At 35.0% G+C, this 72,089-nt stretch overlaps 3 protein-coding genes across 4 annotated transcripts; 2 read left to right on the top strand and 1 right to left on the bottom strand.

Moving 5' to 3' along the window:
* Nucleotides 1–9,049: 9,049 nt before the first annotated feature.
* On the top strand, nucleotides 9,050–11,620 carry LOC112703349 (putative NAC domain-containing protein 94). Of its 2 annotated transcripts, none has more exons than XM_025754768.2 (3): nucleotides 9,050–9,444; nucleotides 10,056–10,393; nucleotides 10,935–11,620. In XM_025754768.2, exons 1-3 carry the CDS (start codon nucleotides 9,228–9,230, stop codon nucleotides 11,448–11,450), a joined length of 1,071 nt encoding a protein of 356 aa, XP_025610553.1. In that variant the 5' UTR covers nucleotides 9,050–9,227; the 3' UTR covers nucleotides 11,451–11,620. The 2 variants fall into 2 exon arrangements, with proteins under 2 accessions (XP_025610553.1, XP_025610552.1); XM_025754767.2 differs by having other exon boundaries at nucleotides 9,051–9,444; nucleotides 10,053–10,393.
* A 26,486-nt stretch (nucleotides 11,621–38,106) lies between these two features.
* On the top strand, nucleotides 38,107–44,152 carry LOC112703348 (LOB domain-containing protein 4). The gene is made up of 2 exons (XM_025754766.3): nucleotides 38,107–38,410; nucleotides 43,674–44,152. The coding sequence occupies exons 1-2, from the start codon at nucleotides 38,231–38,233 to the stop codon at nucleotides 44,031–44,033; spliced, it is 540 nt and encodes a 179-aa protein (XP_025610551.1). The 5' UTR covers nucleotides 38,107–38,230; the 3' UTR covers nucleotides 44,034–44,152.
* Nucleotides 44,153–68,701: 24,549 nt separating this feature from the next.
* Nucleotides 68,702–70,786, bottom strand: LOC112703347 (uncharacterized). The gene is made up of 2 exons (XM_025754765.3): nucleotides 70,135–70,786; nucleotides 68,702–69,407 (listed from the first exon to the last, which is right to left on the bottom strand). Exons 1-2 carry the CDS (start codon nucleotides 70,589–70,591, stop codon nucleotides 68,875–68,877), a joined length of 990 nt encoding a protein of 329 aa, XP_025610550.1. The 5' UTR covers nucleotides 70,592–70,786; the 3' UTR covers nucleotides 68,702–68,874.
* Nucleotides 70,787–72,089: the final 1,303 nt, after the last annotated feature.

The following is a 72,089-nucleotide window of genomic DNA, read 5'->3' as shown; positions in this document are numbered from 1 at the left end:
GACAAATTTTTTCTTTCAAACAAATTTGGGACGAATTTTTTTTGTCCCAAAAAGCCTTGTTGCTAATTTAAATTTTGTCTGAAATTTCGTCCGAAATTTTTTTCAGACGATTTTGTGACAGATTTCGAATAGACATTTATCTGCTAGATTTCTAACTATTATGATGTATTTTAGACGAATTTCAGACAGATTAGCTAACATAAAAATAACGTATTTCAAACAAATTTTAAACAAAAAATATACTTTATTTCAGACAAATTTCTAACAAATTTAGTCAAATATAACAAATTTTTTTCGAACAAATTTTAGACAAATCAAATATTTTTCTTCAATTAAATTTCAGACAAATTTAATTTAAAAGAATTTACGTATTTGAAACAAATTTCATACAAAACCAAAAATTATTTTCGCACAAATTTTCTACAAATTTAATATAATATTTCAAATAATTTTCATACAAAATAATTTGCTATTTAATAGATAAATATTTTAGAAAATAAATTATATTCGATTTGCTTTCTATATTAAGACCATCATAATCATTTTTTTCGTATTACATCATCGAAATTATAACACATAAAAAAGCCATGAAAAAGTTAATTACCATAAAAGAGTTAAAAAAATATTTATTATTAAAATACTTTTGTCCATAAATGTAATCAAACTAAAATCAGAAAAAAATACTTAAACTAAAACAAAGAAAGCCTTTGAAAATGTCAAATATCATGAATAAAATAAAACGTAATAACTAATTCACCTAAAAATTCCTTAATCTAAATCAGAAGAAACATATACTCCAAATATCAATCACTCATGTTATCATCACTAGAGCCTGTCCCAAGTTCATCTTCCGTAGGATCAGACAGGGTTGAAGGAAGTGGGAGATTCAACTTTTTATACAAAGCATGAATTGTCTTTTCAGTAGAACCAATTCTTTTCTGTTGAACTTTTAGTTGACGTCCTTGATCTTTTAACTTGTGCTCAGCATCTTTCAACTTAACCTTTTGCTCTTCATTGATCATTTCTTGCTCCTTTGATTTTTCTTTCCACATGTGAAGTTCTTGCTCAATATTTAGATTGTCTTTAGATGTCTCTGAACAATTTCTGGAATCCAACTTTGAAGAGAGATCTAAACCAAAAGAACCTAAGCCAAAAGCAGCTTTCTTTTTTCCATTTGTCACAACTTCATTCCAAACAGTATAATCATCTGGTATATCTAGGCTTTCCTTAGATACCTCAACATCTTCCTCATTATCCAAGGATAAAGCTACTTGAGAAAGTTCTGTCTTTCACTTTTTGAATTCACCCTACAAAATCAATTCATGTTAATCGCAACTAAATATGTCATGAACAAATACTAACATATAGTGAAAATTAGCAGTTTAAAAAAAACAAAAAGAAGAACAAATTAGCATCACATACAATGACTTTCTCATATCTTTCATCAATCCAACTTTTGTCTTTTTTGGTGTGGCATTTAGTATAAACCTCCTCTAGAGAAGGTTTTACTCCCGTAGCTTTCTCCTATAATATAACAGTTTTAATCGATAGGAAAGAAAAAAGAATAAGAAAACATTGCAAAAATAATAAGAACAAGACTATAAATAAACTATTTTTTATCTTACCATTCTGCGTGCATGTTCACCCATAGATATGGAACCACCAGTATGCATGGAACTTCCAGCATTTGATGCTCGATTCACAGTATTTGCTGCTGACCAGTTCTTAAATTCCGAATCTGTAGCAAAATAATGTAATAGTTGACGCCAAACGGGTTCAGGAATATATTTTGGTACATGGTTAGGGTCTTTTGAATAATTGCGTCTCTCCTGATTCACCAATGATCTTAATCGATCACTCCCTTTAATCTCAAAAATTTGACGAATTCTTGCATTGTGTTGAGGTTCCCACATACAATTTTTCTATAAAAGAAAACAAACATATACATTGAATTACCCACTATGTATAATATCAAAATAACAAAAAAAAATGATAATAAATACTTACTTTAAATTCAGTAAACCACAAATCTCGCATTTGCTCACTAGCATGTCTCCAGGAAGGGCAGAATTCTGAAAATTTGCTTTTAATGGCATTTGTTACATGACGAACAGCAGTACATGGATTAAACCTATAAGAAGTTCAAATAATGAGTAATTACACATGTATTCACAATAAAAACAATATAGAGAGAATGTTAAAACAGAAAACTGATTGTTGTACTTACTCATTGCCAAAAGGCTCTATTTTCAAGAGCCCTTCTTGAGTGACAAGTTCACCTTCTTGAGCAAGAGATTCATCGTGATGATTTTCATCCGATGAGTGAGCATGATGTAAATTTCGTTCATTATTAGGAGCATTATCAAATGACTGAGGTTGGATAGGTGAACAGTATGGTGATTCAGCTGGTGATGGTGATGGTGATGGTGTATGATCGGCATGGGAAGATAGTAAATTTCTCTTGAATTTTTGTGGTGGCTGGGAAGAAGAGGGTGGTAATGCTGAAGGATTTTTAGATACATGTGAAGGAACTGGAGCTCGTGATTTTGTAGGCTTAGAGTGTGAAAACTTAGTTCTGTGTGCACTAATCACCTTATTACCAGTCTTTTGTACTTTAATTGAAAAGTGTTTTTTATTTTTTTTAGAACCTGACATCTAAAACAACAAAGATTTATAAGATTAGTAAGACATTGTAGTTAAATTTTAGTAACATGTACATCATCAAAAGAATTAAAAAAATAACAACGTAAAATAATACTTAACTGCCAAAATAATCAACTAGGAGGTAAGATAAAGTGCTACTATGCTTTAGTACTAAACTACTAATATATATGTACACATGAGCATTTTAAAAAATTCATAACAAGGATAATACTATATGTGTGAAAGGGGCAGATTATGTGAAAGGTGAAAATAGAAAATATTAGTAATTACATTATAGTTAGTAGTAGATCCTACACAAACCTGAACACGTGCTGGAACATCGCTACTGTTATCCATGGCTACAGTGGATGATTCTATTCAATCTACAAGAAGGAAAATTTATACTTATGGAGAAGCCTTATATAATCTGTTTATAATATCTACTATCTACTGTATAATAATGAGCCATCACCACATGTAATATATGTAAATTGAATTCTTTAACAATCCTGGGACCATGTGCAACTCATATAACTCTCATCACCCCAGAAAATAAAAAACAAGAAATAGCATTAATTAACAGAAAACGTTGAGAATGTATAAAAAAAGGGTCATAAATTGATAAGTGACTTTCTTGCTCAGCAGGCCCACTTGTGCCTCCAAATTTCTGATGGAGGATCTTGTTTCACTCATGAAACTTAAAGTGGTTTTAGACAGATCAGAGACTATATTTGATAAGTTAGAGGGGCTCTGTTCAGAATTCTCTGTCTGTTGTTGAGAAGATGATGGAAAAGGCTTGCTATTGCTAAACCTGTTTCTTTCACCATTATTAAAGCCTTGTTGAGGCTTTTGTTGATCCTTCCATGAGAAATTCGGATGATTTTTCCATGATGAATTATAGGTGTTTCCATAAGGTTCACCCATGTAATTTACCTCTGCCATTGCAGGGTTTTCAGGATCATAAACTTCTTCAGAGGATGCCTCTTTAGTACTATTGGATACATTTTGCCATCCATTCAGACTTTGAGAAATCATATTGACTTGCTGAGTCAACACTTTGTTCTGAGCCAATATGGCATCCAGAGCATCAATTTCAAGAACTCCCTTCCTCTGAGGTGTCCCATTATTCACGGAATTCCTCTCAGAAGTGTACATGAATTGGTTATTTGCAACCATGTCAATAAGTTCTTAAGCTTCTGCAGGCGTTTTCTTTAGGTGAATGGATCCACCTGCAGAATGGTCCAATGACATTTTGGAAAACTCAGATAGACCATAATAGAATATATCTAATATGGTCCATTTTGAAAACATGTCAGAAGAACACTTTTTGGTCATCTGCTTGTATCTTTCCCAAGCTTCATAGAGGAATTCACCATCTTTTTGCTTGAAGGTCTGAACATCCACTCTAAGCTTGCTCAACTTTTAAGGAGGAAAGAATTTATCCAAGAAGGCCGTGACCAGCTTATCCCAGGAGTCCAGGCTATCTTTAGGTTGTGAGTCCAACCATGTTCTAGCTCTGTCTCTTACAGCAAAAGGGAAAAGCATGAGCCTGTAGACTTCAGGATCTACTCCATTCGTCTTAACAGTCTCACAAATCTACAAAAACTCAGTTAAAAACTGGTAAGGATCTTCAGATGGAAGTCCATAAAACTTGCAGTTCTGTTGCATTAGAGCAACTAATTGAGGTTTCAGCTCAAAATTGTTTGCTCCAATGGCAGGAATTGAGATGCTTCTTCCATCAAACTTGGACGTGGGTTTAGTAAAATCACCAAGCATCCTCCTTGCATTATTGTTGTTGGGTTCGGATTCCATCTCCTTCTCTTGTTCGAAAATTTCAGTAAGGTTGTCTTTGAATTGTTGTAATTTTGTTTCTCTTAGTTTCCTCTTTAGAGTCCTTTCAGGTTCTGGATCAGCTTCAACAAGAATGCCTTTTTCCTTGTTCCTGCTCATATAAAAGAGAAGAGGAAAAGAAAAGGAAGAGGAATCCTCTATGTCACAGTAAAGAGGATCCTTATTATTAGTAGAAGAAGAAAGGGGATAATGGAAGGAGAGTGATGAATAGTCTGTATAAAGAGTAAGGATAGGGGAGGTGATAAGAGATGAAGAGAAGTGTTAGTAAATAAATAAATAAATAGAAGAAGATGAGAGAGGGATTTTCAAAAATATTTTTGAAAAGGAGTTAGTAATTTCGAAAATTAAAGATGAATTAAAATTAAAATTAAAATTTGAAACAATTAGTTAATTAAAAAGATTTTTTGAAAAAGGGGTGAGATATTTTCAAAAATTAGAGAGGAAAGAGTAGTTAGGTGGTTTTGAAAAAGATAAGAAACAAACAAAAAGTTAATTAGTTAGTTGAAAAAGATATTAAAATCAAATTTGAAAAGATAAGAAGATAAGAAGTTAGATAAGATATTTTAAAATCAAATTTTTGAAAAAGATATAATTTTAAAAAGATATAATAAAAAGATATGATTAAAAAGATATGATTGAAAAAGATTTTTTAAAAAGATTTGATTTTTTAAAATTAAAATTAATTACTTGACTAACAAGAAACTAAAAGATATGATTCTAGAAATTAAAGATTGAACCTTTCTTAACAAGAAAGTAACAAGCTTCAAATTTTTGAATCAATCACATTAATTGTTAGTAAAGCCTTTGAAAATCATGAATTAAAGATAAGAAAAAGATTTTAAAATTCAATTTAAAAAAAAAAATTTCGAAAAATAGTGAGAAAAATGAAAAAGATTTGATTTTTGAAAAAGATTTTGAAAAGATAAGATTTTTAAATTTGAAAATTTGACTTGACTTGTAAGAAACAACTAATTTTAAAATTTTTTGACTAAGTCAACTCAAATTTTCGAAAATTATGAGAAAATTAAGGAAAAGATATTTTTTGATTTTTTTGAATTTTTAATGATGAGAGAGAAAAACATAAAAATGACCCAAAACATGAAAATTTTGGATCAAAACACATGATGCATGCAAGAACACTATGAATGTTAAGATGAACACCAAGAACACTTTGAAGATCATGATAAACATCAAGAACATATTTTTGAAAAATTTTTGATGCAAAGAAAACATGCAAGACACCAAACTTAGAAATCTTTAATGCATGGACACTATGAATGCGAAAATGCATGTGAAAAACAATAAAAGACACAAAACAAGAAATCATCAAGATCAAACAAGAAGACTTACCAAGAACAACTTGAAGATCATGAAGAACACTATGAATGCATGAAATTTTTCGAAAAATGCATAATAATTTTTTTAAAACATGCAATTGACACCAAACTTAAACATGACACAAGACTCAAACAAGAAACATAAAATATTTTTTGTTTTTATGATTTTCTAATTTCAGAGTATAGAAAATTCTCAGTGAGATATCCTATGTAAAAAGAAATAAAATAAAGCAAGCAATTAAGCTAAGGATTTCAAAAATTAGTAAGAAAAGGTAAACCAAAATTTTTGAAAATTAAACAATGAAAATTACTAGAGTTTTCGAAAATAGTGAACAAGAAAAATCACTAAAGGGACACCAAACTTAAAATTAGAAAGTAAGAGAAACAAATAAAACCTAATTCGAAAGTTGAAAGAGAAATAGAATAAAAATAAACAAACAAACTAAGAAAAATACCTAATCTAAGTAATTAGATAATTGGTATTTGTCAATCACCGTCAGTCCCTGTCAACGGCGCCGAAAACATGGTGTGAATTTTTAGAATATCGACAACTAAACCGGCAAGTACACCAGGTCGTCGAAGTAATACCTTAGGTAAGTGAGGGTCGATCCCACGAGGACTGACGAACTGAACAACAATAGTCCACTGATTGGCTTAGTCAGGTGAATAGAAAAAGTTGGTTTTTTGGATTTTAAAAAGCATTAAACAATAAAGCAAGACTAAAGAAAGCAAATAATGAGTTTATGCTCCTCTAATCTTCATCAATCGCCAATCTCTTGGTCACTTGATTTCGATTAGAGGGTTAAGTTTAAATCTAGTTTATGGCCACGAAAACCCTAATTACCAAAAGCTAAATGGATTATATGTCACATATCCAGATTAGTTCAAGTAATTAGCAATTTAGGAGGAATTTAATTTCAAGCTGTGTATGGGTGAGAGACCTCTCCCAAGGGTCACAAGAACGCATCTAGAATAAGGGTCATACTCTCGTTCCACTCAAATTTATAAAATTAAGAACAAAAGTAATCCAAGAAATTAAAATCAGTACATTAATTAAAATAGAAGACTAATGATCTTAATCCATAGAAATAAACAAAACTCCTAACATTAACCAAGGCAATTTAGTGGCTCATGACTTACAAAGAAAATAAGCATTCTGAAAAGTATGAAAGTGCAGAAGTGAGAAGATCCCTTCAAAGGTGAATCTTTTTCCTTCTATATCTAACCTAATTTAATTTGAAAATAAAATAAAATAAGAATTCCTATAACTAAAAGATACTGTTTGCAAATAAAAATTACAAAAATAAAAGATAAGATAACTAATAAAAGCTAAATCTACTAGAGATAGTCCAAAAGTGTGGGTTTCAATTCGGACCGCCTGGAACTAAACGCTAGTTGGTCGTTTAGCACCCATAGAAGGCAGAGGCATTGCTGTTTTGTGGGGCTTGCTGGCGCTAAATGCCAGTTGGGCGTTTAGCATCCAGAATGGCAGATCCCAATCTTCTCCTTTTTGCACAAAACTATGCCAACTTGTTCCGAATTTTACCTGAAATAATAGAAACATCAGAAAAACTCAAAGTAGCATCCAAAGAGAATTTTAAAAGTAAAATATAATAAAACTTACTAAATTTTAACTAAAAACGACTAAAATACAAAGAAAAAAGGGTACAAGATGCTCACGCATCAGGCACTATTTTGATGATGGCTTTTCAAACACTTAAAACGGCTTTGTTTTATAGCTGATGTGTATTCCTAACGTGTCACATTAATTTTCGTTAACGGCGTTAGCAAGAGAGATGATGGAAAGACTAACGTGACTAGCTGAAAATCTTTCAAGAATGCATTATTTGATTAAAAAAAATCTTTCAAAAACTAAATTGGAGATCGCGTTAATTTTTAGGGACCATTTTGATTATTTACTCATAAAAGAAATTTAAAAATAGGTTTGAAAATATATAAAATTTTTACACATTAATAATATTTCATTAAAATTAAATTAACATTTATTTTTTTTTTGTTATGCACGTGACATATACAATATTCACGTTTAATTTATAAATGAAAATTCAAAATTATCATGATAAGTCAATATAACTCAACCCAGCCTCTTTTGAATGTATTTGAAAACGCCTGTAAAATAACCTTTTGCTTTTTGTGTTCCTTTTCTAGCAAAAGTTGTTTTTCTTTCATTAAAATAAAATATTTTGTTTGAAAAAATTATGAAAATTGATTTAATAAAATTTTAAAAGCGAAAATATAAGTATAATAAATATTTTGATAGCGTTTATTAAAATATCTCTTTTTAAAAATATTTTATTTAACATTTTAAATTTTAAATTTACTCACTATATAGAGACTTAATTTAATTTTTATCTTTTAATTTTTGTTTCGTAGTCTTAGTCTTTCAATTTCAGCCTCCCTTCTAAATTGAAGTTAATTTACAGTTATAATCAGAAGTTAATAATTATTTGTGAATTACTATATATGATTTTATCAGATTATTACTTTCCATGATCAAATAATAAATTATATATATAAATAATTATTGCATAACTTTATCTTAATATACTTATAAAAGTGTGGGAAAAATCATGCATATATATTCCTAATAAAACAATTTATTTTAAGAAATCACATTCTTAGCTATATCCTTCATGTAAAATGAATTCTCACAAAATTTATTACTTTATAAACACAAAGCTTTAGTTTTCCTCTTGTATGTACCTTATATAAATAAATAAATATATGCTTGGGGTAGATAGCAGCATAATTTGTCATGTTTGATAGGACAGTTGTGTATATAATTTATTATGGTTCAAGACTTCAACCCAAGAATTCGAACAACAATTATTGGTATAGTAGCTTCTACAAAGATCAGAGAGAGAAAATAGATAGAGAGATAGATAGGAAGAAAAGTATATATTTGAAAGGAATAATTCCACCCTTTTTTGTATATATGCATTAACAAAAACACACATATCTTAAGTCTCAAATGGTGACTTTAAAATAACAATATATAATACCATATATAGAACAAGTCCACCATCAGCAAAAATCATCACATATGGCCACAACAAGTCAAACCTCATGACTTGACCTTATAAGCTTCAATTCATCAAAAATCATACCAAAATAAATAATAATAAAATAATAATAACAATCTTCATCCATTCCACGACTCTCGATAATAATATAAAAGAAGCTAAGGTTCCTCTCCACTTCGTTGAAAAATTGTGCCACAAACCTTATTAACCGTTTTTGTCTTCTAATAATATCCCTTACTAGCTTCATCATCTTCCTTAGAGAGAAAGAAAAAACACACACACACAAAACACAAAAAGAATAAATAAGAGAACATTATTATTGTTATAATTATTGTTATTATAACTTTTATATATGGGGGTTAATGAAGATTTGATGATGAAGGATGATTCATATGCATCATCAGTGATGGAGGAAGAGGATGATGTTCCACTTCCAGGGTTTAGATTCCACCCAACAGATGAAGAACTTGTGAGTTTCTATCTAAAGAGGAAGCTTGACAAGAAACCAATCAGCATCGAACTCATCAAACAGATTGATATCTACAAGTATGATCCTTGGGATCTTCCAAGTATGTATTTATTCTTTTCTTTTTTAATTAGCTAGTATTCCTCTTTAAATTCAAGAATATCATTTTCTCCCCTTAAGATCTAATTATTATTACGAGTAACTAATAGCAGGGTTTCATCTAAACACAATTACTGAATCAGCAATATTAATAAAACAATAATGTAAAATTATTTTATTTAATCTGATTTTTATTACTCAGTTAATTATAATATAATATATTATTTCTTAGCCTACCTTGGCTTAATTAACTAATTAGTAGCTAGTGATAAAATTATTAAATGAAAGCACTAAATGCATAAACCCAGTTTGATTATTAAGATATAATTAGTAGAATTATGAGGTATAGCCACAATATTTTACAGGAAATGAATTGTAAATAGAGTATGATTTATCAACCTTTTGATTTAGGAATAAAGAGAATCGCACTTAGCATGCATGGTGAATATATCATATAAATTTCTTTCCCTCTCTAATGATTATTAATCCATTATTATATATAAACTAATAGACATAGAATAAATATAGAAAAAAAACAAACATTTTCCTTTCCATTGTTAGTAACTACTTTACATATGTATGTTGCTAACACTATTGAATTTGGTTAATTAGAAGCGAGTGGAAGTGGAGGAGAGAAGGAAGGTTACTTCTTTTGCAAGAGAGGGAGGAAGTATAGGAACAGCATAAGGCCTAACAGAGTCACCAGTTCCGGCTTCTGGAAAGCAACCGGGATAGACAAGCCGGTGTACTCCCATGGCGGCGAAGGAAGCGACTGCATTGGACTCAAGAAGACGCTTGTCTACTACCGCGGCAGCGCCGGTAAAGGTACCAAGACTGATTGGATGATGCACGAGTTTCGCCTCCCTTCTGCCACCACCGAAAACAAAACAAGCCTACTTGCCAACAACAAGAATAATAATAATATCAACAATGCCGATGTTGCCCAAGAAGCTGTAAGTAACTTAATTAGATAAATGGCTTTAATTTATTATAGTTGTGATTCAATCTGTGATTGCAATTCGCAGGCTCAATTATTGTTATGATCATTATGATTATTACATTAAACTCCATGTGAATATTTCCGTCGCAATTATATGATTAGGTATTCAGTAATGGATAGTCATGTACACTTATGTTGATATATAAATACTATATGTAATTTAGATTAAGAAAAACATTTTCCGTTTTTTGATACGAAAAAAAAAAAACATTTTCCTTCCATCATAGGTTTAATTTTATATATACTATTATTCTTTTATACGCATGCTCTCACTTAACCTTATTAGCAATATACTCGTAGTCTTCTATGTATATATATAACTTCTTTCATAAAAAGAAAACCTTCGTAATATATTTCCCTCTTACCATGTAATATAGCAAACCCAAAGAATACAATAATAATAATAATATTTCAATTCTTGACAACTTACTTTCATAGTTAATAGTAGTATTTGATTTCTGAGTTAACTAATAATAAGCTTGTGATGGATGCAGGAAATCTGGACATTGTGTAGAATATTCAAGCGAAATGTGTCACAAAGGAAGCACACAGCAGACTTGAGATCACATTTAGTAACAGCTAATAGTAACAAGCACAAAACCACTAGAACCCATGTTGTTCAATCCAATAATAACAATATTAATCAACATCAAGAATCTTACATCAACTTTGGTGCAACAATCATTGGCCATCACCATTACCATCATCAAAATGAACAGAAGCCAGTGACTAACTACACAGCATGCAATAACAACACTGATCAAATCCAAAGGAACAATAGCAATCATCATCATCATCATCAGTTGAACTATCACCCTTCTTCAGCGGTGGCTACTACTGTGCCACAGCAACAACAACAACAATATCATCATCATCATCAGCTAATGACGGCTCCAGCTTCTAACATGTGGATTAATCCTTCTGCGATGAACGATTTGTTTGCATTTGATGATAACTGGGATGAGCTTGGATCCGTTCTCAAATTCGCTGTTGATACCCCTAGCTTGTAAATTCATGCATATATATATATATATATATATATATATATATATATATATATATATATATATATATATTAGTGTGTTTGTGTAAGAGAATATATGTTAATTAATATCGAAAACGGAGCTTTTAGCTTGTTAGCGGACTTTTATATATGGGAGATTCTACGGTGTTTTTTAAATTTTTGTCTAACTTGTCTAGATAAGACTCATTTGTAGTGATGAGAAAAAAAATTAGAAATAGAGCTCACTCGTTTATATTTGTATTAACCAACTTAGTTATAGGCACCATAGCAATAATATATATATATATATATATATATATATATATATATATATATATATATATATATATATATATACCAGATCTAGTACAGGTTGAGAGATGGTCGAGACGGATGTCGGATGATTTGACTGGAACAATGAGGGGTAGTACTTGCAAAAAGACTCTGACGTTCAAGTTAGAATGGATCTAAGAGGTATATGATGTGCAGAATGAATGACATACCTAAGAGGATTTGGGACTCCCCTTTATATAGGTGATGGTAATTATCTTATCTTATCTTATTTGGTTAAGATAAGGGAGGTATTTGAATTTGATTGTTGGTTAGGGGTTCTAGTGGGCCAGTTTCGGGCCTTCTAGAAGGCCGAAGTGGATCGAACCCGGGCAACCGGGTTCGGGGACCGTTCCGGGTATAGAATCCCTGGGCCAGATCCGTAACAGTTACCCCCGCAGCGGGAGATCGAGCGAGCAAGGTCGGTCACTGTTGCTGGAGGATATGGTTTTGGCCGTTTGTGGCCTTCTCCAGTTTCTCGGAGTGGAGTTCTAAGTCAATGGATTTGTCTTTTTGCGGGGGAGGTCGGTGTGTCGGCCCCGAGTTTTGCGGTTAGGCCGAGGTTCACCTGGTCGTTTGATTGACGCAATCCTTCTCTATCCTTGCGTCCGTTACGTTTTTTGAGGCGTGCTTGTCAGTTTCATTTTCCCAAGGGAGTATTTATTGTGAGGGGATGTTTAGGTTTCTTTTCCTTTTTTACCCCTTCGCGTCATGTTTATTCTTAGGGTTACTTACGTCTTTTAGCCCTTTAGAAACCGTTTTGGCTTTTCTGCTTTACTTCCCTCGTTTGTTTTATTTCCCAGTTGTTTTCGCTCATCTTCTATGAACATCTCTTTTTCCTCTTCGCACCTTGGTGTTTTTTCCAGCTTTCCTGTCGTGCTTCTGCTATCCTTGCTTTGTCAAGTTTGTATTCGCATTTTCAGGTTGGTGTTCTTTTCTCTTTACCCTCATAATCTGCGTTGCCTCCTCCTTTGTGTTTCTGTTTTATTTTGCTTGTCTTTCTTTGGTGTATTTTGGTTTAGTATGGATTAGGGTTGTATCCTGTTTCTGGGGTACTGAGTTTTTAAGGGGGTGAGCACCACTATGTTGTTGGCAGTAGGTAGTGGCATGTGTTTTGATTTTTTCTCTTAGTTTTTTTCGCGCGGTTTTTGAGCTGACGGTGGTGCTCGCCTCTATTTTAGGTATGGCTCGGTAGAGGACTGAGAGTACGTGTGTTCCGGTGGTTTCCGCCGGTGGCGTTCCCTTCTTTTATTCCTGGGTAACTAGTGATGTTTGGGGGACGCCGTCTCGGGTGACAGAGGCAGACCTTTAGCGACTCCGTGATTAGGGGGCTATTTGCGGAGGGGTGATGCCGAGTGTGACTACGAGCTTGCTCTTCTGGAAGTTGATGAGAGGGTTTGTTACACTAACCTCGACTCGCCGACCGTCCTGGATTGGATGTGGGTTTACGAGGCGATGTTCACCTGGCTTGGTGTATGGCTCCCGTTTTCTCCATTCGTGCAGCAACTTTTGAGCTAGTGTTCCGTGGCGCCGTCCCAGCTACATCCAAATATCTGGGCGGCAATACAGACTTTTGAACTCGTTTGCGAGTTCTTAGAGCTTCTGGCTTCGGTGAATGTCTTCCTTTTCCTATTCTTGTGCACCTTACTGACCAAGGAGGGGATGCACAAGAAGGGGTATATGTCTTCTAGGGCTCAGCCTCATCGTCGTGTCTTCGGTTTATATGAGGACTCTTTTCATTGCTTTAAGAGTAAGTACTTTAAGGTTCGCCCTGCTAAGGGGCATCACCCCTTTTGGCTAACGTCGGAGGGGGAGCGGCGGTTTCCCATGTATTGGAATTTCGGTGCAGGGCCTTCCGTTTTGACGCGGGTGACGCAAGAGTTTTTGTCCTCGAAAGATCGGGACGTAGCCCTCGTCCTTTGGCAGTTGTTTGGGGAACGTCCTCTTAATCCGATGGATGTGATGGGTGATCCGGTTGCTTGCTGGACTTATGCTAGTGTGTAATTGTCTTTTTTTGTTTTTTGAGTTGGGTACTTATGCTTTTTTTCCTTTGCTTTCTTTTTTAGTTGAAATGGTTGGTGGTCTGACGACTCTCGCTAGGTTGAAGGCACAACTGTCCCAGGGAACTCCTTCTGGCAGTTCTCCGTCCACTCCTACTTCCCGTCCTGCCGATGACACGAGGGCTGTTTCTGAAGAACTTGTGTTGACTGAGGGTGGTGCCCAAAGGTCGGGTCATGGCTTGGGAGCGGAGGAAGTTGACGACAAGGTGGTAGTCGTCTCGCCGGAGGGTGCTTCCCGGAAGCGGAGGCGGTCAGAGGATGTTGTCAGTGAGAACCTAGTAGAGGGTGATACTGTGGTCCCGTCTCTGATGGATCACCGTTTTGATGCCCCGGCCTTCATAGACGAGCACCTTATGCCTGGCACGGAGAAGTTCTTTCGTGTGTGATATGTGACTTTTTAGGTGAAGTCACTTTATTATTCCCTCCCCCGTTCTGTCGTGATTGTGCAGAAGGCTGAGCCTGTGATGGCCCAGGTGGGTCTTCTGGACAAGAAGTTGCATCAGTCTCAGGCCGAGGTTGTGAGGCTGAAGGAGTAGCTTGCTGTCGCCGAGTCGGCGAGGGAGAGGGCAGTGAAGGTGTCCGAGGAGTCCAGAGCTGAGATCTTTTGTTTATCCAAAGTTGAAACTTCTCTTTTGTCTCAGCTTGGGAAAGAGCGAAGGAGGGCTTCGGACGTCGAGTCCCGAGCTGCCGTGCTTTTTTCTGAGGTAGGCGTCTTGAAGACTGACATAGCGGGTTTGAAAGCTGAGGTTGAGGGTCAAAAGGAGGAGAAGGCTATGTTACTTGCGGATGTGAAGGTGGCTATTGCTGCTACTGAGGAGACGATGAGGGCCCAGGCTTTGGTTCCTGCGCCGGGCATGGATATGTCCGTGATGGGGCATTTAGGACTGTCCGTGATGGTCAGATCGTTGATCTCCAATAGTTTCTTGTATTTCTTTTATTCTGTTATGAGAACTTGTAATTTTATTGTTGGTATTTTGGCCGTGTGGCCGTGTTTGTGACTCTGGATGTTTGTGATTTTGGTTGACTTATGCTTTTTGGGCCATTATGGCCATTTTTAACTCTTTTTTTGATGACTCAGGTGTGATTGTGTTTTGGCCGTTCGGGCTTTCTATTTTTAAGCCGTTTATATGCGTTCCTGAGCCGTCGTGACTTAGGATGTTTGATGCGTGAGCATCTTTTTTGTCTTTTCCTAGTAAATTTGCATTTAAATTATTGAGTTTAATCAAGAAGTAATTATCTTTTAGCCACTATGGATGCTACTTTGATTAAATTATGATATGTTTCTAAAAGAACTTTCGGCATTGGGTTGTCGTGATGGATGCCAAGGGCTCGGCCTCGATCCATTATGTGTAGTAGTCTATGCCGACTATAAGATACCGGAGTTGTCCGGGTTGCCGTGGGAAATGGGCCTACGAGGTCGACGCCCCATGTTTCGAATGGCTGATCCGCCATTATGGCGTTAAGCTGGTGTGGGGCGGCTTGGTGGAAGTCGGCATGTATTTGGCATTTGTTGCATTTCTTTACCAGCTGCATTGAGTCCTTCATAACCGAGGGCCAGAAGTATCCAGCTACGATAACCTTTTGGGCTAGGGTTTTGCTTCCGACATAATGACCGCAACAGCCTTCATGGATTTCGCGGAGTATGTACACTGTGTCCCCGGGCTTGACACATTTGAGTAGGGGTTACGAGAATCCACGTTTGTATAGTCGTCCTGTTACAACGGTGTAGTTGGCGACTGGCCTTTTTATCCGATGTGCTTCCCTATGGTCCTCGGGTAGTACTCCGTTAAGGAGGTATTGCAAGATAGGGGAGGTCCATGATTCTTGGTTGGAGGCCGGTAGGACGGTGTCGATTGTGGTAGATATAGATGGCGTTCTGACGACTTCTTGAATTAGCGACCGGTTACCTTATCCTGGTTTGGTGCTAGCCAGTTTCAACAGAAGGTCTGCCCTTGCATTTTGTTCCCTGGGGACGTGTTATATGGTGACTCGATCGAATTCATCCTTTAGCTTGTTTACTTTGGTGAGGTACTATAGGAGCAAGGGGTCTCATTTTTGGTAGTCTCCGTTGACTTGGGAGCAAACCACCTGTAAGTCGCTGCATACTTCTAAGATTTTTGCCCCAACCTCCTTGGCTAGAGTCAGGCCGGCCAGGAGAGCTACGTACTCTGCTTGGTTGTTAGTGACTGAGAACTCGTACCTGACGGACTGTTCGATTACGATTCTATTTTGGCTTTCGAGTATCACTCCGGCTCCTCCTGTGGTGGTGTTGGATGAGCCGTCTACGTGTAGCTTCCATGTTTCGAAGGTGGGACTTCCTGGAGTCATCTCAGCGATAAAGTCTGTCATGGCCTGCTGATGAGAGGCCTAGAGCGGGTTCGAAATTTATCTCAAAATAAGATTGGATTGCCATTGTAAGTATAGTTCCAAACCCAACAATTGACCAATATCAAATTAAAATCTAAAGATGTCACAATTCAAAGCAAATGTAAACCGAGAGTATTTAGTCTTCCGAGTTGTTCTCCCTATGAACTAGTGCCAATGAGCGCACACAATTTTGGTTGTGAGAAGCAAAGGGGTGTTTTCAATGAAGAAGTAAGCAATAAAGAAATTAAAGAATAAGACAAAATTGCAATTAATAAACTAATAAAAGAACTAAAGAACTACGTATGTAATATGAAAAAGTAAAGCTTTAAAGTGATGGAAAGGTGATTCAAAACATAAAAGAAACCTTGTCTTAGGATGAGTTATGGAATCCCTTCCTTGCCATAACCACAACTATAATAATTATGATGGATTAATCTCACTAAGTTAACCCTTAACATCGAAGGATAAGTCAAGTGAACATAATTGTTATTAATCCACAAATCCTAGCTAACTTACTAATTGCCTTAGTAAAAAGCTAGCGTTAGTGGAAACAATAACAACTAACAACCCAAGAATTATCAGTAAATGTTGGACATTGTGGCTCTAGTAATCTATAAATTTATTTTCCCCAAGCCAAGGGGTGGAAATTACCCTATAACTAAGATTGGCATTTCATCAAATACATAGAGGGCATAAACATAAAACATGAAAAAATTGGGAAAATGGTAAAAGCTATGAACCATAAATAATCAAAATCAATAAAAGCAACTCAACAAACATATAAAAACCATCAAACATCAAATTAAACAAATATGAATCCAAAATTGCAAGACTATATAAATATTGACAAGAGAAATGGAAATATAAGAAAGTGTAGAACAAGTAATGTAGTTGAAAGAGACAATTAAAGAAATACTTACAATGTAAATTGCAAAATCCAAAAGCAAGAGTTGAAGTATAAAATGATATAAACCCTAATTAAACCTAAGACAGAATTTTCTATACTACCCTACAACTACTCCTAAAATGTGTTTTCCTATTCTAAGATGGCTCCCTTGATAAGTGTTGAATTCCCCTTGATATAGCACTCCAATTCAGCCTTCAAACCTTCCAAAATTGGGCCAAAGGCCCCCAAAATTGTGCAGTACATATTTCATTAACCAAATCACGTGTAGGGACCTGTGCGAATGCACAGATATGTGCGTCTGCACACTTAGCTGAAAATTCTCTTGTGCATACCCACAGGCACTCGTGCGCACGCACACGTCGCTGTGTGTGCTTTTTCTTGTTTTCTTCTTGTGTTCTCCATTGTAAATGCTTCCTTCCACTTTTGACCATCCGTTCTTGCCTCTAAGGCCTGAAATCACTCAACAAACATGTCATGACATCAAATGGAATAAAAATGGAATTAAATTGCTCAATTTAAGCACAAAAATGCATGTTTTCACATTTGGGTTCTATTTAGGGATCAAACACAAAATTATGCTATTTTGGTGCTTAAGTGTAGGTTGATGTGATGAAATCCACTCAAATCAAGTCAAAATATCTCATCAAATATGGACTCATCAATTTTCCCACACTTAAAAAATAGCATGTCCTCATGCTAAACCAACAAGGAGAATGATCAAAAGGGAAACAACTTATTGAATGCAACTATCTATAGGCATGCAAGTATGTGTATTCTATATATAACTATATTTACTATAGTATCCTATTGAATTGGTGAAAATAAACAATCAAATTTCAAAGCAAGTATATAGACATATAGGGCTAAGCAAGGGAATAATCCAATGCACCCAAAATCTAAAGAATTGATTTACTCATCAAAATGAAGCAACTTGCAAGAATACATGATAAGAAATATGGAAACATAGAGTTGAGTGATCGAACCCTCACTAGGTGTGTATACACTCTCAACGCTCGGTGTTTTAGGGTCTAATCACTCAAGTCTCCTTCTAATCATGCTTTCAAGGTTTTGCTTTTCATCTAACAATCAACGAGTATTTGATGCTTGAGTGCAAGTATCATGAGGTCTTTAGAGGGTTGTAATGGGGTTAGGGTTAAGGTAGGATAAATATGGCTAAATGGACTAAGGAATTGGATCTTTGATTAGCTCAAGTGCTTTACTCAACCTATAACAAAATATGCAACCTAACTTCCCATAATCACAATTTTTATACACATTCATGCATATTTTTCATCCAAATCCGATCCACATATGCATTTCTTATTCATCATTTTTTTCTTTTTCTTTGGGATGACTTTTGTCCCATCTTATTATTATTATTATTATTATTATTATTATTATTATTATTATTATTATTATTATTCAATTCATTTTTTTCTTTTTCTAGGACAAATGCATATGGCTAAAGCAAATTGATACAAGAATGTGGACCTATTTTCCAAAATTTTTCTTTTTCAATGCATACCCAATACAAACTTTTTCATTCACTACCAATGTTTTCCAAAATTTTCCCGACACTTAAATGAAACACACTCTTCAACCTAAGCTAATCAAATATGGAATTCAAGGTAATTCATGGTTTTCCGCTTAGGGTGTGATGTGATAACAATTAGAACAAATGGGATTAAGAGGCTCAAAATGGGTTAACAAAGGTAAATGCAATGGTAGGACCATATGGGTGAGTGAGTTTAATACAAAAATGGCCTCAATCATGCTAAATGCATTCAAAACATCAAACACTAGAAATAAAGAATCAAGCAAAACCAAGATTACAATCATAGAAGGAGCATAGCACACAATAAACAAAAATAGTGGTTAAAATATGTAACCACTCATTAAGGCTCAACAACTCACAAGGTTGCTTTGTTCTATCTCTATTCTATGTTCCATAAAAAAAATAATTCAAGCAAGTTTTAAAACAATTTTCCAAATCAATTCCATAGAATGCCCTAAAAACAAAATTCTTGGAAATCTTTGTTGTTTTTCACCAAAATTATTTCCTATTTGTATGTATGATGTGATGGATGCAATTTTCAAAATTTTTCTAGTTCTCTTCCTAATTTTCAACAATGCAAAAACTAACATGAATAATTAGGACAAAAATGGAACTAGGCACTATGATATTCACATCATCCAATCACAACTTCTATGTAGCGAAGGCCGTGAGGAGTGCAAAGGCTACTTTCTCAAGGTGTGAGTAGTGTGATTCTGTGTCTTGTAGAACTTTGCTTACGAAGTAGATGGGCTGCTTGGTCTTGTTTTTGTCTTCTCGGATAAGTGCTGCTGTGAGTGCTTCTTCTGTTATGGATAGGTATAAGTAGAGATTCTCTCCTGTTTAGGGTTTGGCAAGTTCTGGAGGTTCTGCTAGGACTTTCTTGAAATGCTGGAATGCCTCCTCGCATTCTGCTTCCCATCAAAAGGGGGTTCCTTTTTTCATGAGTTTGAAGAAAGGGATTGCCACTTGGGCTGACGCGCCGAGAAAACGCGATAGTGCGGTTAGTCGGCCAGTAAGTTTCTGAATGTCCTTGAGGTTCTTCGGACTTGACATTTCGAGGACGGCTCTACACTTCTCGGGGTTTGCCTCTACCCCGCGTTGTGTGATCATGAACCCAAGGAACTTCCTGCCTCCATCCCGAAGGCACTTTTTGTCCGGTTAAGGCGCATTCGGTGCCTCCTCAACGTGTTCATTACAAGTTCGAGGTCACTGATGAGTTGCTCAGCATATTCGATTTTGGCGAGCATGTCATCTATGTAGACTTTGAGCTTGGTCCCGGACAGGCTTTGGAATATCTTGTTGACGAGTCTTTGGTAAGTGGCTCCGGCATTTTTCAGACTGAAAGGCATGACTGTGTAACAGTACGTGCTGTCGGTGGTGATAAAGGTCGTTTTTTCCTCATCGGGTTGGTGCATAGGTATCTGGTTGTACCCGGAGTATGCGTCCATGAAGCTAAGATATCGGTGACCAGATGCGGCGTCAACCAGTCTGTCAATATTTGAGAGCGAGAAGGCGTCTTTTGGACAAGCTTTGTTTAAGTCCGTGTAGTCGACGCACATCCGCCACTTTTCGTTGGCTTTTTTTACTAGTACGATGTTAGCTAGCCAGGTCGTGTAGGGTAGTTCCTTGATGAAGCCTGCCTTGAGGAGGGCTTTAACCTGCTTTTTGACCTCAGCTGCTCGGTCGGCGGACATTTTTCTTCTTCTTTGTGTCACGGGCTTGGCCTTAGGGTCTATGGCTAGTCGATGGAACATTAGGTCGGGATCTATTCTTGGCATGTCGGCCGGTGTGAATGCGAACGGGTCTCTGCTCTGCTTAGGAGGTGTGAGAGGTCTTCCTTAAGATCGTATAGGAGGTTCCTGTTGATGAAGGTGTATTCCTCTTTGGTTTGTCCTATCTGTAGTTTCTCCATGTATCCTTCTGGCTCTGGTCTAGGTTGTCCATCTTGTCGGGCGTCCAGGTTGGCCAGGAATATGCCAGCGGTATTGCGGGATTTTTTTCGTAGGGCTAAGCTGGTGTTGTCACATTTTACTGTGATTTTCCGGTCTTCGTGGATTGTTTCGATGGAGCCGTCGTCTACTGTGAATTTCATGAGGAGGTACTTTGTGAAGATGACGGCGGAGAGATCGTTGATCATTTTTCTTCCGAGGATGATGTTGTAAGTAGTGGAATCTTTGAGGACCACGAACACTGATAGTATTGTCTTTCTTTGGCTTTCCGTCCCTGTGGTAAGGGGGGATGATGGAGCCATCTGGTTTGAGGAAGTTGTCCCCGAATCCAGTGACCCCGTTGCGGTATGTCTGGAGGATGTTATTGCGGAGTCCGACTTTGTCGAAGGCTCCTCTGAAATGGGTATTTGAGTCTGCTCCTGTGTCCACCAGTATTCTCCTTACTAGCCCAGTTCCGATGCTCACGGAGATGATGAAGGGGGCGTCTTCTGCCGTGGTGCCGTGTTGGCAATCCTCGGGGGAGAATTTCATCGCCTTCCCGGTGGTAAGGGTTGGGGTCTGGTCTCTGACTGCCAGGATTTTGAGGTCTTTCTTGAATGCTGATTTAGACTTTTTCGGGGTGTCTTTGCCTATGATGACGTTTACAATTATGGTCGGGTCTGTCTTCGGGCTTTCCCTGGGTGCTTGTCTCTGTGTCCTCGGGTTGCGTTCTTCCCTTTCTGGTAAATTTTCTCTTTCTGCACGTTTTGGTTCTTTGATCATTTTGGCAAACTCGGGGAGGTTGCCGTTTCGTATAGCTTGCTCGAATGCGTCTTCTAGGTCGAAGCAGTCTTGTGTCATGTGTCCGTATCCTCGGTAGTAGTCGTAGTATAGGGTTTTATTGCCGCCCGTTTATCCTTGAGTTGTCGGGCCTTCGGGAGAATGCCTCGGTCTGCTATCTGGTGGTATATCTCGCTCGTTCTGTTCTTCTGGTTTTCTCTTGGTGGGGGGTTAGTGGCGAGATGCCGTGTTGCCGTTTGTTGGCGGCTACAACCTGGCTTACTTCCTCGTCGTTTATGTACTCCTTTGTGACACTTTGGATCTCGTGCATGGTCCACACCGGTTTGGTGGTGAGGTGTTTCCGGAAATCTTCATTCATGGTCCATTAGTGAGGCAGAGGCTTGCGACCGAGTCTGTGAGTCCGTCGCCCATTAGACACTCGTTGTTGAATCGGTCAAGGTATTTTCTCGTGGATACGTCCTGTCTCTGGGTAACTCCCAACAAGCTGATGGGGAGCTAAGCCTCAGAGTGGTCCCTGAAGTTACACTCGTGCTTCAAAGTAGTCCCTAAAATTATTAATTACCCAAATTGGTACCTGAAGTTAGACGCCGGGACTCAGTGTTGTCCTTCCGGCACATTTCCTCCAGGTGGCGTTATCGGAAAGCTGATGTGGCTAATTTGGTGACACGCGGGCAATCATAACGGCTAGCTGAGGTGGAAGAACGAATTTTATTGACCCAATTTGGTCCCTAATTCGAAGTTTAAAATCCCTAATTCCTAAATCTGAAGATCAACCTCCAGTGCCCTTCTCTTCTCTTCTAGTCTCTTCCGTTGGTTTCTCTGCAGCATCTTGATACCCAGACGACAATGGCTAGCGCGAGCAATGCTGCTGGAAGCTCGAACAACCCACGATCATTTGGAAGCATCATGAGAAGAATGAACAGGAACAGGGATTCGCGTTTGCCAGAATGGTGCAGATGCAGTTTGAGACCAGTGCTGCGATGGTCAATGATGGATTCTAATCCAGGGAGACCCTTCATGGGTTGCCCAAACTACAATGTAAGTGGTTGTTGTTGTTGTTTTTTGCTGTAATTTTGGATATAAATTTGGTTGATTCTTTTACCTTGGTGCAGACTGTAGGCAAGAAGTGGTGTGGTTTGTTTATGTGGATTGATAAAATTCTTGAAGAAGATGTGATCACATGTGATGGTAGAGCAAGCCCTTCAATTGACAATGAAGAGTGGAAGATGAAGTTTGCTTGGAAACTTGGAAGATTAGAGTCTGAAGTTAGGGTTCTAAAAATGGGTGGAGTTTTGGTGTTTGTATTTATGCTGCTGGTTACAGTAGCTATTCTTGTCTTAAAGTTAGATAGGCAGTTTGGCCAATTGTATCTGGGAAGAAACACATGAATTATGCATGTTGTTGTTGTAGTTGTACCTGTCAGTTTGTTTGAAAGAAATGAAAATTAAAGTGATTGAGACTAGTGTGCTTGCATATGTTGGAGCAGAATAATAGGAGTTTATAGTGTTTGGAAAGCATCTTAATTGCATATGAGAGTGCAAAATAAAACCAAAAATTTATCACAGATCTCTTCAAGAAAGTCATAATTCATATTTCATATGGTAGTGATTACATCCAAAATAAGGCATTATAAAGCCAGAACAATAGTCACCAACTATATCAGAGTTTTCAAAACATAAGTGTCATAAGTTTCAATCTCCAACACTGGAATTGTAAGCAAGAAAGCATACACAGTACATTACTTCAGGAAAACAGAGAAATAAAGACACCATACTGTCCCTAAATATAAAAAACTAAGTCACTAATTCTTGGTTCTGGGTGGCTTGAATCCCGGATTAGGCACAAATCGCATTGCTGGTAGATTCGTTGCTGTTTCAGTGCTTGCAGGCTGACTACTTGTTGGGAGAGTGCTTGCAGATGGAGTAGTTGCAGATGGAGTACTTGCAGATGGAAGAGATGGAGTGCTTCCAGATGGGGTGCTGGATGGTTGGGTGGTAGCACTGGGTGTGGATAACTTTCTCTTAGGAGGCAGTTTCGATGGCCAAACAGGAGGTTATTGCACCTATGTATGAAACACCAAAAATTTAATGTGATTAAGAAAAATTAATGTATGACCACAATACATGTATATATATGGGTAAATAATATTACCCACCTGTTGCGAGTCATCAGTTTCTGACATAATAGGCTGACCAAGATCAAGCTGAATCTCAACCTGATCCTGTGACACAGCTGGGGCATCACCACCATTTACAGCAGCAGTTGGAGCAGAATTGTTGACCTCACCTCCATTAGCATCAGAATTAGCAGCAGCAGCAGCCGCCGCCACAGCAGCTGATTCTTCATCAACGGCGCTCTTATGACAGTTCCTCTTTGTGTGACCAGATTCACCACAATAGCGACAATGTCCTTTTTTATGAACTCTTTTCATTGAGGTCTTCTGCTTCTTGCCTTTACTTGGCTCCTCATCAGCATCCTTTCTTCTTTTCTTCTTGATTGGCCCTCGCTTCTTCTTGAATTTTGGTGCTTGAGGTCTATTATAAGGTGATTTCTCCCACAGTGCCTGGCCAGGAATTGGATTTATATGGAAGCCATAGGTGTTGTTGTATGCTTCTATGGTCAACCAGCTATGACAGAATTCATCTGGCCTTCTACCAGCCCGGGCCAAAGCGGCACATGCATGCACACATGGCATCCCTACATAGAACATCACAGCCATACATAAACATAATTTGAACTACAAATCAAAAATAAAAAAATTAAAAAATATGCATAAAAATTCATACCACTTAGTTGCCAATAACCACAGGTGCATGATCTCTTGCCTAAGTCCACAGCCATATTTGTAGGCCACCCATGAACTTCAAATATTTCGTAATCTGCATCACCAGACCACATGGGAACCCATTTTTTTTATTCCTTTCTTATCTTTTCCAACCTACATCTCTGTATTGGAGGTAAAATCCCGTCATTGTTCCTCAACTTCACCTTGTTCCTGGCTATAGATCTCATGATGTACATCCTGACCTCCTCCAACAGTGTGATAATAGGCTTGGCTCTAGGGTCCTTGATCCGTGAGTTGAAAACCTCACATGCATTATTGCATATATTGTCCATTTTTTGTGCAATTCTGAAGAATGCCCTACTCCATGAATTTTTTGGCCATTTGTATAGATAACTCCAAGCATCCTTATTTAGCCTTTCCAATTTTTTCATCCCTTCCACAAATCCCTCTTGAGTCGTAGACCGTGCACACTCCCAAAGCAAACCTCTAAGCTGATTATCCTTCCACTGTTTGTTGAAGTTCCTCCATAAATGCCATACACAGAATCTGTGATGGACATTTGGGAACACATCCTGAACTGCATGAATTAGACCCTGCAAATTCAACATCCCAGTCACAAAGTTTCAAATCGAGCCTCAAAAAGGTCCCTAATGTTATTTTAATGAACTCAGAGTGGTCCCTAAAGTTGTGTAATTGACATCAACGTGGTCCTTGGGTTAGCTGATTACACAGATACTACCCCCTATAATGCAACCATCAACTACGCAGCATACAACAATTACTCAATCTAAGTAAAGAGATTTGTGTTCATAAATCAGCAGATATTCAATTCAACAATTATTTAATTTACACAACTTGGACCTTAGCTTAGCTGAGTACACAAATAGTACCCCCTATAATGCAACCATCAACTATGCAGCATACAACAATTACTCAATCTAAGTAAAGAGATTTGTGTTCATAAACCAGCAGATATTCAATTCAACAATTATTTAATTTACACAACTTGGACCTTAGCTTAGTTGAGTACACAGATACTACCTCCTATAATGCAACCATCAACTATGCAGCATACAACAATTACTCAATCTAAGTAAACAGATTTGTGTTTATAAACCAGTTCAATTCAACATTTATTTAATTTACACAACTTGGACCTTAGCTTAGTTGAGTACACAGATACTACCTCCTATAATGCAACCATCAACTATGCAGCATACAACAATTACTCAATCTAAGTAAACAAATTTGTGTTTATAAACCAGCAGATATTCAATTCAACAATTATTTAATTTACACAACAGTTATTCAATTTATACTACTATTATTCACTACTCAGCAGCAGGTATATCTAAGAATCACAACTGTTACTTAGGATAACTAGCAATAGATATGTATACCTTTTGCATGTCTGAAATAAAACACCAACCATGTTGCTTGTAGTCACCCAAGTCTTGGTGCAGCAATTCCAGAAACCATCGCCAATTCTCCGTGTTTTCAATGGACACTATTGCATAAGCAATCACATAAATGTGATTGTTTGCGTCTTGACCAATTGCAGAGAGGATTTGACCACCATGTTTTGTTTTTAGAAATGCTCCATCCAACCCTATAAGTGGTCTGCAGCCAGCCTTGAACCCTCTTTTACACCCATCAAGGCAAATGTACATCCTATCAAAGGTTGGATCTTCATCAGGATTGGGATGAGGTGTAACACCAATACTCACAGTGGAGCCAGGATTAGTTTTCAGTAATGTCAACCCGTAATCCCTAACCATACCATACTGGGTAGCAGCATCTCCATAAACTATGGCCCTAGCATCCCCTAGAGCCCTTGTCAGTGAAGACTTGTTGAGGTCCAAGTCGCACTTGCTCTTAAAGTACTGGGCAGCTTCACAATGTCTAAGGTTGGGATATTTCCTTAATTTCCTAACCAGTTTGCAACCCAGCCACTTCCTATTAGCTAGCCTGTTCTTAGTCTCTCTAGGACAAGTGTGATCGTCCATAAATGTCTTGATCTGCCAGCAATTACCCTCACTGTCCATGGAAGCATATACTACCCAGCCACACTCCTCTCCCTTACAAACAGCACTCATCCTTAAATTGTTATTCTTCTTCCACCAGATCCGCCTTCCCTCCTGGATACAGTACTCACGAACAGCTTCCTTGAATTCCATCTTAGAATTAAATTTCATCCCAACCTTTAGTTTAAGCTCACCAAACCTTCCTCCTTCCCTAAATACCGGAAATACCTCATCTGACTCAACCTCGTCTAACTCATCCTCAGAGTTCGATGGAGTCTTCATTTCCTCAGAGTGCCAAGACTCTCCACCATCAGATTCATCATAAGCTCCATCTTGAGCATCATAATATGCTCCCGTTTCACCAACCTTCGGAATCGGCCCAAAGAAGAATTCATCATCTTCAGACCCTGACTCTGCACACACAATCCCATCATCCTCAAGCATAACTGAACTCTTTTTATTAACTTCTTTATTATCTGTTGTAGTCCTCTTTTTAGCATCACTCTTCTTTCCAGTTGATCTCTTCCCAACCACGTCTTCTTCCACACTAGATACATCATCAGCAGCAGGCCTATACGGTTTGTCCTCTACACTGTCATAACTGTCATGGGAGTCTGAAGATTCTTCCTCACTAGACAAGCTAACAAACACAGTCTCAGGATCCTTTCCCTTAACAGATGCTCTTCTAAAAGTTCCAGTTGCAGCTAATCTTGTTAAAGGCCTCCTAGCATGTAATGCTGCATTCTTTACTTTCTGAGGGCCTTTCTTTAGTATATCAGACCTCCTTGATTTTTGTGATGTTGATCTTGTTACAGGTTTTGAAGTGGGCTGGGCCGTTGACTTTGGTGGTGGGTTGGGCTTCATAGTAGGAGCAGCAGTGGACTGGCCTATTCTTTTTGGTCGTGGGTTGGGCTTAGAAGTAGTGGCAACTGTGGGTTTGACCATTGTTTTTGGTGGTGGGGTAGGCTTAACACTGGGAGCAGTAGCTGTGGGTGCTGCCATTTCTTTGGGTGGTGATTTGGAATAACTAACAGAAGTTGCAGTAGTGTGACTCTTATGCTTTGGTCCTGAAATACCTTTACCAGTAGGCATAGTTGGGGGGATTGTTGTTGGAGTAGGAATTGTGGTGTTCATTGGTTCTGAGGTTGGAATCGGTGGTGATGTGGTGGAAATTATATTGGCTGTCACATTGATGCTGGGGTATGTATGTGGAATAGGGTCTGGTAGCACTATCAACTCCTTGCCTTTGGATGATGCTAGTCCTGTTTTCTCATCAAACACAGGTTCAGAGACCCCATGTTCATAATACACATGGACAACTCCCTTGTTGGTCTGAGCAGCATAACACATCTCCATGAGCTCTTTGTCATGTGTCAAAGCTCTAAGCCCTCTTTGCAATGGCCTATTAGGCACCAGCCACCAACAGTGAGTCACATTGTCATACCCAAGTGTCTTATAGTAGTCTCGGATAAAAAATACATCCACAGTGTCTACGTCAACTCTCGGCAACTCAAAAATCTGTCCACCACTGTAATTCACAGTTCCATCACGCTCTGTAACGAATAAGCCTCCATGGTGAAATATGATGGTAATCCAAGGATCTCCCATCTGCAATTTAGAAACAAAATTTCATGATCAACCTCATCATCTTCAACCATATTAACAAGTTGGAAACCACATTAACTGTAAATGCAGCAAAGCATAATAGATAAGAAATAGCATTTCCCCATGACAAACAGCCATCATACAGTCAACACTTTCATTAGCCTAACCACTCTGAAAACTAGTTGCGATCAAACCCTAGCTAAATATTGCGAAACACAAACATGCATACCCACAGATAACACTCTAAAAAATCGTTTCTAACTACTGAAGAGATTAAACTAACAACCTTAACAAAAAATAGAGCATTCCTTATATCACATTATATTTTTCCTTTTTTCCTTACCTTTTTCATAGAGACTGGCCTTCGATACAGTCTTCGTTTGAGGCAGATGATGATATCTGATCCTATATAGCAGTCGTTCTCCACAGAAATCGCAACAGTTACCACAATCCAACCACCGCCATTGACGAGTACAGGGGAGGAGGGGTTTGTGTTGTATTTTGAGGGAGGGAAGACAATGCGTTACGTTAACGTTTGATGGGGAGTCTTCAAAACCAACTTTTGGAGTGAAACGACGTCGTATTCGGCCATTTACGCGCCACCAACAAAACTACGTCGTTTTAGCCTTGCCCGCGTGTCACCAAATTAGCCAGATCAGCTTTCCGATGACGCCACCTAGAGGAAATGTGCCAGAAGGACAACACTGAGTCCCGGCGTCTAACTTCAGGTACCAATTTAGGTAATTAATAATTTTAGGGACTACTTTGAAGCACGAGTGTAACTTCAGGGACCACTCTGAGGCTTAGCTCGCTGATAGGATGTTTAGCTTCAGTGATTCTGGTGGTAAATTGGGCCATGATGCCCGTTATGGATCCGTTGGGAAGGGCGTTGAACCATTTAATCGCGGGTCCAGCTAGGGTTACCGGAAAGGCCCTGCATCGAACCGCGTCATGGGCCCTTTCCAGGTTCATTCTGGCTTCGAAGGCCGTTAGCTGTTCCTAGGGATCCTTGGTTCCATCGTACTTCATATCTCTGGGTTTGTCGAAGCCTTTAGGGAGTTTTGCTTTCAGGATTTTTTTCGTAAAGGGAGTAGCTCCCATTATCACATGGTTGCTTCTTGTGCGTTTGGCCTCTCGGTGTCGTTGGTCATCGTCCATGTCGTGTTGATGATCCGGGTCGCGTGAGATGCTGCTGTCGTACCTCTTGCCATGTCGCTGTTCTGGTGACCTGTCATCTTCGTGGTCATGGGAGACGCTACAATTTTACCTCTTGCCATGTCGCTATTCTGGCGATCTGCCGTGCCTGGTTTCATGACGAGATCTTGATCTGGAAGTTGCGTGACTTCCATTTTTGGCGTTGTTCATTTCCTTGGTTGCCACTCGGCCCTCGAGTTCTTGTACTCTGAGGCAGAGGTCTTGAATTATCTGAGCTGCTTTTTCTCCCAGATTTTCGGGGTGTCGTACCACGATGATGATGGGACTGCTTTCTTTGTTCTGCACTGGTGTGGTATAGTGAATAGCGCTTGCTATTCTTCAATGGGGAGTAGCTTCTTGATTATTGGGAGTCGGATTTCTCGTTCGAGAGTTATCGTGGTGGCTTGAGGATTGTTCTACGAATCCGTCCACCATTCCGTCCCAACGTTGCAAGTCCCCACAGACGGCGCCAATGTACTGGATGCCTCCGGTACGGTTTGAGAGATGGATCGGAAACTTGCGGGTCAAGGCGGATTCCGAATGATTTGACTGGACCAATGGGCGTGGTACCTGCAAAGACACTCCGACGCTCAAGTCAGAATGGATCTGAGAGGTATATAGTGTGTAGAATGAATGACATACCTGAGGGGTCTTGAGACTCCCCTTTATATAGGTGATGGTAATTATCTTATCTTATCTTATTTGGTTAAGATAAGGAAGGACTTTTAATTTGATTGATTATATATATATATATATATATATATATATATATATATATATATATATATATATATATATATATATATATATTCTAATCATGGTTTAAATTTATTTCTTTATTCTAATTTTTACATGTATCATCTATATCATTATTAGAAACAAATTATCCAAAACGTACTCTTCCAAAGTATAATTAAGAATTAACACTAGATTCAAACATAAGACACTATTTTTAAAATTTTTTTTGAAAAAAATGCAAGAAAATTCAAAATTTTAACAAGAACAAGAACAAAAGACTCAAACAAAAAGATAAAGATAAAAAGAAAAGGTTTTGAAAAATTTTTAAAAAGAAACACAAGACTAAAAAATCCTTGCTTTTCTGAAAAGTTTTTTTGTTTTTTTTTTTTTGAAAAAGAAAATAAAAGAATCAAACAAAATAGTAAAAAGTACCTAAATCTAAGCAACAAGATAATCCGATTGTTTGTCAAATTCGAACAATTCCCGACAACAGCGCAAAAAACTTGATACACGAAACTGGCTCCGCAGAATTTGCACAGATAGACCGGCAAGTATCACTACAAGAAAATGGAACATTTGTAATAAAAACTTTTTAATAAATTTAAAATTGTTACCAAAAATTATTCTTTTGTAACAAAAATTAGAAACTGTTACATAATAATAATGTTTTGTAACAACAATACAATTTTTTACAAAACGTTTTGATATTTTGTAATGACTTAATTTTTTTTGTTACAAATTTTATTGGCTTTTGTAATGAATCAGTGTTTTGTTGCAAAAGTTTAAAATATTTTGTAAAAAATACCCATTTGTTTCAAAAACTCCAATTATTTTGTCACAAAAAATTAATTTGTCACAAAATTCAATATTGTTTGTAACAAGTTATTTGTTTGTCACAAAATACAAGAATTTTTGTAACTAAAAAATTTATTTTAAAATGTTAAAATCTTTAAGATAATTTTATTTTATTTAAAAAATTTATTTTTTAAAATATTATTTGTGTTAATTAATTATTTTTTATAAAAAAATTAAAGATTAAATGATTTATTTTTAAAAATGGTCTATATTATTTTATATTTTTTTATAAAATTAATATCTAATTTTACTAATAATTAAGTCTTAAATGTTGATTAAAAACTAAAATTTTAAATTAAAAAAACTAATTATTAAACATAAATAAAAATAGTTAAAATTTAAAAATAAAAACAAATATAAAAAATAAAAATCCTAATTTTAACCCTCACCTTTATTTTTTTATTTTGATGTTTGTCATCTTCATTCATTTAAATAAAATTTTGAAAAATTTCCTTAAATATAAAATATAGAGCTCTAGTTTTATTTTCTCTCTACTAGTCCTAAACCCACCTTAACCTAACACTCATCATTAAGCCGATAAAATCTCCCATTTTCAGAAAATAAATAATAAATTATTTGTATTGTGATTTATTATAGTTATTTATGGTTTTATTTTCAAAAGATTATTTATGTAAGATCCAGAAATTTTAAAAAATCCTATTCTGAGTTGATTCCAAATTTATTTATTTATTAGCGATTTTATTTTCAAAAATTATTTCATTGAGAATAATTAAATCAAGTTTTGGTAATTAAAATGAAAATTTTACTTAATTTCATAATTATTGAATAATTTTTTATATTTAAATTATAAGGCTTAGTAGTTGTAAAAGAAAAATAATTTTATACTATTTAATTTAAATAATTGAAATTTTAGAATTTAATACTTTAATTTTTATAATTAATTATATTATCTTATATTTTAAATTAAAATACTTGATTAAGAATTAATTAGCAAATTAATAATTTAATTAATATTTTAAAATAATTTAAAAAGATTAAATTAAATTTTTAATGAAATACTCTATTCCCTAATTTAATTAAAATTACAAACCCTAATTCCCAAATTGGAAAACCTAACCCTATAACCCCCACCCCTCTTCAGCGTGCACATACATACAGGGGTCACCTGTTCCACACACCCACACACAGAAATATGAAAGAAAGAAAGAAACGAAAGAGGGAAGAGGGAAGAGGGAAGAGGGAAGAGGGAAGAGAGAGTCGCGCCAGGAGAAGAGAAGGGAGGAAGGGGGGCCGCCACCTTGGAGTCTACCGTTCGTCGCTGCCCAATCACCGTTCTGCCTTCTATCAAGCCGGTTTCGTAGCCTGAGAAGAACCACAACGAGGAGAGAGAGCGTGTGTGAAGGGTAATGCCACCACGAAGTCATCGCCACCGTCATCATGCTCCGCCGCTGTCGCGTCTCACCAAGCCGTCATCATCGTGCTTCTTGGTGCCGTTGGTGGAACTGTGTCTTGCCGGATCTACTGCTGGAAGTCTGGAAGAGAAGCGTTCTTTCAGATGGCAAACAACTGTAAATAGCGATGGAGCTTCTTTGACCCTCAAGGCCTGAACGACGACGGCGACAACGACTGCTTCTTCCGCTGGTCTTCTTCTCTTCTTTAGCCCCTGCTCAAGTTCAGTTCAGGTAAATTATATGTTTGAATTTCTGATCAGAGATTTGGTTATTATAATTTCTAATTAGGGATTTGAATATTGGAATTTATGATTGGGGATTTAAGGTTTTGGTTATTGGAAATTTGGAATTTCTGATTAAGATTGCTTCTCTTCTGAAATTTGGGATTTGGTTTAGAAGTTCTAATTAGGTAAATTTGAAATTTGCTTCTCTTCTCTTCCTGTTAGTGAATTATTCTGATTCTGTTCTTCCTGAGTTCCTGCTAGTGTTTTGATTAAGGCTTTATAATATTGATTGATTTTGTTCTTCTTGAGTTCCTGTTAGTGTCAAACATCCAAACCCCCTTTCATGTATATATATAAACGTTAAGTCATGTCCTATTCCAAACTTAAATGATGGTTAATCTGATGGATGGAATGATATATTGATTTATTATATATATGAAATTAAAATTGATGAGATGCTATGTAAATACTAATATTTAAAGCCATCTGCATCCAGGTTATGTAGCTGAAGTGATAGCAAGAAGAAGATACATGTAAAACAAAATGTGAATATTCCTGTAAAGAGATTTTCAAAGAAAAAATACTATGAAGTGATAGTTTCTCTTATTATAAGGTAAATGGGCATCACTAATTCATCGGAGACTTAGTACTTATTACTAATGGAGGATCAGTTCATAATCTAAGTCATTGGATTGACAAAAATCTTTTCAGTAATGCAGTAGACAATAATTTATTCAATTTCACTGCTGTTTGTGATTATTCATGGTAAATGTGCTGTTGTCCTGTTATTCTTTGTGGTTTTGTGGCTTAATTGTGATTAGATTGTGACTGTCTTGATCAAATTGTTGAGGATTGTTGCCTCCAGATTTGGTTGCTCCAATTGAATATCTATAGTTTTTGTTTTTATGATTTGTTGGTTTGTTTGTGACTGTTTAAAATTTGGAATGCTTTGGCTGGGTTGATATTGTTGCTGATTTTGAACCTGGACTTTGGCTTTGTTGTTGCATTTTCATTTGAATTTCTGGATATCATTGCTCTACGGCTTCAATTTTCATTTCACACTGCCTTCCACTAAACCAAGCTTTCAACCTAGATTTTGGATCTTTACCGAAAACCTTCCTAAGAATATGAGATTTCACACGTAATTGCTTCATTCTCTTGAATTCACTGCTAAGAGATTAACTTGCTATTATTTCAGAACATTGTCAAGAATGCGTTTGGAAGGTGAGCTTTTATTCATGAGATTTTATCACAAAGGGAAAGTTATCATATTGTTAAGAGCTATTATTCAACTGATGTACACTTTTATTAGATGGTTCTTATTCATGAGCTTTTATTTAATTCTCTAATTATCTATGACATAGGATCTATTAATTATTCAATAATTAGTTTCCTGATTTGAGTATTTAAGTATTAGATTTTGATATCATTATGAATAAAATTTATATGTTTTGTTTCTGAATATCACTTGTGGCAATGGCTTCTCAGCTTTCCGCGGCAAAAGAAAATGTTACATGATCATCACTCATTTGAACATCATTCAGTGTTGTGTAAATATTAGATTAACAGCAATTTTATACTAACTATCTTTTTATTATCACATTCAATTATCTTATAATAGAAGATATTTCACTGTTACCCTCTTTTTTTCTCCTGCAGCTATTCCTTGAACTACTTGATTGTCTGCTAGAATATTACTCCTATGTATTGCTTTACTGGTAATCCTTGCTTCACTAACTTCTTTAAGGTAATAAATAAAGGAAAAAAGCAAAGATGTTTCTAAACGTCTTGATTATTATTCCATTGTTTTATACTTTTATGATATTTAATAATTTTCTTAAACTAAAATGCATATTTAGATCTGAGTCATGATTATTGTATCAACATGTCCTATTTTATTGTACTTCTCTCCAAAGGTTATTCATGGTAAGAATTTTAGAGTTTGTATTCATTGTTGAATAATATGAGTATAATTTTTTGTTTTTTCCTGTACATTTTTTAAAGAAAAAACAAATCTTGTTTCTTAAACTAGTATTTTTTGTTTGGTGGTCCTTTCAGGTGTGTGGCACTTATTAGAACTTTTCCATGAGAAATGAGAAATGAGCAGTATGAACATGATGGAGTTTGTAATTTGTAGTTTACATTTTGGAGATTTATAATTCCTTTTCTTTTTGTCCTATGTATCTATCTAGTTGATTAGGGTTCTTTAATGTGTCTTGTTAGTTTGTACTTTAAAGTTTATATATTGAAAATTTATAAAACAATACTAGTTAATAAAAGATATTTAAACTATCTATGTTATTATATATAATATAAATGTTGACTTGTTGAGTAAATTAGTTAATATATTAATTAATTAAAAAATAATATAATTTGATAAATTATGTGTGTAATTTGTATTAAAAAAATTATTACAAAATAAATAGTGTTTTGTAACTAAAGAAAAAAAGTTACAAAATCAAGTTACATTTTGTAACAAAATTTTATGATAGGAAAAAATAGATTGTCACAAAAAATACCTTGAAGACCAAAATTTGTTACCACTTTTGTAACGACTTCTGGTTTTTTGTATCAGAAAAATTTGTTACAAAATATCACTTTGAATTGTAACAGTTCTGTTTTTTGTTACAAAAACTTTTTTGTAACAGGACATACTGTAACGGCCCCTTTTCTTGTTACGAAATTCTTTTGTTTCCAAATTTTGATTTTTTATAACAATTTTTTGTTACAAATATTACTTTTTCTTGTAGTGTATACCGGATCGTCCAAGTAATACCTGAGGTGAGTCAGGTTTGATCCCACGAGGATTGTTGGTTTGGGCAAGCAGTGGATACCTTGCAGATCTTAATTAGGCGGATAGAAATTATAGTTTGTCACAAAAATCATATAAAAGGGATAAATAAATAAAAAGTTACTAATTAAACGAGAATTCAATGGTGATAAAATGGTTGAGGCTTCGGAGATGCTTTGTCTTTTCGGATTAACTTTTCTTGCTATCTTCTTCAATAACTTTCTGATTCCTTGATTGGCAGCTGTAAGTGATTAACTTATGTCCTCTCATCAAGTTAACCTCCTCCACTGCAGGAATCCACCATGTTGAGATGACTCATGTCCTCTCATCAAGCCAGCTCTAGGTTTCTCACTATAGCAGAAGATGAAGCTCTAAGCAGTCCATTCCCCTTCATGATCCTACTCAAGGTGTCACAGACAAGGCAGATCTTCTGGATCAGAAAGTGCCACTTCTTTGACTCTAGCCTTAATTCCACAGAAACTTCACGCATTCATAGTCAATAGGATTATATGTCACACATTCAAAGTTGCTCAGATGCTCTATAGGAATCCGCAATGCAATCTCTAGCTTTAGCTCAATGCTATCTTGGGTTAGGAATCACACGGAACCCGTGTAGAACAAGGGTGATTGTCACGGGTCACCCTCAATTCATAAGATGAAGAACGAGGTTGCATAAGAGAATAGAATCAGACATATTGAATGAAAACAGTAATATTATTGATCCATGAAACTCAACAGAGCTCCTAACCTTAACCTTAGGGGGTTAGTGACTCATATTGTACATAATAGTGTTCGAAAATAATGGAAGAGGAAGAAGATCCTAAACAAGAGTGATCACCTCATATATATACTAATCTGCTAACTAAGAATTACAGAAATAAGATAAACTAGTCTTGTATTGTGAAAACTCACTTTTGGGACCCACTTGGTGAGTGTTTGTGCTGAGCTAAGGTGAAATCCATGACCTAGTACCCCTTAGGGTGTGTGTGGTTGAAGGAATTATAAATAACTCCTAGGAATTTTAAGATAGGAGTATCAAATTTTCATGTTTAGTTCAAAATTTGAAAATCTATTTCTAAGCAAGTTTGATTCCCAGTAATCAAAATACCATCATTTTAATTCCTACCTTCCCCTTGGGTATCTTTGATTCCCATGGGAATGGAATATTTATAACAAAGTAATACTTGAACCACACACACCCTTAATTAGTAAAACAACAACATCTTAATTCTCAAAAAGAATACTAACTACAGCCCGCAGAGTTTAGGCCGACTAGTTAATACAGATATAACAGAATTTTTGAAGTAAAACAACAACATCTTAATTCTCAAAGTAAGCCTCTAAGGAAACAAGATAAAAATATACAAAAAGAATACTAACTACAGCCCGCAGAGTTTAGGCCGACTAGTTAATACAGATATAACAGAATTTTTGAAGTAAAACAACAACATCTTAATTCTCAAAGTAAGCCTCTAAGGAAACAAGATAAAAATATACAAAAAGTGAGAGTATGACTATATCAAAGTAATCAAAAGTACAAAAGATAACAAGCGGTCCTCCGCTCTATCACCATCCCGCAAACTCACCAAGGTGGGTTGCGACCTACATCTGAAAAACAACAACATATGGTAATCGTACCCAATATATAAGATATAATGTTTTGGGACGCCAAAGGCAATCCTAGAACTTCATACCGGTATAGAGATTTAAAACTTAACAACAACTTTAATAAAACTCCTTAAAGGGTTGTCTACTCCTAAGGAATTTCTAACTAATAGTTTACCGCTGTCCCACAACCTTTGCCAACCTAACCTCCATGCGATTCCTTTGCCACTGCCTACTGAACCTCCTTAATCCTAGTAGAAAGCACAAGTAATCACAAACAAGTAAAATACAGGTAATATGCATATATAGCAAGTAATTCAGAAAGCAAGTTAGTATGTTATACATTTATGCAAAAGAAACAATTAGGCAAAGCAAACAAACACATAGAAGATGCACATGATGAATGCCTGTCCTATTAGTCGTGATATCACTTGTCGGTTCAACTACCGACCCGACACACCCCCTTGGGATGTCGCTTTTCGGTCATGAATAAAAATGGTACCCCAGGGATATAATGTCTAACTCACTGTCTAGGAATATAGTGCCCGGTACACTCTTATGACTCGAAAGGATGCGAGCGGGATACTCAGCCTCAAACCTCACCTCTCGACGTAAGCGGGATTAACTACTGTCCTTACGCCAGCGCTGCGACCTCGGCAAGCGGGATTAACTATCGTCATTGCCAAGCGCATAACGACTTACCAAATATCAGCACATCAATAATGTATACTCAGTATTAGTGATCACTTTCAGTATTCATCAAGTTCATCATTCATCTCCGAGTTCCAAAATAACCATCATTAATCCTCAATTTCACAAGTTCATCTTCAACTCACACAACAATTTCATCCAATTTACATACTAGGTCTAAGTCACCGTCTTTTAAATTGACTAACAGAAAATATCAATTCGCTTAACTCATTTTCCTAGTCTCAAAGTCTAATTACTAGTTAAGAGTCTTAAACAACAATTAAAGAAGTTTAGAGAACCAATTAAAATTACAAGAAAACAAATATTCAGTAAAATAGGAGTCATGCGTATGCACTCCTCTGTCTATGTACACATGAGTGTCAAAATGTCTATGTCATGTAAGTATGCTGTAAAAATTAGAATAACCGCTTTAATAAAATAATAATTTAACTGTCCAATTAAAAATATAAAAATAAATATTTTAAAAATAAAAAGGTAAAATTTGAAACCAAGAACCGATCATAACTGTAATTATGTAACGATCAAATTACTATTACCAACTAATGTAAAACCTTGAAACCGAACCCGGTGTAAATTCATTGAAGAAGAACGCACATAATAAGAAAATAAATAGTCAAGACAAAAAATAATATGCAGGTGGGGCAAAAGATCTTATCAACATGGATAGTTTTGTCGCAAAATCTAAAGCCTCTTCTTTTGTGGGACCCTCCAAAGATTTGCTGTCACATAACGTCTCTCTATATAACATCAAACGCCCCAACACCCCCACCCTTGATAAGTCTACCTTCCTTTTCTTCTTCTTCTATCTTTATTTCATATTCAAAGGGCTAAAATAGAAAATTGATGAACAATAATCGTGGTGTTTAATTAATTATTGGAGGAACTGAAGAGCGCTATGAAGGAGGGTGGTGGTCGGAAGCAAGGTGCAATGTCGCCGTGTGCGGCATGCAAGCTTCTCCGGCGGCGATGCGCAAAGGATTGCGTGTTTGCACCGTATTTCCCGGCTGATGAGCCCCAGAAATTTGGGAGTGTCCACAAGGTTTTTGGTGCTAGCAATGTCAACAAGATGTTACAGGTTCTTTTCTAAATTTAATCATCTCTAAATCTAGTTATCATATATCTACATAGGCATCAATATAATGATATGTTTATTATTATGTCATTTTCAATTTTTTTCATGTTATATAGTTATAGTTATGTAGAGTACTTTCTCTTTGCCTAGTCATTTTTATTTCATATATAGAATGATGAATTATTGTAGGAATATGGTGCAGTTTCCTTTAATTTGAATTCTTTTTATTATAGGTTCTTATCAACTTTTATCAAATATCTTGTTTGAGTGTTTGACGAATATATCACTATCTATATGACGTAATTTAGGAAAATAAAAATAATTTTTTTAAAAAAATATGGAAAAGAGGATGTTTCTTATAATATATTTTAAATATCATTACTCAAACTGTATATCAAACAAAGTTATGTTGATACATACAATAATTGATACTTATTAACTAGGGATTATATATTGAAACTCCTGTATACTTATATGGTCAATAATATATGTGACAAAGGTTCCAAACATGTTTAAAAAAGATGTAAATTTTGGTTTTCTTTGTTACTATGAACTTTCCTATGTTAGGATCTGTATGGAAGCACTTCCATAAACTCTTATAAAATTTAGGAGCATGCTATGATTTTAACCATAGATCACCTAAACTTTGATTTTCTTTTTCTAAAAACTTACTTGGTTACTTAAAATATTTGTCTATGAAGTTGGAAGATGATGTATTGTTAAGGGTTGAAAATTATATACTAACCTCCTCTCAAAACTTAATATCCCCTTTCTCACTCATGAATATCCGCTCCTTACCTAAGAAAAATATACGAAATAATAATATAATATCGTAAATTTATTTCTACTAAAAATTTAAACTAAGTTAATAGAAGGAGACAGATAATGGTTATACTTTAAAGAGTCTTTTTTGTAAGTTTGTTTGAATTTTTTTTTTTATCAAAGATAGAGAGATTCAAATTCGCGATCTCTTAGATGAGTATGGAAAGATTATGTCATTTAATTATAACTCATTGGCAGGTTTGTTTGAATTTTTGCCTATACCTTCTTTTTCCTTGTATTTTTGTTTTATGTTTTTTTTTCAGAGATAACATATTATGAAATTATTTGTCCAAAAAACGTAACCTAATAAAAAAAATATTTAAATAATTATATTTCTAACAAATAAAAACATACAATACTGACAAAGTTTTATCTTATTACGTAGGCTTGATTAAAAATAATAATTATATAATTAGATATAAAAAATTTTGCATTAATATATTTTAATTATTTTATTACATTTTTCATCTTTACATATTAATTTATAATTAGTCACCAAAAAGAATATTAATTTATAATTACCTAAAATAATGTTGAACACGTAGGTTTAGATAAATTTAGTTACCCTAGCCTTTCTACCTGCTTTAACTTCCTGATGTATTCTGTTTGCAAAACCTAATTTAACTTCCTTTACGTAGGTTTAGTATTTTTTTATTAATAAAATTAAAAAGAAAAAGAAAAATTGAAAAATTGAAAGTAGTTGTCCAAGAACAGTGAAAAGGGGGTATCTTTCATTTCCTCACATTTACTTCCGTTATAGTGGCTAATTACAGTTGATGACCCCACTTCATGACTTTTATAGTTAGATGTATTATTCTAACTATTAATATTAATATTTGATTTCTTTGTTAAAGTAAGCTATAAGGTACTAGCTAGTAAAGTAGTGATATTGCACCAGATGATTCCTTAGTACATATAAAGAAGAAAAGGATCAAGGCCATATAAATTATCTTTACTAAGCTACTTCATCAAGCCACAATGTGAAGAGGATAAAGTAATGTTATTATTACTAGGTGGTTATATGTGTACCTATTTGTTCAACATCTTTCTTTATGACCACCGTTTGCCTTTTGTTTTGCTACTATTTCGCAAAAAAGAAATGAAAAGAAAAGAAAAATAAAATAAAATAAATGTTTTAAGTATGTGCTCATTAGCTTTTCCTTTTTTGTCTTTAAAATCTGGGTAACATTGATAGAGACTCCTTAGTAATATGTTCAAAGGATGATGTTGTTTCCCAGAAGAAAAAGATGTTGTAAGCATGACATCTTGATGATATTAGCAACTATACTTGTTCCTTTTTAGTTAACAAATAATATAACATTATGAATTTTAGTCTATAATAATTACTTGCATGCTCCGACAAATTTTATATTAATTCAGCACACATCCAAGAAACAAAAATTATTGTAGGCTTACCATTTCAGTCACAATATCTATTATCTATTATCTATTATATTTATTATATTCTATTTTTATTATCAACAATGCTAGGCAACCAACTCTATATAAGCCAAGAATCAGCCAATTGATAACCGGATGTTGTTACTAATAGGCACACAGATGTTTCTTTTTCTTGTAAATTGGATGGTTTTAGATATGATTTCTATGTTTCATGTGTTACGCATTAATAAAACATAATTAATTATATGAAATCAACTAATGAATGATCAAAGCATCTGTTCTGTGATTCTCTCCTAACACTAACGTGGTCAATAATAATTTAACAAACAAATTAAATTATAAATTAATAAAACTAATTATAATTAATTATGTTATTCCATTCTTACCTGATTATTAGTTGGTTCCATATACTTTTCCTTCTATTATATATTATTAATTTTACAAATAAAATATATAATATGTTATTTTTTCATTACAACTAAAATTAAATCTTTTTTTTCAAAATTAAAAATTTCTCGCTCCTCTTTACTAATTTTACAACTAAAATATGCTACATGTCATTTCCTTATTATAACTGAAATCAAATCTTTCCCTCTAAAACTAAAGAATCTTTCTCTATTTCTACTAATTTTACAACCAAAATATGACACATATCACTCCTTCATTGTAATTGAAATCAAATCTTTCCCCTCCAAAATTAAAGAGTTCTCTCATTCTTCCGTCTTTCTTTTTCTATCTCTCTCATTCCTTCAACCACTTTATCTCTTTTATATATCATTATAAATGACTAATTACAAATTTGACAATCAAAATGTGCAATATGACATTCTTTAATTGCATTAAAATTTAAACTGAAAAATTAAAATTGAAATATACCTATATTATGTATCATATATCATATATCATATATTACTATCAAATTTAATAACTAAATGTGTCACATGACACTCTCTTATTAAAACTGAGAGAAAATATTTTCCTCCAAAATTAATAAACTTCCTTCCTAAATTCTTTCATCTACATCTCTCTACTTTTCTATTTCTCTCAACCATTTTCACTCTTATATTTTATATTAGTAATTTGACAAATCAAAATATGTCATCCGATATATTTTTATTTCAATTAAAATAATTTTTTTCCAAAATTAACAAACTCTTACTCACAGTTTTCATCTTTATCTTTCTCTCTCTTTTCTCTCATTCTCTATTTTTTTCACCTTTCTATTCTACAGAAAACAAATTTAATAAAATAATATAATTCAAATAAAAAATATTATTATTATTATATACATATTTTTTAAGTTTTTTATATACTTTTAAATTTTCACCGCTAGCTTATCTTTCTAATCTATATTTTCATTTATTCTCTTCTTTCAAATATTTATTACACATAGTTTGGAGAGAATATTAATATTATAATTAAAAATTAGAATTAAGATTAAATTGTTTAAAAAAACTAATTTTAAATGAATTTTATAACTATTACTATAATTTTTTTATGATAATATCTAATTATATTTTTACATACTGAAAAAAAATATTATTTTTAAATAGCAAATATAAAAATTAATTACTTTTATTTGTGCAACAGATTTAACATCTAATTAAATGTAAAACTATACACGTTAAATTATTTTAAATTTTAGATAACAAATGTTAAAATTAATTATTAATAAAAAATTACATTTTTTATATAAAAATAATAACTAAAAATTTTATTATTTAATTTTTTATTTACAGAGACTTTGGTCTTCTTAGTTAAAAACTTTTGTCAATCTACAATTTTTATTTTTATAAAAATAATTTAATTTTATAAATATTTTGTGTCATATATAATCTATACCGTGAGAACAAAATACACCATAATTTTAAAAAAATTATATTCTTGTAATATTAAATAGTCAGCTATACGTTATTACGTCTCTTTTTATTTTTTTCCCCTTGAAGTAACAACTACAGCATGTGCAATATAATAACATCATGTATGAGGCTCCTTTTTGACAATGCATATAGGACTTGTTTACATCCAAACAAACCCTCAGGATTTGATGCACTTCATATAGCAGTCACCACAAATCCAAAAACCTAGCCACTCTAAGCACCTAGGTCAACAATTCGCTAATGCATAGGCTACCTTTTAAGATCACTCTTATTTTCTTGTAATTATTTATATACTTATATACCTATTTCAAAATAAAATTATACTCACATACAGATTCATATCATACATAGAATATAAAAATTTTATTGTAGTATTTATTAAAAAAAAGCCACAAAACATGTTAGTTTTTACTCTTTCGCGATCTCTATATCTTTATATCTTTTCACTTTGTACTGAAGTGTCTTCTTTCAGAATGTTGTTATTGTATTATGATTTACGAGTTATATAATTTATCCTCACTTTAATTTTTTCTTACCTATATATTAAGTTGTGAGTTTTCTATATTTTTTCATTGGATAATAATGAAAAAAAATAATCAATTTGGCATATAGAAAGGAGTGAATATAAGAATTATCCTTCTTATTTTTTTTATTGATATATTACTTTATTAATGTATAAAAAAGCAACATTAATTATTGTTAAAGAAAAAGTTAAATTCTTTCTGTAATAAAAAAAAGTGATCATATATGAACCCTAATTTGGTGCCAGTAGACACCTATCTTGAATAAGATTACAAAAATAAAAATTATATATATAGAGAAAGAAAAAAAAGAAGAAGAAATACAACGGGAGAGAAGAGAAAGAAAAATAAATAAATAATGAGTATTGGACACCAAAATAGAGTTCAAATATAGTCTTTCTCATAATAAAATATTAATGCAACCTTTTCTTTAATAAAATAAAATAGAAAAAAAAATGGACTGCTTTAGTCTAACAACCACTTCTTTACCCTAAAAGTCTTTACTCATAAACCTAACTATAAGGTGTCATGTAGTGTGTGTAGATATATGCCTCAGGTTTCAATAATTAATTAGATAGTTATTATTATTATTATATGATATGATATTTAATTTTATCTATTCATGTCTACCAAAACTTTCAGGAACTACCAGAGCACCAAAGAAGTGATGCAGTGAGTTCAATGGTGTATGAGGCAAATGCAAGAGTAAGAGACCCTGTCTATGGATGTGTGGGTGCAATATCTTCTCTTCAGCAACAAGTTGATGTTCTCCGAACCCAATTGGCTCTTGCACAAGCCGAAGTTGTTCACATGAGAATGCGCCAATTCCCATCATCTAATCATCATGACACTCCAATTTCATCTTCATCGAATCATTACCATCCAATTTCATCATCACCATCAGAGAATAACAATAATTTGAGCCAGACCAAGTCCCTTTTTTCCATGGACATGGTCCTTGATCATCAATCCAATATGGGACAGTCCCTTTGGTCATGCTAGGATTAATTATAATATTATATAGCTAATATAATCAATTAGGTTACGGAGTGAGTGCATATATTATTGGACATGCATTATTATTATTATTATTATTATTATTATTATTATTATTATTATTATTATTATTATTATTATTATTATTATTATTATTATATCACGGGCTTGCTTTATTGTCTGCCTCATTAGTACCTTTTATTTGCTTTTTTTTTTTTCTCTCACTTTTTATTTGCCCTTCTTATTATGATAGAAAAAGACTTCTCTATCTCAATCTCTTTTTATGTGACTAAAGAGACGATGATGATGATTAATTTGTTAGCCATATATATGTAAATATCTAAACTTGTAATTATGAGTAATTATATCATTAGTGTATTAGTTTGACTGTTTCTTTTTATTACTCTTTCACTTTCTACCTAATCCTATATGTATGTGTGGGAATCAAAATCATTTTGTCATGTATAAATGCCTATTAGTTACACACTTACAGTACAATCATTTTTATCTATGACAACATGTAATCTAAGCAATGCTTAAAAAATATTATTTAAAATAATAAAAAATAACTCTTAATATTTGTTACAAAGAAATAAAGCTATTGTAACATTTTTTAATCAAACATGTTATAAGTGTTTCCTTTTAATCAATTAAAAAACATGTAAAAAATGTTATTTTAATAAATTAAATAGAAAACATTTACTATATTCATATATTACATTTTATTAAAGTTACATTAAAATTTTTAATAAATATTAACTTATAAATGTTATCTAAAATAAATCAATATATTTTTTTAAATTATAATTTTTTCTCCACCCTCCTTAACTGGAAAAAAAAAAACTCCAACCCTGCATGAATTGCTTGTTATTTTGTTCAATTAGCAATTCAAAGCACAAAATCTCAACCTCTATTTTTCAGAACACAAAGACAAAAACTCTAGCATCTACCCATTTGAAACATGCTTCTCTATTTTTTGCTCACCGTTCATCTTTGATTTCTTTCAATTTATCAACGTTCTTCTGCTAGTGTTCATCATCGTTGGTCATTATTTTGCAGGTACTAATAATTCTGCCTCTATTTTTTATTTTTTTTGTTTTAAAGTTTAATTTTTGGTTATATAAAACTTGTTGTTGTGCGCATTAGTGTTGAGACAACTCTACATCAGTGTGTGTAGCTACAAAAGGAGACAAAATGACAAATAGGATCCAAGTTGTATTTAATGGAATTGCATGTCTGTTCTAGATCCTCTACTTGAACTTAAATTTGTTCCTACATACATATTTTTGTGCAGTAGTATTTTATTTTGGTTCTTTTATTATGATTTTGAATTTTAGCTTATTTTCATTATATATACTCTATAAAAATAAATATATAAAATATATGTTGTAATGCTGATTTTGAGATTAGCAATTATTCTAAAAATTTTCCTATATATCATTTTTGTTTTTTTTTTCTTTATTAGTTTGAAGTTGGTGAATATACATAAATAGAGATTTAACTTTTTTGTCTTGTCTCTAGCTTAAATGCATTGTGCTGTTTTGTGCATTTCTCTATTGAGGGTTTTGATGAATTTGAAGCACTAGGAAGGACAAAATACACAAAATGATGCTGTTAAGTTAGTTGAATTTACTTCAAGCTGTGTAAATTTGAGGCTAGATAATAGTCTGATATAAAGGTTTTTCTTATTAATGTTAACACCCATTCAAAAGCAAATAGAGGCTTCCTTTGTTTTTTTGCTTAGATTTTGGTGTGGACCTTCAATAGAAATATGTTATTCTTTTTCTCCATTGTATTTGTGTTCAACTTCATTTTCTACCATTCTCTTTTAATTACTTAACCTTAAAACCAAAAGTTTATTTTTAGACCGACTTACATAGGTAAAATTAGGCTTGTGAGTTTTGAAATCATTCAATAGTGGGTTTAACATTTCAATGTTCATGGCTTGTTTTTTTTTTTTATTTGTCTCTAATAATTCATGTGTTAATTTTAACTCCGCCTATACTATACCTACGATACATGGCTAGTCGTAAGGTTGGATAAAGGAGGAGAGTTGTGTTAGGCTTTCGACAACCAACATAAAAATTTAGTCAAATTTTTTTGACATGGATCAAAGACATTATTGCGCTAAAGCTAGGTCGTTGCCCGGAAACAACGCACTGTATGTCTCGCGTACAGTGTCAAATGAGCAAGAACCGCTACATCGGTGCCTATGTATAGTGTTAAATGAGAAAAAGTTCCCGCTTTTTTGTGAACAGACAAGGATAAATAAACTAGTTCACAAAGAAAAAGGTAACGGTAAAGGTTAGAGCGATAGAAGGTTGAGATTTGGGACATGAAACATAGGCACTCTAATAGGAAAATCTATGGAGGTGGTGGATACCATGACAAGGAGGAAGATTAACATCATGTGCCTACAAGAAACAAAATAGGTCGACAAGAAGGCTTGAAAGAATAAGAATGGGGTAGGTATTATCGTGGATAAAGAGTGGAAGAAGGACGTAGTAGATGTCCAGAGGGTAGAGGATCGGATCATCTCTATCAAACTTATGGTGAAAGGAGGTACATTTCGTGTGATTAGCGCCTATGCACCGCAAGTGAGTTTGGACGAGTAACACAAGATAAGGTTTTGGGAGGATGTAGAGAGTTTGGTCCAAAATATACCTTTAGGAAATAAATTTTTTTTAGGAGGAGATTTAAATGGTCATGTTGGAAGAGAAATGACGGGGTATGGAAGCATTCATGGAGGCCATGGTTTTGGGGTGGTCAATACCGAGGATAAAATTATTTTGGTCTTTTCCTTAACCTTTGACCTTCTCATGGCAAATATATATTTTACAAAGAGAGACGAACATCTTATAACCTATAGGAGTGGCATTACAAGCTCTCAAACCGACTTCTTCTTGTTGAGGAGAGTAGACCAAAAATTTTGCATTAATTGTAAAATTATTCCGGGAGAGAGTTTAACAATACAATATAGGATGCTGGTCATGAATTTTTGTGTTGAGCAAAAGTTATAAAAAAAGACATCATACAAAGAACTCAAGGACGAGGTGGTGGCGGATGATAGGTGAGGAACAAGGAAGTTCCCTAAGACGGGTAGGAAAAGAGGCCAAGTGGGAAGGGGATGGAAGCGTAGAGGAGATGTGAAGGGGGATAGAAAAAGTTATTAGAAGAACAATAAAAGAAGGTTTTAGTGAATCTAGAGGGATAGGACAAAGAGACAAGGAGTCCTAGTGGTAAAATGCGTGTGCACAAGAAAAGATAAAGGCAAAAAGGAGACTGTTTTAAAGAGTGTCTTTGTGCCACAATGTAGATAATTAGGAAAAAATATAAGGCGGCAAAAAAAGAGACAAAAGTGGCTGTAAGTAAAGCAAGAACAAGAGTATATGAGGGTCTCTACCAATCTTTACACGAAGGAAGGACAAAAAGGTATATATATAATCGTAAAGAGCCGTGAAAGAAGAATGAGAAACTTGGATCAGGTTAAGTGCATAAAGGATAAAGATGGAGAGGTTTTGGCTCAAGATGAGAAGATCAATGAAAGGTGGAAGAGCTAATTCTACGAGTTATTTAATGAAGGACAGAAGACTCTTTCGAGCCTTGGTCGGTTATGCACGAGGGAGGAAGACCAAAACTTTGACTACTATCAGATTCGAGACTTCAAAATAAAAAAGGCTCCAAAGTACATGGAAAATGGTAGATAATAAAAAATTAGAACGAAGGATAAAGGGATAAGAAAATGATGGAGAAAAGATGCAATAGAAACACAAAAGGATATACCCCAAAAGACACAGCGAAAACATAAAGGATAGATAAGGGTTTTTCCTACTATACATCTAAGAAACCTGTTCTTAGAAACCTAGGTAACCGGAAGGGATTCTCTACTAGACCTTCAAAGAACTTGTCCTTGACAACCTAGATGAGAGGGATGAAAATTGAAAGAGACTAACACACAGAATTACCTTAGTGTTGGATCTTTCAATCTTCTTCATGCAACAAGCAAAGCAAATCACTCACCTTACTTAATCACACTAAAAAAACGTGCATAAAGCAACTAAAAATTTTATTCATCAAAGTTGTGTAAAAGTTGTCTCACCAAATATGTTTAAATAGGCCCCTAACAAGCTAACTAAAAGATAAGATAAGGTAACTTAATTTAAATCTCCTGAAGATAAGATAACTAATTTAAAACAAATTTGATCTTGTTGGATTAGATCAGATTTGATTTAAATTTTAAAATCCTAAAAATATGATAACTAATTTAAATCAGATTTGATCTTATTAGATTAGATCAGATTTAATTTAAATTTAAAATCGCTAAAATACTACTAAGCAAATTAGAAGTAAATCAAATCTTCCAACAAACTCTAACAGTAAAACAAATTAAAATAAATGTTTAAAAAATTCAAAAATTAATAATAATTTATGCCTCCCACTGAATTTGAAAAGCATTATTCGTCTTCTTGCTGCCCTAACTTAGCGCAATGGGCCTTATGAGTTGTCGTCATTTCAGCACCACTGTTTTGAGATGAACTCTTGGTCTACTTGATGTCCAAGACCGACATGGTATAATTCTTGTAGTATTCAGATCTTTGAACGTGACGAGATTGCTATTCTGTCCCTTAGCTCTAAAATGATGAAAATGCCCTCCTGACCACGTATCATCCTCTCTGTCTTCAAAAAGATTTGTCTTCGAATCCGCATATATATATCTGTTGAGTTAAGAAATTAACTAAATTAATTAATGATGACAAACATTATTTTTTAGCAAAATAAATAATTAGTGTTGATTAATTATATCTACTTATTAACTAATTGTTTATTGTTGCAGGCCAAATGTTAATAGCCCAAATGGAATAAAAGGCATTCAGCAAAGAATATTGGGCTGAAAGCAAAATAAAGAGCCCAAGTAAAAGCAAAGGAAGAAACCAAAGAAATTAAATCGGGCCATGCATACTAATACCCGATCCAAGCCCGAACTGGTTTCAGAATTGAAATTCCCTCTCTCTTGCTTAACTAAAAGCAACGTTCTTCTTCCTTCTAATCAAGTCACATCAAGATTTCAGAAAAAGCAAGAAAGAGAAAGAGAAGAAAAGCTTCTTCCATAAGCCATTAACCAAAGAAGCAAGAGAGAGAGAGAGTTGAAGCTTGAAGCACAGAAGCTAAAACAGAAATCCCAAGCTAAATCAAGCTTAAGAATGGTAAACCATATCATCTTACATGCATCAGATCATCATCCTTTCTTCCCTACTCTCTGCTCTATCTGAAAATGGCTTTGAAGGGAAAGTTGTTCTCTGCCCTATTCTGCTGTGTATCTATGGTCTTAATCAAAACTTGGGGACCAAGTTGGTGTTCAAGGGTTCAGATTCGGTTGACCATTGGAAAACAAGTTCGGTTACTTCTTCATGGCTTTCGGTCAAGTTGAAAACGTCAGAAGGAAAGGTTCTACTTTGATGATTGAGAAGAAAAAGTGAGCTGGTGGGTTGGTGAAGCTCAAGGCTCAAGATGTTGACCTTGGAAGAAGAACCAAGGAACATGCAAGGAGATAAAAAGAAGCTTGCTGTTCATTCTGAGACAAGGAGAGAAAACCAGTGAACCTGAGGTGTTTGTTCTGAGAGAGCACTTTGAAGAAGTTCAACTAACTAGACAGTGTAACCTAATCAAAGGTGTATTCCGCCAGTATGAAGAACTGAATCAGAGGCTTGCTAATCTGGTTTTTCGCATAGCACAGAGGCTGTTGATGAAGTCAATCTCCTTCATGTTTTACTGATTGTAATGTACTTTTCTAAGCTTATCTTTCTGTAATTTCTTGAGAGAAAAGGCATTGTGAGAAAGCTTGAGAAAAAAGCCATGAGTGGAAAAAGGCTGAGAGATACACTTGAGAGAAAAGCCTAGAGTTATTTTCTGATTTCTTTAGGTTGGTTAAGTGTCTTGTATCTTGTACCTGAATGGTATCCCTTTCTTAGTTGGGTTAGCACTAAGAGGTATAGTTAGGTATTAGCATAGCCAATGTCAAGTTAGGTTAGAACTTGAGTATGAAAGGATTGGGTCAATCCTGTGTTATTGGTGTATGTAATACTGTTAACTATAGTGAAATTCTTCCATAGTTGTGGAGGAAACTGGATGTAGGTTGCATAGCACAAGGCAACTGAACCAGGATACTTGCTGGTGTTAGCTTTTCTATTCTCTGCTGTGTTCTGTTTTCTGATATTCATGAGACAAAAATAAATTGTCTCATAAATTTCCGCTGCTGAGTTCAAACAGAATCAGAATTGCAAATTTGTTTTTAAAAGGGTAATAACAACAACTTAAAAGGAAGGCATAGATTCAACCCCCCTTCTCTAAGCCTACCACAACCTTCAATTGGTATCAGAGCTAAGGTCTCAAGAATCAAGCTTAACCGCTTGGAGCAAAGATCAAATGGTGAACAACTTGGGCACAACCACAGTTGCTTACACCCTCACTGAAGGCCAGTCAAACAACCGGCCACCTTTCTTCAACGGGAAGAACTATTCCTACTGGAAAGAAAGGATAAGGATTTTCATCCAATCCATTGACTACAACTTATGGAAGATCGTTGTGAGCGGTCCAAAGGTCCCAACAAAAACAAGTGCTGATGGAGTGGTGACTCCAAAAGAAAAAGCTGAATGGAATGAAGATGATAAGAAGAAGATAGAGCTGAACGCCAAAGCAATCAACCTTCTTCACTGTGCTATCAGCTTTGAAGAATACCGGAAGGTGTCTAGATGCAAGACAGCCAAAGAAATCTGAGAAAAACTCCAGGTTACACATGAAGGCACCAAACAAGTCAAAGAAACAAGGATTGATATGCTGCGAAAAGAGTATGAGATGTTCAGCATGAAGGATGGAGAAAGCATTGATGAAGCATTTGAGAGATTCTCAATCATAATCAACAACCTTGATGCTATGGGTACAAACTATGCGGAACAAACCTTGGTGAGAAAACTCCTTAGAAGCCTCACAAAAGAGTGGGAAAACACTGCCACTGTCCTAACCGAGAGTAACAACATAAGTCCCATAACCTATGATGAGCTGAGAGGAAAACTCCTTGCCTATGAAGCCACACACACAAACACAGACTCAAAGAAAAAGGGAATAGCCCTCAAGTCACAAATAGAACCGAAAGAGAGTGAGTCTAGTGATGGTATTTCAGATGACGAACTTTTGTTTTTTGCTAGGAGATTTAGAAGGATGATGAAGAACAAGGGCAAATACAAGGGTTCAAGTTCAAAGGAGCACAAGATGGACTTGAGCAAAGTGACGTGCCATCATTGCAAGGAGGCTGGACACTTCAAATCAAACTGTCCAAAGCTCAAAAAGGAAGACAAAGGGAAAAAGGAAAGGAAGAGAGTACTCATGGCAGCTTGGGAAGATCTTGAGAATGACTCAAATGAAGAAGAAGAATCTGAAGGAGATGCCAAAGACTGTTTCATGGCTGGAAACAACAATCTTGATGAGGTAAATTATTATGATTTGACCATTGAGGACTTGCATGCTATTATTGATGATCTCACTTTAAATACCTCAAAACTGCTTGATAAATACAATGGTTGCAGATCTGAAAGAGATGTGGTAAGAGCTGAAAATGAATTTTTAAAAGAAAAAGTAAAGGAAACTGAATGTGCTTTGGACATCATTGAAGAAAACAGATTTTTAAAATCTGAACTTGAAAAATTAAAAGGAAAGCACATTGTGGATCCTTCTCATGAGTTAATTGCTGAAAATGAAAGATTAAATGATATGATTAAAAGGCTGAATGGTGACTTGGCAAAATTTGCACAATGTTCTAGTAACTTGGACAAATTACTTGCAAGTCAAAGACCATTGTTTGAAAAATCTGGTTTAGGCTACATAGCCAAAGAAGATGCTGTTTCCAACACTTCCTCTATAAAATTTGTGGCCTCTTCATCAAATACTAAATCCATACCAAATAAATTAGGTATCGGATATGTTTCCACTTGTGAAGAAAAATCTGATGAAGAATACACAAATGAAACTAAAATTTCACCAAGAACTGGTCCGAGTTCAAACCGACCAGGTTTGGGCTATGTTTCGAAAAATGAGGTTGTTTTCAAGAAACCACCATTTTACAACAAAACCTCATATTCGAAAGGCAATAATGTTCAAAAAAATTCTGGTGAAAATACTTTTGCAAAGAGGAATAACTTTAATAAAAATCAGTTTGTTAAAAGAAATGCATCTCCTCCAAAAACCAGAATCTGAAAAGTGGTTGTGGCACAAGCGATTGGGCCATGCAAGTATGTTTCAAATAAACAAACTTGTTAAGAAAGAGTTAGTAAGAGGTCTTCCTTTGATAAAGTTTGACAAAGACATCACTTGTGATGCTTGCCAAATGGGAAAACAAACAAAAAGCTCTTTCAAACCGAAGGAAGACATCTCTACTAAAAGACCACTTGAGTTGCTACACATTGATTTATTTGGTCCAACAAGAACTCAAAGCCTAGGTGGTAAACATTATGGCTTAGTAATTGTGGATGACTACACTAGGTTTGGTTGGGTTTTATTTCTTGCACACAAAAATGAAGCCTTTTCGGCCTTTGAACCTTTTTGCAAGAAAATTCAAAATGAAAAGGATTTGAAAATCTCTTCCATAAGAAGCGATCATGGGACTGAATTTGAAAACAATTTGTTTGAATCCTTTTGTGAGGAATTTGGAATATCTCACAACTTCTCTTGTCCAAGAACACCACAACAAAATGGTGTTGTGGAAAGAAGAAATAGAAGCATACAAGAGATGACAAGAGCCATGCTTTGTGAGAGTAATGTTCCAAAATTCCTTTGGGCTGAAGCGGTTAACACAGCTTGCCACATTTTGAATAGAACAATCATAAGGAAATTTTTGAAGAAAACCCCTTATGAACTTTGGAAAGGCTACCCACCAAACTTAGATTACTTGCACATTTTTGGATGCAAATGTTTTGTTTTAAATAACAAAGAAAATTTGGGAAAATTTGATCCAAAGGCTTATGAGTGCTTGTTTGTAGGATATTCCACAACTAGTAAAGCATATAGGGTTTATCATCAAGATGCTAGAATTATTGAAGAGTCCATACATGTTACATTTTGTGATACTAACTTGGTGCAAAGCATTTTGGAAGATGGTGATGCAGGAAATCAAGCTCAAAAGAATGATGAAGCTGCTCAGAATCATGGTAAAGAAAATTCTGGACAAGCTGAACCAGAAACAGCAAATGCTGAAAATTCAAGAGACAATTCCATTTTGTCTCATGAATCTGAAGGAAATTCTGCAGACAGCAGCATACAGATTCCATTGGTGACCGAATCTGCCTCCAAGTTCACTAGACCTCGTGAATGGAGGTTCTTAAAGAATTATCCTGAGGAATTTGTCATTGGGGACGTCTCTCATGGAGGGCAAACTAGGTCTTCCACTAGAAAGGCAAATGAAGGTTCAAACATTGCCCTTCTTTCACAAATGGAGCCTCAAAACGTCAAGGAAGCCCTTAGTGACCCATCTTGGATTAAGGCTATGGAGGATGAGCTTCTTGAGTTTGAAAAGAACCAAGTGTGGACGTTGGTTCCAAGGCCAAGGGGAAAGAAAGTGACCGGCACCAAGTGGATATTCCGGAACAAGTTGGGAGAAGATGGTAGCATTGCAAGGAACAAAGCAAGGCTAGTGGCACAAGGATATGACCAAGAAGAAGGAATCGACTTTGATGAATCCTTTGCCCCTGTTGCCCGAATGGAAGCCATAAGACTTCTCTTGGCTTATGCTGCATTTTGTGGTTTTAAACTATACCAAATGGATGTGAAATGTGCATTTTTGAATGGTGTGATAGATAGAGAAGTTTATGTGGAGCAGCCTCCTGGTTTTGAAAATAAAGAGCATTCTAATCATGTTTTTAAATTGTCTAAAGCTCTCTATGGTTTAAGACAAGCTCCTAGAGCTTGGTATGAGAGACTTAGCTCTTTTCTTTTGAAAAATGGTTTTCAAAGAGGCACCACTGATACAACTCTATTTATCAAGAACTCTAATGATTCTTTTATTTTAGTCCAAATATATGTTGATGACATAATTTTTGGATCAGCAAATGAATCCCTTTGTACTGATTTTGGAAAGCTCATGACAAGCGAATTTGACATGAGTATGATGGGTGAACTTAATTTTTTCCTTGGGCTGCAAATTAAACAAACTGAAAACGGTATTTTCATTCATCAAGAAAAGTATGCCAAGGAATTAGTTAAGAAATTTGGTATGGAAAATGCCAAACCTATGGGAACACCCATGCACCCGAATTCTAAATTAGATAAGGGAGAAAATGAGAAAGATGTTGATGAGACTAGGTATAGAGGAATGATTGGTTCTCTTATGTACTTAACCTCCTCTAGACCAGATATTGTGCAAAGTGTTGGATTGTGTTCTAGGTTCCAATCCAAACCTAAGGAGTCACATCTTTCTGCGGTTAAAAGGATCATTAGATATATTCATGGCACATCCAATTTTGGTCTTTGGTATCCTAAGACTGATGAATTTTCTGTAGTTGGTTATTGTGATGCAGATTTTGCTGGTGACAGAATAGATAGAAGGAGTACTTCTGGTTTATGTTGCTTCCTGGGAAAGTCCTTAAATGTTTGGTCAAGTAAGAAGCAACCAACGGTGGCATTATCCACTGCAGAGGCTGAGTATATAGCTGCTTCTTCTTGTTGTTCTCAGCTTTTATGGTTAAAAACACAACTTGCTGATTACAAGTTAAATGCTGAAAATATTCCCTTATTGTGTGATAATATGAGTGCCATCAATATTTCTAAAAATCCAGTTTTGCACTCTAGGACTAAGCATATTGAAGTGAAATTTCACTCAATAAGAGAACATGTCCAAAAGGGGATATTTGCATTCAATTTGTTAAATCAGAAGAGCAATTAGCAGATATTTTTACTAAACCATTAGCTGAGGATAGATTCTGCATGCTTAGGACTTGTCTAGGAATTTTGAGTTATAATTCTTTATTTGAAAAGTGCTGATGTGTTTGCTGGAGAATTTTGTCTCATAAACAGGTATGAGACAATTCTGGGCAGATGATGAATGTTTCCTTCAAAACAGCGTGTTCTGGGCTTATTGCAAGTGAAAAATCAATCTGGGCCAACATCAATTCAGATCTGGGTAGTCCTATATGTTTCATGAATTCAAACCACATCTGGGCCCAATGTGAATGTTACATTCTTATGTGTTTAAGTTTTCATTAAAATTTTTTTTTTTGCCGGAAAGTTTTTTTTGGCAACCTTAATTTTTTGACTTTGGTCCAAAAGGAGTTTCAATTTAATGCTAATTGTCTTTCAAATTTTAAAAATTAATTTTTGAAAATCAAATAAAATCCTTTTCTTTATGATGTCATGTCTTGTCACGTCTTTTCAAATGGTGATGCAGTTGCATGGTTTTGGAAATTTGCTTTTGGGTACGGTTACCAACACTCCCTCTCTTCCCTCCATAACTTCTCCTCAACCCTTCGGTTTCTTTCCTCTCACACCACTATCTCTCTTTCATCAACGGCATCATTTTAACCAAAATGAGGAAGAAAGTCATTGCAAAAAGGGCTCCTCGTGAGAAGATTTACAAACCACCCACAAAGCCTTCCACTCGCTCTCAAGACCGAACCTTTACCCCTTCTCCTTCTCCTCCTACCTCTCCTCCTCGCTGTGACCCCTATAGATTCAAATCTGCCATGAATAATGATTTTTATGAGGGAGTCATCCAGTATCGTACCCTATGCTCTTCATTTCACGCTGATCTGCCATCTTTGAAAAGAAAAGGTTTTCCTTTTGTTGACAACTTAATTTTTCTGGACTGGAATCACCTTTTTGACATCAAAAAACCTGTTTATCCATTGTTGGTCAAAGAGTTTTATGCAAACATGACTTATCATGAAGGCACTGCTCATTCGTATGTCAAGGGCCGAGATATCATTTTAAACAATGAGACCATCAGTGAAGCTTTGAAGTATACTGATGTTGGGCCTTGTGCATACACGTCAGTTAAGTGGGATGAAGGAGTTGGTGTTTCATACAATGATGCCCCTGGCTAGTATTTGTGAACATGTTTCCTTAATAGATGGCATTACACCCACACACAAAGCCCTAGGATATGAACGTGCTCAGTTGCACCGAATGGTCAACCACATTATACTTCCTCAAAGTGGTTCATATCAAAGGGTTTCATACACTGACACTCTTGTTTTATATGCCATTCTCACCAAAACTGAAATTTCTTTTGCATATTTGATGGTTAGATACATGTTTGATTCTGTTAGAAGTGAAAAGGACAAAGCTCTTCCTTATGGCATGTTTCTAACTTGTATTTTTGAGTATTTTGGTGTTGACTTGACCAATGAGAAATATGAAAATAGACATTCATATCTAAAGGGAGGTGGTTCAGTGAAACAGAATAAAGGACCCACTAGATCTGAAAGAGTTGTCCTAGATGATGAAGATGATGATTTTGTCCCTGAGGATTCTCCTGCTCCTTCCACTGAGGGAACATCCATCTCCACTGGAAAGAAATCAACTCTGCTAAATGTGGTTAAGGATGTTGCTCAAGAATTTGTCTCCCAATCAAATCACTTTATTGCCATGAGCAAGGAGCAAAGGAAATTAGCTAGCAAGCATGAGAACTTCCTGAAGAAATCACGGGATAGGGTGGCTGTGCTCATGACCTTCATTGATAACCTTCAAAATGATGACGACATTGCCACCGATGGTGAAGAGGAAGCTGCTTCGGAGGGGGATGGTTCTGATGCCTAAGATTTGTCTCATGAAGACTGCTGCTGCTGCTCTATTTTTGTCTCATGATTTCTTCTTCTTTTGCTACTTTTGAACTATTTCATTTTGGATGACTGTAACAACTCTTAATATTGGTGCACTTTAGACAGCTTAATTAGTACTTTGGTCTGTGCTCTAACTCTTTTCTGCAGGATACAAGACTTTGTTTTTGTTGCTTTTATCCGCCCTTGATGACAAAAGGGGGAGTAAAATTAGCAATAGGATAGGATAGGATAGTAGATCCTAGTACCTCTTACTTATTCTTGCTGCATTAATACTTGTTTTCACATGCTGAATTTGTTTGCTGATAATAGCTTGATGTTGGGCTGATTATGTGATGTTGCTCATTTGATATCCCTTGTACAAGATATATTGTACATAACTCTTTATCGTGCTTTATTTAAGAACAATGTGAAACAGGGATAAAGAGGAAAGCATAGATTCAGGGGGAGCTACTGTTGAAAAGGATAGGGGGAGCAACATAAAATCAAAGGGAGTTTTCTAAACCTAACTCAAACTTATTTCCTTTTTGATTATTGCTTAAATCATGTTTGTCATCAAGGGGGAGATTGTTGAGTTAAGAAATTAACTAAATTAATTAATGATGACAAACATTATTTTTTAGCAAAATAAATAATTAGTGTTGATTAATTATATCTACTTATTAACTAATTGTTTATTGTTGCAGGCCAAATGTTAATAGCCCAAATGGAATAAAAGGCATTTAGCAAAGAATATTGGGTTGAAAGCAAAATAAAGAGCCCAAGCAAAAGCAAAGGAAGAAACCAAAGAAATTAAATCGGGCCATGCATACTAATACCCGATCCAAGCCCGAACTGGTTTCAGAATTGAAATTCCCTCTCTCTTGCTTAACTAAAAGCAACGTTCTTCTTCCTTCTAATCAAGTCACATCAAGATTTCAGAAAAAGCAAGAAAGAGAAAGAGAAGAAAAGCTTCTTCCATAAGCCATTAACCAACGAAGCAAGAGAGAGAGAGTTGAAGCTTGAAGCACAGAAGCTAAAACAGAAATCCCAAGCTAAATCAAGCTTAAGAAAGGTAAACCATATCATCTTGCATGCATCAGATCTTCATCCTTTCTTCCCTACTCTCTGCTCTATCTGAAAATGGCTTTGAAGGGAAAGTTGTTCTCTACCCTATTCTGCTGTGTATCTACGGTCTTAATCAAAACTTGGGGACCAAGTTGGTGTTCAAGGGTTCAGATTCGGTTGACCATTGGAAAATAAGTTCGGTTACTTCTTCATGGCTTTCGGTCAAGTTGAAAACGTCAGAAGGAAAGGTTCTACTTTGATGATTGAGAAGAAAAAGTGAGCTGGTGGGTTGGTGAAGCTCAAGGCTCAAGATGTTGACCTTGGAAGAAGAACCAAGGAACATGCAAGGAGATAAAAAGAAGCTTGCTGTTCATTCTAAGGCAAGGAGAGAAAACCAGTGAACCTGAGGTGTTTGTTCTGAGAGAGCACTTTGAAGAAGTTCAACTAACTGGACAGTGTAACCTAATCAAAGGTGCATTCCGCCAGTATGAAGAACTGAATCAGAGGCTTGCTAATCTGGTTTTTCGCATAGCACAAAGGCTGTTGATGAAGTCAATCTCCTTCATGTTTTACTGATTGTAATGTACTTTTCTAAGCTTATCTTTCTGTAATTTCTTGAGAGAAAAGGCATTGTGAGAAAGCTTGAGAAAAAAGCCATGAGTGGAAAAAGGCTGAGAGATACACTTGAGAGAAAAGCCTAGAGTTATTTTCTGATTTCTTTAGGTTGGTTAAGTGTCTTGTATCTTGTACCTGAAAGGTATCCCTTTCTTAGTTGGGTTAGCACTAAGAGGTATAGTTAGGTATTAGCATAGCCAATGTCAAGTTAGGTTAGAACTTGAGTATGAAAGGATTGGGTCAATCCTGTGTTATTGGTGTATGTAATACTGTTAACTATAGTGAAATTCTTCCATAGTTGTGGAGGAGACTGGATGTAGGTTGCATAGCACAAGGCAACCGAACCAGGATACTTGCTGGTGTTAGCTTTTCTATTCTCTGCTGTGTTCTGTTTTCTGATATTCATGAGACAAAAATAAATTGTCTCATAAATTTCCGCTGCTGAGTTCAAACAGAATCAGAATTGCAAATTTGTTTTTAAAAGGGTAATAACAACAACTTAAAAGGAAGGCATAGATTCAACCCCCCTTCTCTAAGCCTACCACAACCTTCAATATCAAAAGCAGAAAAATTAGAGATACTAAATATAAGTGAACTATCATACCTACCAACAAAGTTATACTTGTTGGAATTGTCTTTGGTAATCCCCAACACTCGGAATGGACCATTTTCTTTAGTAACAAGTGTTGTTTTACTGTGAATAAGAAGCTCTTCTTCCCTCTAACAAATTCAAACCCAATCTCTGGGTTCAAATACTATGGTTTGATGGCTCTTCTCTATCCACTGCATTATGGCAATGTTCTTCATGTGTGCAAGTTTAATCTTTCCAACCATATTTTCACCATCTAAAGTAACACCATTACACAAGGGTAAAAATAAGAGTTTCAAAATAGTTAAAGACTGAAAGACATTCAGAGATTCGCAAGGATAACAACCAACAGGAGTTATAAATGTCAGAGTTATGAGGACATTCAGTATCTCACATAGAATTATCCAAAATAGGCTTAACATGCCAGATATGCTCATCTAAACAACTAGCATGAATTAGCACAAACTCCTTGTAAAACGACTCAGTAACGTGTGTGGAATCTTTAATATTTTAACTTATAATTAGAAATGTCATCATATTAAATCTACCCACTGAAAAATTAATGATATGTGTACATTTTCTAATCTTAGGCAATTCAAGTAGAAAATCCATAGAAATATCAATCTAGGTATGAGTAGCAATAAGCAAAGAAATGCACAACATATTCAAGAAAACTTGAGATTCAAATTTCTTAGATGCAATAAAACTAGAATAAATTTCATCTACACTCCTATGTTTAAGAGGCCAATAAAAATATATAGATAACATATCTGAAATTTCTTTTATTCCATTATGGCACATTAAATCAATTTTTTCACAAGCAACACATATAGAACAAAAATAAGATTTAGTTGCATAAAAATTCTTTATATAATCAAATACAAAGAATTTAGGAGTAAGAGTTGTGATTAAATCATACCTCATGGACAATTCATTAGCAATCAAGTTCTCATTATCTTGTCCAATGTGTACAATTAGTTGTCTTTCTTCCTTTTCATCCATATTAATGCCTCCATAATTGATCAGCGAATCAATAAAACCTTGAAAAGTTGACATAAAAATATTAGAAATTTTATGGTTAGATATATGAGAAATTAAAGACTCTTTGGAATTTAATGATACTAATGCACTATTGTCTAAATTAGAACTTTCTAGATCTCTCTCACAAGTGAACAGTGTCTTTGTCGCTTATTGACTCATCTCTCTCACTATTCTCATCTTTTCTCTCAAAACTCTCGCTTTCAATTAAACATTGATCAATTTTACTCAAACACTCACTCTTTTTCTCTGTTTCTTTTCTCTCTTAATTTGTAAATTCCAAACATACCAAGGACCCATTAGAAAAATTCTGCACTTTTGGATCCTCCAAGTACATATCACCCTCTATAGCATACTCAACAAATTCTTCTGTTGCTGGCTGGGAAGAAAAATAAGAGATAGGCTTAGAAGAACTCTTCTTCCTATGTCGATCTATAATATTCTTTTTTATCTGCTCCAACTTAATGGCAACATTGACTAAATCCTTCATGGTTGTGCAATGGTAATGTTTGACATTATCTGCAATATATTTATTTAGTTCAATAAGAAAGCGTCTCATAAGAACATCAGTACAATTTGTAATATTAGCCTTGGTTCCTAAAGACATAAACTCCTTCTGGTACTCCATTATTAATTTGGAACCTTGTTTCAACTTATGAAGCTGTTTAAGAAACTCATTGTACTATGATGATGGCACAAATAGGTTCCTCGTGATTTTCTTCATCTCCTCCCAAGATTGAATTGGTGGTTTTCCAATCCATCTTGTATTTTTGTCTAACTTAGCCCACCAGACAATGGCATAATCTGAGAATGCTACAGTCGCTAGTCTTACCTTTTTCACTTCAGAGTGATTGTGACACTGAAATAGGAGCTCCACCTTCCATTCCCATTCCAAGTAAGTCTGAGGGTCACTTTTGCCTTTAAATTCTGGAATGCGCAGTCTGATAGATTTGAAGTTACTATCCACATCTTCTGGCTGTCTATGACGACCGGATCTGGGTAAAGTCTCTATCTTACACTCCTTAGAATGATTATGAATAGATTCTTAGCTAGGGGATAAATAATTAATTCTTGAAGCCATATCCTTAAGATGTTGTTCAATCCTTTTTAGTACGTCAGTGATTGCATTGACACGGAAAGTCAGTTGTGGATCGGGAGTTGCTTCGTCATTAGTCATCACAGAAGAACCTGTGAAAGAAAAGACCTTTCAACACTTTTCTCATGTGTATCATTCGGAGTAGGACACTCATGTTTACACTCAATATATGGCTTTTACCCTCTGTTGAGGTCTAAAAGATGGAGAAAAGATGCAACAGAAAAGACACAATGGAAATATAAAAAGATAGATAAGGTTTTTTTTTCTTTTAGAACTCTAAAAAATCTGTTCTTAGCAACCTAGGTCACTGGAAGAGACTCCCTACTAGATCTTCAAAGAACCTGTCCTTGACAACCTAGATCAGAGGGATGAAAAGTAAAAGAGACTAGCACACAGAATCATTTTTGTGTTGGACCTTCAATCTTCTTCATGAAACAACTGAAGTAAATCACTTCCCTCACTTAGTCACACTATAAAAAAGTGCATAAAGCAACTGAAAGGCTCATTCATCAAAAGTTGTGTAAATTGTCTCACTAAAGTTTAAATAGGCTCCTAATAAACTAACTAAAAAAAAAAGACAAGATAACTTAATTTAAATCTCCTAAAGATAAGATAACTAATTTAAATCAGATTTGATCTTGTTGGATTAGATCAGATTTAATTTAAATTTTAAAAACCTAAAGATATGATAACTAATTTAAATCAAATTTAATCTTATTAGATTATATCAGATTTGATTTAAATTTAAAATCCCTAAAAATACGACTAAGCAAATTAGAAGTAAATTAAATCTTCCAACAAACTCTAACAATAAAATAAATTAAAATAAATTCCTACAAAACTCGAAAATTAATAATTCCTGCTGAATTTGAAAAACATTATTGGGCTTCTCGCTGTTATGTCTTAGCCCAATGGGCCATATCAGTTGTCGCCATTTCAGCACCACTGCTTTGATACCAGATGATAAGAAATTAGAATGAAGGATAAGGGACAAGAAAAAAGATGGAGAAAAGACACAACCGAAAAGACACAGTAGAAACATAAATGATAGATAAGGGTTTCATACAAGACCTCTAAAAAATCTGTTCTTAACAACCTAGGTCAACGGAAGAGATTCCCTACTGGACATTCAAAAAACTGGTCCTTGACAACCTAGATCAGAGGTATGGAAAATGAAAGAAGTTAGCACACATAATTATCTTAGTGTTGGATCCTTCAATCTTCTTCATGCAACAAGCAAAGCAAATCACTCACCTCACTTAATCACACTAAAAAAATGTGCATAAAGCAGTTAAAAATTCTATTCATCAAAAGTTGTGTAAAATGTCGCACCAAAGGTGTTTAAATAGGCCCCTAACAAACTAGACAAAAGATAAGATAAGATAAGTTAATTTAAATCAAATTTGGTCTTATTGGATTATATTAGATTTGATTTAAATTTTAATATCCTAAAGATATGATAACTAATTTAAATTTAAAATTCCTAAAAATACTACTAAGCAAATCAGAAGTAAATCAAATCTTCCAACAAACTCTAATAGCAAAACAAACTATAAAAATTTGAAAATTAATAATAAATCATGCTTCCCAATGAATTTGAAAAATATTATTGGGTTTCTTGTCGTCCTGACTTAACCCAATGGGTCTTATGAGTTGTCGCCATTTCAACATCACTATTTTTGAGATCAACTCTTGGTCTCCTTAATGTCCAAGACCGCCATAGTATAATTCTACTAGCATTCAGATCCTTGAATATGACAAGATTACCATTTTGTCCCTTGTCTCTAAAATGACAAAAATTCCCTTCTGATCACGTATCATCTGGAGTAGGACCCGATAATATTCCAATTTTAGTTTGGAAGTGCCTTAGAGAGAAAAACATCAGTTGGTTAACCAAGCTTTTTAATGAGATTTTAAGATCAAAGAAAATTCCAAATGGGTAGAGAAAGAGCATCTTGGTATCTATCTACAAGAATAAAAGGGATATACAGAGCTGTGAAAACTATAGAGGGATCTAGCTCATGAGTCATACCATGAACTTACTGGAAAGGGTGATAGAACGGAGACTGAGACAAGAGACACAAGTAACAGAAAACCAATTTGGTTTTATGCCAGACAAATCTTCCACTGAAGATACATACCTGTTAAGAAGAATGATGGAGAAGTATCGTAGTTATAAAAGGGATCTACATATTGTGTTTATTGATATGGAAAAAAGTGTAAGATAGGGTGCCAAGGGAGGTCTTATGGAAGGTTTTGGAAAGGAAGAGAGTAAGGAGCGCATATATTCATGCAATTAAAGACATGTTTGATAGGGCTACAACTAGTGTGAAGACTCAAGGTGGTGTGGCAGAAAAATTTTATATTGGGTTACGATTACATCAGAGATCATCCTTAATTCTATATCTATTCAAATTTGTCTTGGAAGTACTCACAGAGCCTGTGCCATGGTGCATGTTTTTTGCCGATGATATCGTCTTTCTGGGAGAGTCAAGGAAAGAACGAAATAAGAAGTTAGATTCATGGAGGGAAGCTCTAGAAGTGTATGGTTTGCACAGAAGCCATAGCAAGATAGAATATATGGAATGTAAGTTCGGTCTCCAAAAGGGAAACCCTAATACAGGGTGATGATTGGAGAAAATATCCTAGGAAAAGTTAAAAATTTTAAGTATCTTGGGTGCATCATACATGATAATAGAGAGATTGAACAGGACGTAAATCATAGGATCCAAGCAGGTTGGTCAAAATAGCGTAGTGCATCTGGTTTATATGTGACAAAAAAGTGCCTTTAAAACTTAATGGTAAATTCTATCATACTGCTATTAGACCGGCTATGCTTATGGTTGATGACTTGCATCATCTACCTATTTTCTCATCATAAAGGACCATGGAATTGATAAATTCTTACTGATTCAATGCATTATTAAGAGCTATATCATGACTTAGTAGAACATTACTTTGAAATGAGTTCTTGCATGCATTTCAGGAGAAAAGAGTAGCAAAAGAAGAAGAAAGCAAGCAAAGAAGACCGGGCGCATGTATGGACATGCCACTTTGAACAAGTGAGGCTGGCATGCCAATGGGCGTGCCTAGGTGTGGCACTCCAAGAAACCCTGATATAGGCGTGCGTGGGCGTGGCATGCTAGGCTTACAAATCAGAGAGAAGTGTTGGTGCAGTATCGAGGGCGTGTCCATCGGTGCGCTCGAAGGCGTGCCACGCCAAGTCTTACAACGGGCGTGTATGTTGGCATGCCTGGGCGTGTGATGAGCGGATAATTTATACGCTTTTTGGCATTGTTTTTAGGTAGTTTTTAGTAGGATCTAACTACTTTTTGGGATGTTTTTATTAGTTTTTATGCAAAATTCACATTTCTGGACTTTACTATGAGTTTGTGTGTTTTTCTGTGATTTCAGGTATTTTCTGGCTAAAATTGAGGGAGCTGAGCAAAAATCTTATTCAGAGGCTGACAAAGGACTGCAGATGTTGTTGGATTCTGACCTCTCTGCACTCAAAGTGGATTTTCTGCAGCTAGAGAACTCAAAATGGCGCGCTCTCAATTGCGTTGGAAAGTAGACATCCAGGGATTTCCAGCAATATATAATAGCATATACTTTGCTCGAGTTTTGACGACGCAAACTGGCATTCAAACGCCGCTTTTCTGCCTTATTCTGAAGTCAAAACGCCAAAGCTGGCATAAAAGTTGAAGTTAAATGCCCAAACTGGCACCAAAGCTGGTGTTTAACTCCAAGAGAAGTCTCTACACATGTAAAGCTCAATGCTCAGCCCAAGCACACACCAAGTGGGCCCGGAAGTGGATTTCTACATTATTTACCTATTTCTGTAAACCCTAGTAGCTAGTTTCATTATAAATAGGACCTCTTACTATTGTATTTTGATCTTCGGATCGGTCTTTTTCCCTATTTTTGAATTCATATGCTATTTGGGGAGGCTGGCCATTCGGCCATGCCTAGACCTTGTTCTTATGTATTTTCAATGGTGGAGTTTCTACACACCATAGATTAAGGTGTGGAGCTCTGCTGTTCCTCGAGTATTAATACAAATAACTATTGTTCTTCTATTCAATTCATGCTTATTCTTATTCTAAGATATTCGTTGCACTTCAACATGATGAATGTGATGATCCGTGACACTCATCATCATTCTCACCTATGAATGCGTGACTGACAACCACTTCCGTTCTACCTTAGAACGAGTGTGTATCTCTTAGCCTCCATTCCGAAAGATCGTAGTCTTCATGGTATAAGCTAGAATTATTGGCGGCCATTCCTGAGATTTGAAAAGTCTAAACCTTTTCTATGGTATTCCGAGTAGGATCTGGGAAGGGATGACTGTGATGAGCTTCAAACTCGCGAGTGTTGGGCGTAGTGACAGATGCAAAAAGATTACGGGATTCTATTCCAACATGATCGAGAACCGCCAGATGATTAACCGTGCGGTGACAGCGCATTTGGACCATTTTCACCGAGAAGACGGGAGGTAGCCATTGACGTCGGTGAAACCTGAACATACAGCTTGCCATAGAAAGGAGTATGAAGGATTGGATGAAGGCAATAGGAAAACAGAGATTCAAAAGGAGCAAAGCATCTCCATACACTTATCTGAAATTTTCACCAATGAATTACATAAGTATCTCTATCTTTACTTTATGTTTTATTTATCTTTTAATTATGAAAACTCTATCACCCATTTGAATCTGCCTGACTGAGATTTACAAGGTGACCATAGCTTACTTCAAGCCAACAATCTCCGTGGGATCGACCCTTACTCACGTAAGGTATTACTTGGACGACCCAATGCACTTGCTGGTTAGTTGTGCGGAGTTGTGACGAAGTGTGATTCACGTTTGAGAGCACCAAGTCTATTGGCACCATTGTGATGATCACAATTTCGTGCACCAAGTTTTTGGAGGCACAAGTGGGCCAGCTGAGTAAAAGGGTCACTGAAACTCCTCCCAGCACTCTGCCAAGCAATACAAAAGAGAATCCCAAAGAAGAGTGCAAGGCCATTGACGTAATCAAAATGGCCGAATCTGGGAAGGAGGAGGAGGACGTGAATCCCAATGAGAAAGACCTCAGGAAACGTCCAGTGGTCAGTAAGGAATACCCTGATGAGGAACCAAAGGGATCTGAGGCTCATACAGAGACCACAGAGATTCTCTTGGATCTCTTTTTACCATTCATGAGATCTGATGACTATTCATCTTCTGAAGAAGATGAAGACATGGTTGAAGGGCAAGTTGCCCAATATTTAGGAACAATCATGAAGCTGAATGCCAAATTATTTGGTAATGAGACTTGGGAAGGTGAACCTCCCTTACTCACCAATGAAGTGAATACATTGGTTCAGCAAAATTTACCTAAAAAAATAGGATCCTGGTAAATTCTTAATACCATGTACCATAGGCACCATGACCTTTGAAAAAGCTCTGTGTGACCTGGGGTCAGGGATAAACATGATGCCACTCTCTGTAATGGAGTAAAATTTAAAAAGCAACAACCTAAGCAAACAATAATTTATAATTTATAAATAAAATTTTAAAAATTTCTAGTGACGACACCTAAGCAAATAAATTCTCAAACTCAACATATGAGCGCCACGTCAGCTCCCCATTTGTATTACTATAAAGATTTCTAATTTCTAATCAGGTCCTTCAATAAGTAGGGGTGATAAAAACGGGTCGAACTCGCTAAAAAGAGCAGGTCGGGCTATGATTTGGAACCCACCAAATTCGCAGGTTTGGCGAGGCTGGTGGGCCAGCCCCCCGGCCAAAGATTTTTATTTATTTTTTATTAAATAAAAGAGTGAATAATGCTGCAAAATTAATAATTATATAATTTTCAAACACTTTTTTTGTTTTATTCTTCTTTTTAGTTATTAACTTTATTTATTTTATTTTATATTTTCAGATATATGCTTAAATTATGTGACTTATTTTTTTAAAATAACGACGGTTCCATGATAAATATTATTTTAAACAATTTTATTGAAGTTAAAAATTAAAAAAGAATAATAAAAATAATTATATTGTAATTTGACTATTTTTTATTTATATTTAATTTTTTAATTATTATTTTTTATTAATTTTAATAAATTTTATTTAAAAAAAGTTAAGTGAACTAATTTGCCGGCCCGTCAATCCACCATAAAGCGGGACGAACTAACATTTTGAATCATCTTAATTAGCGAAGCGGGTCAACCCATCTCGTTTTGTGACACAAAATAAGATGAGATAAGGCAGATCGGCCTGCTTTGCCACTCTTACTAGTACTTATTGTCAATAAGCACTAACTCGACCTTGAATGCTGATGCTTGACTTATCTTCTTTGTCAATTTCATCTTCTATACACATTTCTATTTCCATACATTGTGATATTGTTTTCTGTTTCTGCTGCTAATTCACTGCTACATTGCGTTAAACTTCCTCTTATATTGTACCACTTTACTTATTCTACTCATCAATATATATCATTCAGTACTTCACCCTTACATATAAACCCGTATTATAAAGAATGTTATGGTCTAATAATTGGAAAAATATAGTAGAAAGACAACAAAGATTTACTTGATACGATAAACTTTTAAATTAAAATTTTTTACGGTGATATTAATTTGTGTTTTTATTTTTAATTTGTTACATCAATATTTTAGTTTAGAATTTAGTTAGTATAAAAAAAATTTTAAATTAATATTTTAATAAATATATAACAAATATATTAAAATAAATATCGAATTAGAATGTGACACATTAAAAAGGATAACTTACATTCTAATACTTTACACTAATATGCTCTGTTTCCAAAATAGTTACCTCTAATTATTATGTCCAGTAAGGATTTTAATATTTTCAACTGGTTTATGGCTAAATAATATTGCCTACCTAGTTAAATTGAAATGTTAATGCACCCACTAGTACTTACGCACGAGTTTTTACAACAATCATTACTTTGTTAAGCACCTATGTTGAAAACTTCACATAGAATCTTTAAAGAAGAAAATTTCAATACATAAGAGTGTACATAACCGTGTATTTTGTGACAGGAAGACTGCATATATACGTTTTAAATTAGTTGTGATTCTGTCCGTTCTAATAGGGAGGGAAGCTATGAATTCTGTAAGTTATGGGCTTCTGGCTAACTGAGCCATGAGAGTGTACTAGATAACTGTTTGTAAGTATTCTCAAAAGTATTATTATATATTGTTGAAGAGTGCTTTAAGTAAAAATATCTAATGACCCTAAGTATTTGGCTTATTTACCTTAATTACTTTACTTGCAGGATATTTTCCAAACCAGTTGGATTTGAAAATAAATTTTGAGCGTGACCAGCTAACTTATTTCTGTTAGGAATTTGCATTGAAAATGTTACCAGTTTAACATATGTAGGAGAAGGATTATGGGAACCAAAAAGAAAACATATACAGGAGAAAGTATGAGAAAGGGAAGAAACAAAATAGAAAAAAATAAATAAAATACATTATAAAAATAAAGGGAAACTTCATGAAGAAACTGAAGTAGCCATGAATAAAATCCAACTCCTATGGCATAGCCATACAGCACAATATCAATTGAATTGTACCAAAAACAAAATATCACAATATAATTACAGAATCAACTTTATTTTTACTCAAAAAAGTGGATCAGTTACTATGGCAATGGTAGGATCTCCAAGGCTTGAAGAAACATCAAATCTTGACATTGCATCATCACCAAACATTACAGCACCAGCTGCTAATGCCCCGGCACCTGCCCCAATTGCAAACCCTGGAGGTCCCCTCGGCCTATTAGGTGCAGCCGCATATGACGACGAAGATGGCATATTAATGTAACTAGGTCCGAATCCATCACTACTCGGGTAAAAACTCGGAGCATAGCCAACTTTTGAAGGCGGAGGAGGCATCGGCGGCGGAGGTCCTCTAGCTGGTTGATAATAGCTTGGTCCAGCAGATGCAGTGTAGCTTGGTCCAACCCCATATGGGTTGGAATAGTTTGAAGGAAATGGCACTTGTTGTGCATAAGGAGCATTAGTTTGTTCTTGTTTATATGATCCATTGAATGATTGAGGAATAGGTTGTTGTGGATAGCCTTGCCCAAATCCACCATGAGTGACCAAGTGTGGCTTATTACCATGATCTTGGAGCACTATTCCATCATCATTACCTAGAATAAAAAACCCAAAAACCTCGTTCAAACCACATTATTATGTTTCCAAATATGAGGTAAACTTGAATAAAAGTTGTCAATAAATCTACTCAAAAATAAATTAAATTCCATTGTAATTATTAACATACTAAATGCATTTAGTTTTAAATGTATTAAAATATCAAAAGTAATAGATATTTCGGAATGAAGTGAGTATTATTTTTCAATTCAATTAAGCCTTGCAAAACAATGCAGATAGAGGTTGAATTCTGATGTTTCTTTATCTGCATTGTTAGACAAATCAATCCTGTCTATGGTTGTGTCTCTACTGAGTACTAAGCCTCCATTTGGTTTGTGTCACAAACACATAGACACAGAAGTCTTTGGTAACACTATGACAAAATGAGAGATACAATAGGACTCAAATACACTTTTTTTTATTGTGCATCTCAAAAAGAAAGACACATGTCTAAAAAGTTCAGCAACTTTCTTCACCAAAACTGACTTCAAGGTGCTATAGACTTACGAGTTATGAGAAACTATTGGGGCAGTTAACACCTTAGAAGAGAAGGTGATATATCTGACCCGTGATTCAAGCATGCAAAAAGATTCGTTCATTATCACTCATCCTCCATTAAAACTTTATTCCTAAGGTGTTAATTTTTGTAAATCATTTTCAAGTAAAACAACATAACACTCAGTTCACCCTTCAAATACTACTAAATAGTGAAGAATAAACACACACCTAAATGAGGAATTGGCTCTTTTTTCTCCTCAGAAACACGAACCGAGACATCAATGAAACCTCTGGGCTTGTTCGATTTCTTCCCTCTCAACTGGTAGCTACCCACTTCTTCTTCAGAACTTTTCTTCTTCTCATTGACATGCTTTGCGAGAAACTCCTTGAGCAAAACCGTTGTTGAACCATGAAGCTTCTCGGTGAGGAAAATGGGGTCCCTGCTATAAACCTCAACACTAAGTGCAAGTTCTTGAAAACATGCTTCGGAATCTGTATCAACCTGAAAAGAAAACTTGGTTCTCCAAAGAGGATTAGAGTTTCCAGAAGAATCGATTTTTGTGCAGTACTTGTTGTTTGGGTCAACCCAACCGACAGCGTACCATTGGCGCTTCCACAGTGAGGGTGTCGAACCTCGAACCCCACGAGCTGATATTAGGCATATCTCCACCCAGATTTTCGCCATTGATGGATTTTCAGCTCAAGAAAGTTTTAGTGTGAACTTGAAGGGGCTACTTTACTTTGGTTGCGCGCAAAAGAGGATCATGTGGCACCAATAATAATGAAATATGTGCTATTGTACACTGGATTCCGTATTAATTAATGAAAATGCATCTTTTTATTTATTTATTTTTTTTGGTAAACTACCAATTTGTTATCCAACAAATTCAATTGCTGATTAAAAAGTATTTGAAAGATATTATTGATAGAATAATTCTTTAATGATTTAACAATATAACAAAAAATTAATAAATATTATATTTTTTGTAGGCAATAAAAAAATTTTATATTTAGCAAATCACTTATTTGTTAAATTTAAATTTTTTTAATAATATTTGAATAAATATTTAGGACGTATAAAAAAATTTTAAATAAAATTTAATTTCTAGATTTTTTTATATTTTCTTAAAAATATAGTCATTTACAATAAAAAATTAAGAAAAATCACTTGATAAAAAATTATCAAATTTTAAGAATGAAAATATCTTATTTTTTAATAATGATTGTAAAAATTTATATCAAAATTTCATCTCTAAAGTCATTTTTAAAATATATATTTAATATCTAATTTTTTGTGTATTAATCTTTTGAGAGTTTATTTGGAGTTAAGTCTCAAAGTGATTCCTGAACTTGCACCCGAGTTTCAAAGTGATTTACGAAGTTAATAATTACTCAAATTCGTCCCTGAAATTGTTCTTCGAGACTCATAGTAGTCTCTAAAATATGTTTTCGTCCCCGAAATTGTTCTCCGGGACTCATAGTAGTCTCTAAAATAATTTCCATCCATCCTTGCCATTAGAAATTGACTAAAACGACGTTGTTTTATATTTTAAAAAAATAACCCTCCCCCTTTCCCTGGTTGTTTTATATTTAAAAAAAATACCCCACCCTTTTACACTTCTCCTTTCCCTTCCTCTTCTACGCTCCCCTTCCCCATTTCCAGTTCCCTTCTCTTTTTCCTTTTCATACTCCCTTTCCCCTTTCCCAACCCTTTCTCAGTTCCCCTTCCCCTTCCTCTATCCCTTTCACACTCCCCTTTTTCTTTTTCATTCTCATTTTTCCTTTTTTCTCTCTTTCACCGGTCCCTTTTTTCTTTCCCAATTTTTTTCTTCTTTTCCTTCCACGCTCCCCTTCTCCTTTCCCAATTCATCCCCAATTATTCTTTTCTTTTTTCTCGCAGAAGAAACAAAATAATAATTTGTTAATTCACAGAGAGAAAGAGATAATAGAAGATGGAAAGATTTACAGAAGGCAAACCTCCTGCGAGCGTTACCTCTCTTGCCGTCGTCGCCCCCTTTTGTTAATTTGCTTTTGGGCCACCGTGGCGCCTCCTCTCGTACATGTGCTTCTGTTTTTCTCTGCTCCGGCAGCCTGCTTCTTTCTTCTGCTCCACCGGTCTGCTCTGCCTCTTCTTCCCCCATTTATTCTTTTTTTAGTTGCTTATGTTTTAATTTTTGTTATTG

The sequence above is a fragment of the Arachis hypogaea genome, chromosome 7 (assembly GCF_003086295.3).
Source record: "Arachis hypogaea cultivar Tifrunner chromosome 7, arahy.Tifrunner.gnm2.J5K5, whole genome shotgun sequence".
Taxonomy (NCBI): Eukaryota; Viridiplantae; Streptophyta; class Magnoliopsida; order Fabales; family Fabaceae; genus Arachis; species Arachis hypogaea.
Note: the sequence above shows the minus strand (reverse complement) of the source record. Positions and strands in the feature narration are given on the sequence as shown.

Bases quoted from the DNA above. Each gene is read 5' to 3' on its own strand.
- LOC112703349 (XM_025754767.2), top strand. From the start codon at position 9,228: ATGGGGGTTAATGAAGATTTGATGATGAAGGATGATTCATATGCATCA. The intron at 9,445-10,052 runs GTATGTATTTAT...TTGGTTAATTAG, and splicing joins TGATCCTTGGGATCTTCCAA to AAGCGAGTGGAAGTGGAGGA. The intron at 10,394-10,934 runs GTAAGTAACTTA...TGATGGATGCAG, and splicing joins CCGATGTTGCCCAAGAAGCT to GAAATCTGGACATTGTGTAG.
- LOC112703348 (XM_025754766.3), top strand. From the start codon at position 38,231: ATGAAGGAGGGTGGTGGTCGGAAGCAAGGTGCAATGTCGCCGTGTGCG. The intron at 38,411-43,673 runs GTTCTTTTCTAA...CAAAACTTTCAG, and splicing joins ATGTCAACAAGATGTTACAG to GAACTACCAGAGCACCAAAG.
- LOC112703347 (XM_025754765.3), bottom strand. From the start codon at position 70,591: ATGGCGAAAATCTGGGTGGAGATATGCCTAATATCAGCTCGTGGGGTT. The intron at 69,408-70,134 runs GTGTGTGTTTAT...TTTTTATTCTAG, and splicing joins AGAGCCAATTCCTCATTTAG to GTAATGATGATGGAATAGTG.